At 37.2% G+C, this 60,751-nt stretch overlaps 2 protein-coding genes across 2 annotated transcripts; both read right to left on the bottom strand.

Annotated features, from left to right (window-relative positions):
* Nucleotides 1-13,302: 13,302 nt before the first annotated feature.
* On the bottom strand, nt 13,303-36,307 carry MINDY4B (MINDY family member 4B). Its single transcript, XM_087726072.1, has 12 exons — nt 36,195-36,307; nt 35,917-35,944; nt 29,011-29,184; nt 27,854-27,973; nt 26,090-26,184; nt 22,301-22,466; nt 21,069-21,134; nt 19,778-19,848; nt 17,844-17,916; nt 16,984-17,157; nt 15,385-15,565; nt 13,303-13,532 (listed from the first exon to the last, which is right to left on the bottom strand). Exons 1-12 carry the CDS (start codon nt 36,305-36,307, stop codon nt 13,390-13,392), a joined length of 1,404 nt encoding a protein of 467 aa, XP_087582198.1. The 3' UTR covers nt 13,303-13,389.
* A 9,956-nt stretch (nt 36,308-46,263) lies between these two features.
* CLRN1 (clarin 1) lies at nt 46,264-59,659 on the bottom strand. The gene is made up of 3 exons (XM_014057948.2): nt 59,383-59,659; nt 49,169-49,348; nt 46,264-47,357 (listed from the first exon to the last, which is right to left on the bottom strand). The coding sequence occupies exons 1-3, from the start codon at nt 59,654-59,656 to the stop codon at nt 47,092-47,094; spliced, it is 720 nt and encodes a 239-aa protein (XP_013913423.2). The 5' UTR covers nt 59,657-59,659; the 3' UTR covers nt 46,264-47,091.
* Between the last annotated feature and the right edge of the window lie 1,092 nt (nt 59,660-60,751).

Here is a 60,751-nt window from a genome sequence, read left to right as displayed (position 1 = left end):
CTTGCACGGGAATGGGAAGCTCTGGAGTGGGGCCCAGAAAGGGCATAAATCCAGGGCATTCTCAGCTTCTCTTCCCTTTTTTCCCAACATCTCAAACCATGTGATCCTGTCCACCATTAAACCATCTTTCCAAGCAGTCTCCATGTTTCCAGTGTCTTCTCCCCCACTTGGAACTGAACCCAGATGCCCAGGTGGACATTTCTTCCAACACTGCACTTATGAATGATTTAACTGTTTGATAAAACACATACTGCTGATAAAAATGATTCCAGAGTTTATCTGTAGCACAGATTTAAACAGCTGTGTTTGGAAACCCAGAACTGCTGGAAATATGAACTAGCAATGCACCCTGGATAAGCCTTTCGTATTTTTACTCGGTATGTGCTTAAAGACCTATATTTCTTTCAGCATTGTCACCAGTGGCCCTGCTGGAAAGCACAATCCACATAGCTGGAGATACGCAGTTTGTGGGAGGATAGCATAAACAACATTAACCCAAGCAGCTGTTCAGTAAGGCAGGACTCCCATGTTAAGTCAGTGTTCCCACTCAGCCGTGGAATTCTCTGAGCAGTTTGGGGCCAATCGATCTCAGCCCAATCTCCCTCCTCCTGGGATTGTTGTGATAAAATTAAGGAAGATTGTCCTTTTCCACCATTGTGCCTTTGAGCTCGCACAGAAAAGTAGAATGTATTCTAAGACTCTAATCAGGTACTTTGGACAAGGGCATTCAATTATAGAAAAGATTGGGAAACAAACAAACAAACATAAATAAATAAACAGCTCAATAGCGTGTCCAAAGACTTTCTGGAAAAAAAAGTACATCTCCATAAAGAAGATGTAAAATAAAAAAATAACTGTAGAAGCAATATGCTTCCAGCCAAAAATGAATACCACGAATTAATGTATATTCTGGAAGAAAATGTCAGGCGTGTAAAATAGCCTTTTTAAAGTTTTGCTTGAACAATTATTCCCAGGAACTTCAGTATGTTTGGAAAAGAGAGTTATTTTTAAAAAGTATTTTAAAGGGTCATATTCCCTCTTATTAGCCTATTGATAATGATGTGTAATGTGCAATCAAATATTTCAAGATTTGATTTTCAGTAATCAGAAACAGTATGGAGCAGCTTCCTTCTGAAAAAAAATGTTCTTATCACCCCATCAGCATAATCAACACAAGTATCAGTCGGTTAGTCACCAAGAAATGTTACAAACAGAAGCTGGGTTTCCAGATCACTTTGTTCTTTGTATATAAAATATATATTAATTAAGTTTTTGTGAATGAGTTCAGTTTTTAGTCTGTAGTGCCCTGTTCCATTGAAAAAGATTTCTTGACTTCTTATGAGCATGTGATTCTTCTGTGATTCTAGCCATGAGCCAGTTTTGTTGTTGTTAAATTTAGATGGTCCTTGACTTCATCACATTTAATTGACATAGTCTTAAGGGACTACTTCACACTGATACACTGTCTGTGAATTTAGCATGAATGGCAATATAATAGATGAGCAGATCAGTAAACTGCTTCTGGCTGAACTTTCATGCAGGAACAAAATCACATTATGCTGATCAGAAACAGATCATGTCAGACTAATCTTATTGTGTTCTTTGACAAAGTGACAAAATTAGTGGACCAGAGGAATGCCATCGATGTAGTTTACTTGGACTTCAGTAAGGCATTTGATAAGGTAGAACATAACCTACTACTAGATAAAGTAGAAGAATGTGGGTGAGACAGCATCACCACCAGATGGATTCTTAACTGGCTGACCAACCGCACTCAACGTGTAGTCCTCAATGGAACTGCATCTACATGGAGGGAAGTATGCAGTGGAGTACCCCAAGGCTCTGTTTTAGGCCCAGTACTCTTCAACATCTTCATCAATGATTTGGATGAGGGAATAAATGGGGAACTCATCAAATTTTCAGATGACACCAAGCTGGCAGGAATAGCCAACACTCCAGAAGATAGGCTAAAGATACAGAAGGATCTTGACAAACTTGAACATTGAGCACTATTTAGTAAAATGAAATTCAATGGAGTAAGGTTCTACATTTAGGCAAGAAAAACGAAATGCACAGGTACAGTATAGGTGGTACCTTGCTCAACAGTAATAACTGTGAAAGGGATCTTGGAGTCCTAGTGGACAACCATTTAAATATGAGTCAGCAGTGTGCAGCAGCTGCCAAAAAAGCCAACACAGTTCTAGGCTGCATAAAGAGAGGGATAGAATCAAGATCACGTGAAGTGTTAATACCACTTTATAATGTCTTGGTAAGGCCATACTTGGAATCCTGTATTCAGTTTTGGTTGCCACAATGTAGAAAAGATGTGGAGACTGTAGAAAGAGTGCAGAGAAGAGCAACAAAGATGATTAGTGGACTGGAGACTAAAACATATGAAGAACGGTTGCAGGAACTGGGTATGTCTAGTTTAATAGAAAGAAGAACAAGGGGAGACATGATAGCAGTGTTCCAATATCTCAGGAGTTGCCACAAAGAAGAGGGAGTCAAACTATTATCCAAGGCATCTAAGGGTAGAACAAGAAGCAATGGGTGGAAACTAATCAAGGAGAGAAGCAACTTAGAACTGAGGAGAAATTTTCTGACAGTTAGAATAATTAATCAGTGGAACAACTTGCCTCCAGAAGTTGTGAATGCCCCAACACTGGAAGTCTTTAAGAAAACATTGGATAGCCATTTGTCTGAAATGGTACAGGGTTTCCTGCCTAGGCAGGGGTTTGGACTAGAAGACCTCCAAGGTCCCTTCCAAATCTGCTATTGTATTGTATTGTATTGAACATCTGAAACATGGCAGCACACAACTGAGATACCGGGTAGGCTTTCTTGGGTCTCTTTTTTGCTTATATAATGCTGATTCATTATCAAAGAAGTGGTGGCAGGAACATTCTCCATTTTTAATGTTGTGTCTACTGAGATAGGATGAGTTAGGGTGCAAAATTGTCTTTTTACTTCTTGGATGGATGCAGTGAAGTGCTCTCTTGCAAACACTCTGTTGGAAGGCGTGTTGAAGGTGAATTGCTTGGTGGAAAGGACTATTTCCCGATTTGCAATGGTTTTCTACTTCTAGCTAAGAGGTGTGGAGAATTATGATTGAGCAATGGAATGCTAGATAAGAAATCAGAATGTGTAAATGCTCCAATTGTTTCTGTATTGAGTATTTCCACACCTTTTTTCTAAACATTGTACTCATTTGGCATTGTACTCATTTGGATAAGAAGTGTGGGCAAAATGCAGCTACTGTATTTACTTGCTCCAAAGTATGATTAAATTTAATGGGGTTTAATTCTGATTAGATATGTATAAGAGATTGCAGTATAAATTCTTCCTTTATTTTCTGCATCCATTCATGGTACAGATTTATTTTTTGTTGCCGATGATAAAACAAAATTATCATACATAGAAACTAAACACCCAAGGACTATTCAAGCAATCAACACAGTGATACTAAAAACTGGGACTGTCCCTTGCACTACCTATCATAATATATTCCTTGTAAAAATATTGGCTGACAGTATAGCTATAAAATCCACAATATAAATGCACATTACAAATAAAGTAAGCATAAATTAAAATTATAACATAATAAGCAATTAGCACATCACATTAAACCCAAACTAGCAGACCACCTGTGCTTTGATTATTCAAGGGTAGCCTGATATAGGAAGGCAGAGCTCTGGCTTCAACTGCTCAAAAGGTGGCTTCTTCCTTCCAGCAAGTCTACCAATCAGCTCTCAATCAGCTCCTAAGAGGATGCAGTCCTGGTTTTGATTCCAAAGCAAAGGCAAAAAATGTCATAGAAACTTTTATCAAAACCAGCTGCAATCTTATTATATGGATGAAAAAAGAGTCGATGTTTTGGAATCAATACCAGGATTAGTACTAGACGAATGCAGAGCACATGATACTCTTGATGAGGAAGGATTTCCTTGGAATAACGGGAACACTGTATAAATAACCACCAAATACCAGGAATTGTTATTTCCAGCATTTGGGGAGTATAGTAGGACACTATGGACTTACAGATATGAATGTGTGTCCGTAAGCAATGCAATGTGGTGATGTTCCAGAGCATAGTTGAATAAAAGGGGAATTGTCCAATGAGGTCCATTCTAAATCACAGTCTGAAGCTAAATCCAGTCCTAGTGCTTAAAAATCAGAAACATTTTTCTCCAGTCAGTCTACAGTTCATCTGGGGGCACTAAGCAGGAGCAGTTTAAGGTTCTGATACAGAATTGCCTTGATGAAAGAAATCTCCTTCTGGGTTCAGCTCCAAGTGGGGAAAAAGACACTGGAGACATGGAGGCTGCTTGGAAAGATGGTTTATTGTTGGACAGGGCCACATGGCTTGAGCCCTGAACAGAAAAGGTGATCACATGCTTCAATGTTGGTGGAGAAGAAGAGAAGGCTGAAGGAGGGGCTTGCTAGGCTTTTTATAACCTGTTTAGTCCCACCTCTCTGTTTCCTGTTCCTGTGTAAGAAATGTATTCTGATTGGTTGTCAGACTCCCATAGGGCCATGCAGGGGCAACTCTCTGGGCTGTTTTGAATCCAGGTATGGATGAGTTCTCAGATGCCATGTAGTCAGTTGAGTAAAGTTCCAATATTATCATGTAGCTGCTGGTGAAGTCTTTATTATGTAAAGTGGACTAGCCTGGCTGTCTTAATGGCTCATTAACAGTGGGGATGGGCAGGAAGCTACAGGCAACTATTCTGTCTTTTAAAACATGTTTCTTTCTTTTCACATCCAGAGAAATATTCTGCCTTTTCAATATTTCCTAGGATATTTCATTTTTCTGGGAGAGGGCTGGATGATAACTTCCCACAGCCTAATCTCTTCATAGCCCATTATATAATTCTGCAAATGAAGCAGCACAACTGTATGATCATCAACTCATCAACTCATCTTGAACTATCCTACTTCCTGGAGACATTTGTAATTTTGTCTTCTGCCATGTCTGAATATATATTCATTGATCTGAATGACTGAAGGGACTTGACAAGCTGGAAATAGACACTACTGCATATTTCATGGTTAGGCATGTAGATGTTTGAACCTATCCAAGTAGCATTATGTTGGGAGTAATTTCAAAGGATTTCAGAAGGCCAGAAATATTCTTCCTTATTTATGAAGAATAACACTCTAATGGAATATGTGCCAAACAGGATTTAAGACATTGCAATCAGTAAAAAGTCATAAAGAATGTTGTAATTCTGAAAAAAAAAAAACAGTCTAAACAGTTTGAAAAATGAACTTATTTCCTCCACACTCAGAGAGGAACAATTTAAGAACTATGTAGTTATGATGATAGATGTGACTGTGATTAAGAAATCAGGGTTATCACAGTTGAAAATTGTACCTTATTGTATTGGAAGCAATTTCATAGCATCTGTGTATTGCAATGGATTTGTAGTACACTTTAGGGATAGGTGCCCTACATGTATCTGCTAATGACATGTGATATTCTGTTGAGAGCTGCTGCATTTTTCTTCTTTTTGGCACTGTCAATTTGTGCGTCAATTGGCCATTACCACAACTTTCTCGTATGTTGCTGTAACCCGTAGGGTCACATAAAAATGAGAAATCATTTTCATCACATACTCTTATGACAGGTTTTTTTAAAAACCTTCTGAAGTTATTTGCTTCATTTTCTCTGCCATAAGATTATTTACAAGAAACATTCTATGGAATATTTTGTTCTGCTCAGCGATGGCATTTCTTTTTTTCTTTTATAAACATAAACTATGTTATCATGTCTAACTTCAAATATTAAGTCAGAATCAGAGATTTCTAGCTAGTGCACAATACATTGTTGCAAGCTGGAAATTGCTATCAGAAGTATAACAGCTCCTCTCCCACACCACTAAGATTCTCATCCTTAGTGCGGTGTTTTGTTCCTGTGTGTATTTATCATCTCATATTTCTGAAAACCTCCAGGTGATCCTCCAGTATGTGGGTGATGCTTTATTGGCTACATAAGTAAAGACTCATAGCATAATTTTGACAGAATAAGGAAATGAATACAACAGATGTGATGCTATTAACTTACATTTCTTCCTTAACAAGTAAATTTTAAAATACAAAGATAGCAAAGAAGCATTTATTGGAAGTAGTTTTCCCTGCCCCCACACTAATAATAATCTCAAGTTATTCTCTAATGCTTTGTCCCTGTTATTATGCTTAAATGGATCTTTTTGAAATTTTGAAAATATGTTGTGGGTGCTTCCACAAAATGACTAATTTTCAAAAAAAGGCAAATGCAATTTAATGCAATTTAAAGCATTAATAATAATTCTTTGTGGCTTTAGTCTGCAGATCCATGCATACCATTAGTCTTTAGGGTACCACATAGCTCACTTATATCTGACAAATTTGGTATCCTACATATCACTGTACTAAATACCAAGTTCTGGTTTTCAAATAATACGATTTGTGTAAATTTGGTTAGCTTGTTGCCTGAATCAATATGCTGACTCTGTAAACCGCTTAGAGAGGGCTGAAAGCCCTATGAAGCGGTATATAAGTCTAACTGCTATTGCTATTGCTATTGCTATTGCTATTGCTATCAAGGCACTTTGATTCCTAAATGATAGGTTATGCCTAGCATATTGTGCAAACATAACCTGATTAATGTCTTACGCAATTGATCCTGGTTAAACAAACCATGGTTTACAGTGTCATGCAAACCATTGAAATTATTAATCTAGCATATACACAAGTTACATGTCCACAAAAGGACATGTGCATGTTACACATCCCCCACACAAACACAAATTTGAGTTTATACATTCTTTAAAATGATGATACTTGGAGCATCGAGTATGATGATAGCTCATTTCCTGAATGTTTTGCCCTGTCCAGTAACTACCTGCACCAGTGTTAGCATAATACCAGAGTAAATCTTCAGTTAGACATCATAAGAGAAGAGATCAGCTTCAGATGTTCTGAGCGCTTTGCAGAAGAGAGAGATTTTAAAATAAATATAACAGCTTGTCATTCTTATGGAACCTTAAGATAACAAACAGAAAAGAAGATGGTTTTTGTAATTCATTATATTCCCAGATATAGCATCCCCTGATGGAAAAGCAATAACTTGCCAAAATGTGCATCTGCTTCTGTTTATTTTTTCTTTCTCCTCTGGACCTTGGAAATAAAGAATGCATTTTAGAATACCACCTGGGAGTTTACACGTAGGCAAAAAATAATGTTGGACAATTGCAAGCCCATTTTAGAATAGTATCTAGGGATACATTTAGAGACAAAAAAAATAATGTTGGCCAACTGCAACTCTTTAAAGTATATATGAAAAGTTTTCCTGAGAAAATAAATTATGTTACTGGAACACATTCCTTACAATTGTATCATAAATGCAACATTCCACTTACAAGCACTTTATAATGAGTAATATACTTTAATGCATACTTTGAAAGATGGGGTGGATATATACATTTTCCTACCTGATATTTTGACCCCATTCCAAATCACCATAGTAACAGTCTTGTTCTGTATTGAGCAAACTTGAGAATAGCCCAGTAGGGCACATGGTTTACAAATGCAGAAAATTCCAGGTCATTTGAAAGGATTATACAGTAGATAAGGAAGATCCCTTTAACTGGGGCACTAGAAAAGTGCTGTCAACAAAGTAGACTCAGCTTACTGAGTCTGGTGCTCTTCAGATGTTCTGGACTTAACTCTCAGAATTCCTAAGCAGGAAAACCAAAAGCCCATGAAATTGCAGGTACAAGAAACTTGACTCATAGGCAGTTCCCCCCTTCCCAAAGTGATGAAAAGATAGAGACGTGGATTAGTACAACTTGCTCAATAAATCCTACAATATAGGAATTCTTCAAGTTATTTCTCATAGTGGAAAAATATGTCAGTCCTCTTCCCTGCCTAAAGAGCAATGGATTCATAAGGCAATACAGAACTTAGAACATTTCCTTTCATGAACTCATTTTTTTTTTACATTCCCTTGGTTATGACTACATGATCTGGGCTACAGAAATCCAAATGCGAACAAGATGAGAGCAAAGACTTAGAATTTTTTCATGGCCCACTGGTTAGACTGCAGTATTAGAGGCTAATTCAGCTCTCTGCCAGGACTTCAATTCTTGCCGGCTCAAGGTTCCATCCTTCTGAGGTCAGTAAAATGAGGAACCAGATTTGGGGGGGCAATATGCTGACTCTGTAACCCCTTGGAGCAGGGTTTCAAACTCCAAGCCCATGGTTTAGCAGAGGTAAAAAAAAAATCCTCCCTATACATCATGTGACGCCGCTGTGATGATGTGAATTTGACACTCAGAGAGTGCTGTAAAGCACTATGAAGCAGTATATTGCTATTTCTATTGCTACTTAGTGGTTCTCCCAGGATAGTTCTGTTCAATAAAAGTGGATAAAATACTTGCAATATGAATTTTGCTTTGTATTGGAGAGTTCTACAGCAGAATATTGTAAAACCTGCTCATCAGGTGTTGAAGGTTGAAATTCAAGTCATGCAAATGGATGATGCAACAAGATCTCTTTTTCATTTTTTAAAGCATTTTTTCCCCTCCGTGCAATCGTTGGAAGCTTTCCCCCCCCTTTTTAAAGCATTTTCCCCTGCTGGTTCAGGAGAATAGGCAAGCAAAAAATGCTTTAAAAAGTTTGTGGGGGTGGGGGGGGGAAACTTCCAACGATTGCAGGCTCACAGCTGAACCATGCGGTCCTCGGAAGCTTTTTTTCCCCTGCCGGTTCACAGAACCAGCAACAATTGTCCCTACTGGTTTGGCTGAAGCGGGCCGAACAGGGAAGATTTTACCCATGGGTCCATCATATGCTGGATGCGTCTTTAAGTAATAACATGAAACAAAAATGAGACTTGGGCTTATTTGTTTAGTATATTATTTATATATCACATAACACTTACATCAACTTTGGTAATATTTGGGAACACATAATAAGCCAACATTAAAAAAATACAAAATGGTGTCACACCTACATAAGTATAGTGCAGTGCAACAGTAACAGCACATTTTTATATCCCAAACATGGAGAAGCACGAGGCATTTTTAGAGGAACAAATATGCACTGAATTAGTCAGCTGTGTAAAGAACAATTGCCAGATAAAAGGTACTTTCCATCTTTGTTAAATAGAAAGATTGCTAGCTGATTTCTCTTGTTTTCCCCAGAGGTTGGAAACAGGTGGTTATTTAAAGGATGAATTAAGATGTGGAATTTATCAGCATTTCACTTTTATTCCCAGAAAATGTTGAAACACTCCAATTCAATTGAATACTACTCTGATAGCTATGCCATTTGCATGTCTTGAGGATTTCTATTTTTCTGTCCAAAATGCAAAGTGATAAAGTGTTCCCCCCCCCCACTTGCTCCAACTAAGTTTGCATAATGAAGACTTTTGGAAACTCAAAAGCTTTAGCTAAAAGCTTTTTAGCTAAAAGCTAAAGCTTCTGAGTTTCCAAAAGTTTTCATTATTGAAAGATAATTTAAGGGGGGGGGGGGAAACCTTGTATTATTTTGCAATTTCGGATGGAAAAATAGAGATATAACATTTCAATGTTTCCATTGCCCTAAGAAAGATATTGCCTATAAAGCCTATGAACCTACTATTGGTTTTAAATATAAAAATGTTGGAAGGATGGGAAACAATGAGGTGGAGAAAATAGAAGGGTCAAGAATCCATCAATTTCTCATTCAGATATTGAAAGAATAGTAGATTTGCTAAAAAATTCTTAGCTTTCCCCAAATTGGTCTCTTTCGGATGTATTGGTTGTCTTTTCAAACCAACCATAATCTACACGTTCTCTGATAGATGATAGATTCTGGGATTTAAAATCTAACACATCTTGAGGCCACTGGGATGACAAAAAGTATTTTAGGGTGGCCTATTACCCAAATTTATCAGAATCCTATTAGCAAGACTGTTACTACTACAGTACTAACTTATGACACAACATGATACAAGATTTTTTTCACAAATGCTATTGGGTGGCTCATGACTAGTTGGTGCACAAAGTTTGTGCTTTAAGGTGGATTAGAATTTTCCAGGGTGTATACATGTTGTAACAAGTTGGTTTGTACAGAGTGTTTTTAGAGAATTCACACAACTGGTACCTCAAATTTACCTTGCCATTGTTGGTGAAAGTTTCACAAATAACATTGTGCTTCTTCCTTTCTGTGGATTGTGAAGATTAAACAGTGATATTGCAACGAACGTCATTGACTTGAAAGGTTTGTTTGTAGTTCTGAGCGCCATCTTCTGGATTATTTCAGAAGACCATGAGGACATTCTCAGTGCAATACCCTCTTTCTCAGTGCCACCACAGATTTTGTTGTTTGATATGAGTGAGAATGGAAGAAGACAAGCAGATAGCAGGGACATGCAGGTTGTACATCAAAGGACTTTGTAGATTCATTGTTTCTGAGTTTTGCACACTCTTGTTTTTTCTAATTCTTAAGAATTATATTCTTGAATTATATATTCAATGCGCTGAACATTTTATGGTTATTGAATTACGTTTATTTCAAAGCTTTTTAGGTTTTAAGGCTTCCAATGATATTAATTTACCCAATATAATCTTACCATTGTGGATTACCAGTAATTTATTTTTATATTCTTTCTATTATTCCATACTGATTTAAAATAGGAGCAATTTATCAGCAACATACTGAAACACTGAAATTGCTCATGGAAAAATATTTCAATTTAACACCCAGTTGTTTTACTTCTTGTAATTATTTGATTCCTCTATGAAAATACAAACTGACTGAAACACACAAGTACATTCTTGTGAATTTCTGCAAAATTATTTCTAAAACTTTTTATTTTAATATGTATTAACACCTTTGTTTACTCTTACTTTGCTGTTTTTGTGATTGATTTGCTATAGATGTTGTTATTGATTTTTTATTTTGGCAGAATTTTTTAAAATATTTTTATCTTTTGTCCAACAGCCTATCCATGGCATCTTTCAGCTTAAATATTGCCTTGTTAAAAGAGTATGATTCCAGATTCCCATTACCCATAGTGTTAATCCTGTTTATTCCATGCTTAGCCTTACCTTTACCACTTCTAAAGAAACGTTTGATCTAAGCCAAAAGTATTTATATCATAATAATTTGCAGAGATTTCAGTGTCCCAGACTTTCACAAATTGAGTAAGTTCTAAAAAGGGGTGTCTCTGTACATTCTACTGGACAAAATCGGAATCTTTCATGCATGCAAACTTCTCAGGCTCTTAAGGTTCTCCTGCGGACTGTTTCATTTAAAACATTAAGATCAGGATTGAGACAACATGCATGCACCATGTAGATTCTGTGTTCAGAATTAGCCATGATGGCACAGTGGTTAGAATGCAGTACTGCAGGCTACTTCCACTGATTGCTGGCTGCCAGCAGTTTGACAGTCCAATTGTGACCGGCTCTAGGGGTGAAATCAACTTACCTTTGTTGCCAGTTCTCAAATGTGAGCATGTGTGCACATATACTTGCTTTGCTCACATGCACCAACTATGTGCATGCGCAGGACCTTCCACACATGCACAGAGCAACAAAAATGCAATGTAATGACGTCCAGGAGGGTGGGCAGATTTTCCTGCCCCCACCACTACCAGTTCGCCCTGTTTTTGCACTACTGGACTAGGTCAAGATTGACTCAGCTTTCCATCTTTCCGAGGTCGGTAAAATGGGGACCCAGATTGTTGGAGGCAAGTTGCTGACTGTAAACTGCTTAGAGAGAGCTAAAACACTGTGAGGTGGTATATAAGTCTAAGTGCTATTGCTATTAGCATGTAGAATCTCAACCTATGAAAGCAAAGACCTCATCATTAATCTTTTTATTTAATTAACAAATTCATGTGGCCATCCATCTACTAACGGAAGCATGAATGCGTAACAAAGATAATAACATAATATAATGATCAAAGTCCATTTGAGGAAAAAAAGACTAAAACAAAGTCATGGCCCCATTGAAATCTCAGCACAAATTGAAGAATTATCTAAGAATAAATTAAAGACTTCTAGACCATGGCTTCCTAGTGCTACCCATAACAAACACTACAAATATTTTGTTTTTCTCTCCTTAATGATTTTAGAGGGACAAAAAAGAGGCAATCTAGAAACAGTGATAGAAAACACAGAAGTTACAGATAGAACACAGCTTTTTTTCCAAATCCTAAATTTTGAGGAAAAGCAATTGGAGAATAAAATAATAGTCAAAACCTATTAGATTAAATGATTAAATGGATATTATATTGGGCAACTTCGTTCTTTTGCTTAAAGAATAGCCAGTTAAATAATAATTTGTTAAAATGATAAATATCACTTTTCAAAATCAGAAGGCAGACGGACAATATCTTGGATATTTGACTTAATTCTGCCATTTCTCCAAATTCTAATTATACTATCTCTATTTAGGTCTTTACTATCCAAGAGCTTTCTTGACCCAATGGCTAGAAGAAATCCGGGCTAATATTGTTCCCATGACATAATATGTATGCCTATCATTTTGTTGATTGATGCTGAGATAGCATTAATCTGAAGAAAATCAGTTCTGCTCATACTGAGCTTCTGAACACATAACTGGAGAACCAGTGAGATATCAATAAGCTACAGTTCAAGCATCAGCTCATTGGCTATTTTGATTAGGACTGGTTGGATTTGTTCAACAAAACTGAGGTTCATACACTGGCTATTTTTAAAATTAATGATGTTTTCTATGCCATAAGAAAACCTTCAAAATAGAAGTGGTTTTTTTTTGTGCCTTACACCACAGAAAATTATGTTCACGAGGAATAATACTATTTACATAATTTTCACCATTCCCTCTATTTAAGAGCAAGACTGCTTATTGCACATTTTCAGTTGCGACCAGTTGCTGATCCTAACTGTGGTCACTAAATGAGGACTGTACAGACAAATACTCATCTTGCTACCATCTATTCTATCCTGATGTAGCAATTGAGTGAATTACACAGGATGCTATTTTTTTCCGTGACCCGACAAAAGTGCGCCGACAAAACCGTGGTGAGAAAACCGCGACATCGAAATCGCGCCCACAACAGCGCGCCGACAAAACCGCGCCGACAAAAGCGCGATTAGGGTTAAGGTAAGAGTTAGGGTTAGGGTTAGGGTTAGGGTTAGGTTTAGGGTTAGGTTTAGGGTTAGAGTTAGGGTTAGGGTTATTACGTTGTTTTTGCGTTGTTTGTTGAAGGCGCGCTTTTGTGGGCGTGCTGTTGTCATGCGGGCATTTGTCGGTGAACCAATTTTTCCCTATAATTCGCAGTAGCAACTTTTAAAATTAGCAATACACTGTCTTCCTTCTTCTCACTTTCATGTGGGCAGCACCTTTAAAGATAACCATCTCCTCCAGTCACATGGATCAGAAGAAAGGAGTTGTCCCATTCCAACTGATGGCGGCTCCTTCCCATTTAGTTCGAATGGCCATTTCCAGAGATGGCACTCTTTTGTTGGGATCCCTGTCATCCACACAATGGTTTTCTTCCCAGTGATGAGAATGTGTATCTGAGAAGAGAACAGCAAACATGCATTTACTCTGTTTCAGGCAAAACAGATCTGGAGTTTAATTTAGGATTAATTCAGCACATAGCCATATATTGAAATTAGAAGTGCAGATCAGTCTCAGTCACTTTTTGAAATGTTTCTTAGAATAAAGCTCACAAAATGTAACTTTCGTGAAAGAAATGATATAAAGGAAAATAATGTTCACATAGCTATATTTCAGATTTGGACTATTGTCTACAGTTCTTGATACCGAAGACCAAGTGGCCAAGATCAGTTCCAGAGTACATGAAATGGAAGACATAGGCAAGCAGATATCAGTTAAATGTTAGGGGGGAAAAAACATTTCCAGCAGTGAAACCAATTATCCAAAAGTATACTGGGTTCCCTTCATGGAAGATATTCAAATAAAGTCTAGGTAGGGAAAGGATGCTTTAATTTGGATAATAGCATTGATCAAAGACTTGGGCTCAATAGCCTAAATCAGTGGTCACCACCCAGTGGTCTAGGGACCATTGGTGGTCTGCAAGAAAATTTTGGTGGTCTGCAGAATTTTTTTTTTGCATTTTTATATTGTACTAAATACTATTATCTTTTTTAAAAAAAATCATATTAGTGGTCTGCAGGATTTAAAATTATGAATTTAGTGGTCCCCGAGGTCCGAAAGGTTGGTGACCCCTGGCCTAAATGACCTCTTCCAAGTCTATGAATCCCAGAATATTTTGAAATATGAAAATGCCATTGTGCATTTATCATTCTACATCATTAGAATGATCATTAGAAATTCCAACATGATGGAATGTTGGAATTTCTTCATACATTTATTGGGCCATTGATTTCAATGGTTGGTCTGTCTGTCTCTCTATTTCTCTCTCTGTTTCTCTTTCTCTCTCTTTCTCTCAGTCTCTCTCTCCCTCTGTCTCTCTCTCTCCATCCAATCATTCATCTATTTATTAATATATTTATCTACTGAATGGAGTCCTCTCAAATATTTAAAAAGGGATGTAGGACTATTCCCCACAATCAACTTGCCATTGTGAACTCACCATGGCCAACTCATCGCTGCCAACTTGCCATGGGACAATTCATTGTGGAACAAGAGTTACACTAATATTGAAGAACTTGTGGATTAGAACCATTTAAAAACAGATACCAAAGGAGGGACAAAATAAAATGTGAATGACCAAAAATAAAATATTTGTTTGTAGTTGTTTTGAACAATTAAACCCAATTGTTGAATTGTCCTGCTGTGAATTGTCCATAGCGAATTGTCCCATAGTGATTTGTCCATGGCAAGTTGGTCACAATGAATTGTCCCATTCCATTTAAAAAGTCCCTTCTTGCCTTCTCATTCTAGCATAGTATTCCATGCTATGATATTCAAACTTTCACTTTTTTATAATCGCACTCTAGCACGTCACTTATTGTAAAAAATAGAGAGCAGTTTTATGATATATATGATCTTTAGGCAAGTCCTTTAATGGCTTATATGGCTTGAAACAATTGGAGTATTTCCCTTATCTTTATTAGCAATACTTTTGGAATTTTCCCCAGAAACTGTATTTCTTTCAAGTTCATTCTTAGTCAGAGCTGGATCTTTTAAGGTGTTATATTGTTTATTTTAATTTGTTCGTAGTTTGGGTGATTTTCCAAGAATTTTAGGAATACTATTTAATCTGGGATTCATCACTTTACAGTTAAAAATTAGAAGGGGCATTTAAATCAATATCACTTTTAAATTTTGATTTACAATGATCAGAAATGACAGGGAAATGGATTTAAGCATTACTTGTGGGGGAAAGAAAAAGAAATAAGCATCTTCTTTAATACTTCTCCAAGAAATATAAATGCCTACCTATTGTTAGATGAATAGTTTTCTTTTGGGAGGGCTTGCCTTTATAAAAATATAAATCAAAGAGATGTTCCATTTTCCAATCAGACAATAGCAACCTGTTTAAGCTGAAGAGAATGCTGTATGTTTCATTTATGTTGCACAGCCATATTGGCAATTTTGGTGTCTTCAACATGCTTCCAACCTGGAGTATAAAAGTTGTAGTTATGCATCAAGTGAAATAAAATGAATTTGCATGTTTTTTTTGGAATTACATATTTCTAAATTTAAGATGCAAACACTTAACTCTAAAGAGGTTAAACTGGCATAAAAGTAAAATGAGATTCATTGTCTTTAAAAAGGGGCTCTTTATTTCAACCACCCTGGGAACAATTCTGGATTTTTCTGAGGGATGTCTAATTAGCCATGTCTGGGATAGTAAGCTACCATTTCCTAAGATCTTCAATTCTTCTAAAATGCTGTCAAGTGGACTGTGAAAGTTATGGCAGTCCAAGAAATAGCCGGAATTATCCAGCGAAGCTGAATGATGAAAGAGAAAAACACATGAATTATAAAATTATCTTCTAAGAGTTGTGGCAACATCACCAACCTAACAAATACTAAACAGAAATTTAAACACATGAAATATGACTTCTGGGGGATTATGATAAACTTAAGACAGCTCTGCTAAAATGGAGCCAATGACTGCAGCAAAGACCAATGGTGAACAGACTGGTTCCTTGGAACTTCTCCAGATAAAAGAGGATGTGCCCTCAACTCATGGTCACATAATCGCAGTTTAGGTATTTTAGCAACCTGTTCATGCTTACATCTGGTTGGCAAGTGCCTCATGATCATGTGATCACCATTTGCAATTTTCTCTGCCAGCTTCCCCAGAAAGTCAATGGGAAAACCAGCAGGGACTGTTGCAAATTGCCGTTGCCTGCCCAAAGGAATCCCTCTCGTCTCTGGAGTCTGACCCAGAAAGCTCCTTGCTGAAGGATTTCAGCTCTGAGTCCGCTTGGATTTTGGCAAGGAGCACTTTCAGCCAGCCCCCCAGAGCAAAAGAACCTTTTGTTGAAGGATTTTAGCCCTGTGCTGGCTTGGCTTTTGTCAGGGAGCTTTTTCAGCCAGCTTCCAGAGATGAGAGGGAGCTGAAATCTCATCAGGATTTTCAGCCCATGAATGGAGAGGCAATGCAGTAGAGTAAGGAGTGCAGGGTGCCTAAGAGTAGCAGAGAGACCATGGGAGGCCTGGTGTAGATTGCAGGCGAGTGTCTCTGCTCAGAGGCTGAAAATCTTGCTTGCACATATAATGTCCAGTATTACTATCAGTTACTGGGAGAAGGGATTATAGGACGGACATCTGTTTAAGAGCTTCTTGTTAACACCTGCTTGGACCCTGTCAGAACAAAATGCTAAACTAAACCAACCTTTTATTTCATCAAGAAATATGTTTTTTTAAATTCTTCTATATGCTGGCTGTCGTTTCTCATTGTCCTCACTTTTGTTGGCCCATGGTGTCTCAAAGCTATTTTGAGACCCTCTTATGGGGACTGGACTGGCTGATCAAGGGAGAAAATCTCCTTCAAATACTTGTAAGCTGAATGCTTTTTCCCCACACCTGTAGAGATCTGTACTGTTCTGCTTCTTCCCTGCTCCATCGTAAGTAGCCAACATCACTACGCGAGAGAATTCCGTGCAGAACTTTTTGCACGCTGCCTTCAGTGTCAAGCCTTTGGCATCCATTGAACACATGTGGACTTGCCCTGCCAGTTAAAATGAGATTCAGAATTGCCTAAAGGGAGAAAAGACCAATATTATACTTCCAGGTAATATTAAGAATCAGGAGACCTGACTATAAAGACAAGAGCCCAGTAAATTTCTGCTCAGTTGCCTGGGGTCTGCTAGGCAAACCAACCTGCCTCTGAAGGTGTCAGCTCCAGCTGCTGGCAAAACATCAGGAAATCTTTTGTCTTGGCTACAATCTCTAAACCCTAAAACCTAACATTGCCCAGTAACTGGAAACATTAAAATATAAAGTAAAGGTAAAGGTTCCCCTTGCACATATGTGCTAGTCGTTCCTGTTCCAGGGGGTGGTGCTCATTTCTGTTTCAAACCCAGAGAGTCAGTGCTTTCCAAAGGCATCTCCGTAGTCATGTTGCCGGCTTGACTAAATGCTGAAGGCGCATGGAGCACTGTTACCTTCTCATTGAAGGTGGCTCCTATTTTTCTAATGGCATTTTTACATGCTTTCGAACTGCTAGGTTGGCAGAAGCTGGGACAAGTAACGGGAGCTCACTCCGTTACGCAGCACTAGGGATTCAAACCTCCGAACTGACGACCTTTCTGATCGACAAGCTCAGAGTCTTAGCCACTGAGCCACTATGTCCCTCATTAAAGTATAGCAACATATTATTTTTTCATTTTTATGTACTTTTGAAAAATAGTCAAAGATCATAAATTTCATATTTAGAAACGTACTTGTCTGCAGCTAATGTCTCCATGTTGACAATGTAACAAGTGAGTTGTGGTGAAGTCGAGATCTCTCTGAAGCCTGTTTAGCCAAACACAAAGAAAATGCTACAGAATTAGTTTCACTTATAGTTTAACTCTTAATAAACTTCACTTAATTAAGTTCACTTTATTTATAGTTTGCCATCTACACAAAATCCTGTTTCAGCTATCCTATGGCAAAGCCTATAAGAAGGAGAATGAACAATGTTTAACATCATTGCAGGGTGTAATAATCAGACCTAGCTGGGAGACCAGATTGAGTCATGAAGGTTATTCTGTATGAATATTTATTATTTCACAGCACATTTCATTTTTTAAATATTATTGAGATCATGCCTGGCCTTTTTCTTTATATAAACACTCAAGTTTAATTTATATGGAGTAGCAGAGTTATGGAATTGATAAAATGGAAGGAAGAGAATCAAATAAATCTCTCTTTGAGAGGCAGGATATGGAAATAATAAGCAAAGATATAACAAACATGAACCTGGAAAATTAAGGGTCATTTAATTGAAGGGTTTTTTTTTGAAGAGCCTTTCTGTAAAATCACCTGCATCTCTTGAACCTTTTTTTCTTTCCCACTTTGGTTTTATATTTACAATTTGCATAGTACATGGTTATAACTCTGTTGTTGTTATTGTGACATTGCAACCAACAGAAAAACATTCAGCGATTCCAGACATCAAAGGTTTTTGTTTTTTTCCCAAGGGAAAAAAATGGAACTGTTTGCAAACAAGGACTATGTTTATATCCATATATATTGAATAGCTTCTCTGTGAAACTGAAATGGAGTCCTTGATGCTCTCTGGTGTGTTGTTTGCTTGAAGACATTTCATTACCCAACTGGCATTGGGTACGTGACTGGGTCATGAAATGCTTGCAAGAAAACTACCAAGCTCAGAGACCACCAAGGACGCCATAGTTCAGCCCTGAGCTACTAATATTCTGGGGCCCTTGGTACTCTCTGAGCTTGCTTATTTTCTTGCAGACATTTCATTACCCAAACTAGGTAACATCATCAGTGATAGTGACTACGCTTCTAGGGATGTCCCTAAATAACACAAATCTGGCATACTGCTCCGTCCAATCATATCACTACCAGGGACTAGTACTGATGAGGTTACCTAGATCTATATCTAGGTACATCTGCCTACATCTTCAAAAAACAAACAAAACCAAAGCTCAGAAAGCACCAAGGACTCCTCATGTCAAAACTGAGCTACAAATATTCTCATTTATTAGCACTCTTCTATTGAATTTGAATCATTGTCAACCTAGGTAGGCATGCCTGAGCACTAATGCGCCTGCTCACTCTTCCCCTTTAGCCTAATTATAGCATTTTTAACAATAAAAAAGGAATGCTGAAATGCTGAAAGTGGCAACCTTCCGTTTACCGGAATGTGTTTCTAAACAGCCAACCTTAGAAAATCAGCATGTTAGCCCAATGAATGCATTTAAAAAAAAGAAATATGCTTACCTGCCTAACAAAAAGCTAAAGTAGGGTAGGATGGCAAGAATCATTTTGAGAGGCTACAGAGAGTAAGAAAGAGACCAGCTATTGCATGAAAGACATTTGTGGAAGTGGTTAGGACTTGTTTCAATATGCCTAAATAAAATAATATTGCTAAATCTCTTCTGAGCAACTGGATTTAGCCCATGGCGTCACAATAATCTTTTTGACCAAAACTTGATAATTTTGCAAATGAACAATTACATTTGCATCATCCCATATAATTTTTTCTTACATTTGATAGTATATGGATCAATCAACTTATCTTCTAAAACTTTCTTTACTGATGAATATAAATAGCATTTGCAGAATCGTAAAGGTATACACATTGATTGGTAAATAGTTGCTTAACTTAAATCTAAGTATTTTAAAAAAGGAAAAAACATTTTACCTTTCAAATGTCCTGGAGAAAAGTAAACTATACAGAAATAAGATCACCCCATGACTTCCCTGAGAGTTCAGCTGATTCAAATAGATTAAAAAAAAACATGAATTATTTTAACATTGCCCAACTTCTCTGACAATTGTAATTAGATGTTGTGTCTTGTTTTTAATTACAAAATTATCCAAAATAGCCTTCCCTAGCCCAGTATTTTCCAGATATACTGGGACTTCCAAAATTCTTCAGATTCAGATTCCCCTAGCACACATTCCTGACTCTAGGGGGCGATGCTCATCTCTGTTTCAAAGCCGAAGAGCCAGAGCTATCCAAAGACGTCTCTGTGGTCATGTGGCCAGCATGACTAAATACCGAAGGCACACGGAATACTGTTACCTTACTACCAAAGGTGGTTCCTATTTTTTCTACTTGCATTTTACATGCTTTTGAACTGCTAGGTTGCCAGAAGCTGGGACAAGTAATGGGAACTCACTCCGTTACGCTGCGCTAGAGCCAAGAGCCAAGGTGGCGCAGTGGTTAAATGCAGCACTGCAGGCTACTGCTAGATCAGCAGGTCAGCGGTTCAAATCTCACCGGCTCAGGGTTGACTCAGCCTTCCATCCTTCCAGGTGGGTCAAATGAGGACCCAGATTGTTGGGGGCAATATGCTGACTCTCTGTAAACCGCTTAGAGAGGCCTGAAAGGCCTATGAAGCGGTATATAAGTCTACTGCTATTGCTATTGCTATTGCTATTTGAATCGTCGAAGTGCTGACCTTTCTGATCGACAAACTCAGCGTCTTAGTCACTGAGCCACCCTTTCTTCACCAGCATATATTTATTTGTTTATTTATTTTAAAATTTACGCGGCTGCAAAATTCAACAACAACTCTGGGTTATATACAGAAAATAATAATTTAAAAATGTAGTTAAAATAACTAAATGCTAGAAGAACAACAATCAAGTAGACAGGACCCACTACCCACTCTAACCCATGAGCTGGAGAAACTGCCAGATTTTGGATGACAAGATGAAGAAAACTTCTCCATACAAAAGCAAACATGATTTTTCAAAATGTATGAAAAGTTTAGCAGCAGAATAAAATTGAATTAGTTAACCCTTCTGGATATGAACCAGACAGCAATCCTGTGTAGGATGATTTAAGAATAATCCCTAGTAAACAGGAAGTAATCATTTAAGAGAAAAATACACAGAAATGTAGTTCTCTTTCTGAGTATAATAAAAATAAATAAATGATTGGAACAGATTCAATTTTGCAAACGAATTGCACACTCTCTACTTACGCAGTGTATGTGATTCAAGATAAACTGCTGCATTGTTTCTTTCTCAAAAAAGTCAAACAGTTGAACCTGCAAAGAAATATTAAGAAGTACAGAATGGCCATAAACTGGTTGGATTCCAGTAAAAACAAATATTGTGAGATATAGTAACTACCTCATTCAGCATTATCACAGACAAGCATTGTTTATTCTGATTTGAATTATGTACCTCGCATATCCTACAGTTCACCTTAGTAAAATCTGCCAGATTTCACTGGGTTAGAAAAATGTGGATGCCTCCTAAAGAGCAGCAAAGTAATACATAAAAGTTAACTCTTGCCTTGCATCTAGTGGGTTGTTTGAATGTTTGCATCCCACATATGGTTTCCTCTTTTATCATATACAGCAGTCTTCCCCAAATAGCCTGTCAATATTATAGATAGTCCTTGACTTATGTGGTAGGTAGGTATGTATGTAGCAGTAATGGTTTCCTCTTACCTTCGCTACAGGTTTGGAACTGGGAGCCTGTGTGCGCGCATGCTTGCTTCACTTGCATATGGCGCTTCTGCACATGCACAGAGCGTCCATGATGATGGGCGGGTGAGTTGAGGTTCCCGCCGCCGCTACTGGTTGCCTACCGAACCAGGCTGAACTGGCAGAATACCACCTCTGGTATGTAGGTGTGTATATATACATATACATACCTACGTACATATATAGACATATATAGTCCATTTGAGGCCAGAATTTCCATTACTAAGCAAAGTGGTGATTAAGTGAGTCACACTCAATTTTAGGACATTTTTTTGTCATAGTGTTAAGCAAATCATTGCAGTTGCACATGTGAATCATGTGGTCATTAAGTGAAGCCAGGTTTCTGTATTGACTTTGCTTGTTGGAAACTAGCTGCAAAGATTTGCAAATGGGATACTGCAACTGTTGTAAATACATGCCAGTTGCCAAATGCCCAAATGTTGATCACGTGACTGTGGGAATGCTGCAACAGTCATAAGAGAAATGGCAAATTGTGTGTCACCTTTTTCAGTGTCATTGTAAGTTTGTATGGTTGCTAAATGAACGGTTGTACGTCAAGGGCTCCCTGTACTTTTACTTAAGTTCTTGGAATTCTGGCTTTGAATGGGTCGAATTCGTTCTAAGTATTTATTTAGCTTTGTACCTTTGAGTTTTTCTTATGTTGGGTCTAAACGCAACTAAAATATTTCTCCCTTCCCAATCTTTAAAATAGCTTATCTTACTTGTTCAGTAAAGTGATCCACTTCATAGTCTATATTTGCAGTAAAGTAAGCACCATCCGTGATAAGGCAGATAGTCGCTCTCTGACTTTCTCCTGCTGTCCACAGAATGTCGGCTAGTGCCGTCGTAAGAGTTTTTTCTTGCTCTTTAAGGCTTATGTCAGATATACTGGAAAGCCAAACAGAAAAAAGTTGTAGGGAACCATGAAAGTAAATCACTAGATTCTGAACCATTTCTTTGATTTTTTTTTCTCCAAGACATTGGATTGGACGTGTAAAAACAAAACCCAAACCATGATTTAGCATGATATTTAAATAAGATATGCAAGACTTGGGTGCATTCTCATACCAGAGCTTTTCCTAAGTGGCTGAGAAAAAGTTTCCAAAATGGTTCCTCTTATTAATTACATGTATATCATATATCATTGAGTAAGAAACTCTGGTCAAATGTTGAACTCAACAAGGTAGGTTCAAATCTCGGTTTCTTAAGTTGGGTGATGAAACTTACCAGGATTAATGTTAAATGCAATCCCTGCAGCCTGGAACAGCTGATTGGCTGTATTCCGGGAGGCCGATCCAACCGCCAATCAGCTGCTCGTGCTAAAGCAGGCTGTGCTGAAGCTGACCAGGCTGTTTGCTGCAAGGAGGCAAATTGCCGGGAGGAAGAGGCAGATTTTCTTTTTCTTGTTTTCCTTCCCAAAACTAGATGCGTCCTATGGTCCGGAACTTCTTATAGTGCAAAAAATATGGTACTTTCACATGTTTAGCAGAGGAAGGTCAAAAGCAGAGGACATAAGATCTTTGGAGATGCTAAGGTGAAAAGAGACTAAGCAAAGTGATAAAGTGGAGTTTGGAGAGAGCTTGGAGTTGGTAGGAAAATCAGAAATGGAAAACCTTCTGAAGGGAGGGTTTTCCCCCAAGATCATAAAGAGGCAAGAAATGGACCTCAGAGACAAAAAAGAGATAACAAGCTATGAACATAGGTAGAGACACAAATAGACAAACAAGTGCAAAGAAGGAGAAAGTTGAGCAGCAGAAATTTCGCCTACAGCAGTTTTCTCAACCATAGCAAATTAAGATATGTGAACTTCCCACATTTCTCCTGTCAACATGCTGGCTGGGAAATGTCAGGAGTTGAAGTCCAATACGCAATATTTTCAAGATTGAGAAACACTAGCTTAGAGATATGGTTAGGAAAAAGAAATTAACCTAGAGAGAGGCAGCCTGAAGTGACCAAGGGATCAACATCAATGGGGAGAAAAATACTACCAATCAACTAACGTTGATTGAATCAACCAACGTGAATGACAACCACAATTAAAACCTACCTCATGGTGATAAGTGCAACAAAACACCATGATTTCTCCACCCTTCTTCAGTCTGCAGAATGTTGCCCAGCAGCCCCTGTGCAGGTTCATATGGATTCAGATTACCTGAGAACCCCAATGGGATTGGCTCATCCCACCTGCACCAGCAGACCTCAATAGTCAAGGAATGCTGACTGGCAGGAGAAGAACAATTTGTGCCGTGACTTCCACTTTCTGGAACATCATGCCCCCCCCACCCCCAAAGTGAGATCAGCACCTACCCTTTTGGCCTTCGAAATGGGCCTGAAAATCTGGCTCTGTCAACTGGCTTGGGACCCACATGCGCATGTGTCATTCTGGAAGTGCTTTGTGGGCTAAGATAAGATCCATTTCCTTCTCATGTGCATCTTGCTCCCTTCCCATCTTTGCCCATTTTAAACCAGGTTTAGTTTTAATATTTGTTTAATGTTTCAGCGTTTTATCCTTTTGTTTTTACTGATTGTAGACCACCCAGAGTCACATTTAGGCAAGATGGGCAGCGTTTAAATATGATAGAGATAAATAGATAGATAGATAGATAGATAGATAGATAGACAGACAGACAGACAGACAGACAGACAGACAGACAGACAGACAGACAATAAAATCTACCATGCTTTGACAGCTGGAATTCCTCTTTCTGGAATCAGAGAGGAGGCAGCTTGGAGATGGAGTAGCAGGCCAGATAATGTACAGAGACAGAGAAAATGGTTGGCAGATTTCATTTGTGAGGAAATAGCCAAACTGGAGGAAACTTGAGGTTTGATACTGGGAGAAGCAGATTAGAGCCTGGAGTGATGCAGAATTGAGTGAGCGGGGACCGTTTTCCTGAGACTTTTTGCAGAGGGATGGCTGTTGCTGTGGACATTTGTGGAAGAAGGTGGGAAGAAACAGTTCAGCTATGTTACTATGTACTATGCTGTTGAAATGAGTTGTAACTAAGATGGCTGAGTTTAATGGGCAGGGAGTGCTAGCTATGATTAAGCTCCCTGCTGTGTGCATAAAGATACATCCCACTAAGTCCCACTGCTTATTACTGCTTAAATTATTTCTCTGTGTTATACTCTCTGTATTGTTTTCCTAATGCAAATTATAAAGTTCCTGTCTATTCATAACTCACAGTGGAAATTGCCCTTTAGTGTCTCTCCACTGGATAGAGATATGGCAGCAAATTAACATGTACATGAATTGAATAGACGCTGGAGTGATTCTACTACACTCCTCAAATTTAGGACTGAGTGCTGTCTGAAAAATGAAATTACATATGGTTAATTAAAGGAACTCTGAAGGAAGTGACATTCCCACTCTGGACTTGTGGGAGAAGAGCGGGAGATTCAAGGCTTACTGCCCTTCACATGAAAATATCTGCAAATCCTGCAGTTTTAGAGCTACAAGGGATACCATTAAACCTTGAGTGTGGTCATCAAGACCTCCAAACTCTTTGAACAAATGAATTATTGGAGAAAAATATGATGATGTTCTAATTTTAATTAAATTCAAGAATAAATGAAATAAAATCAGATTTAGATACTACCTGTATCGAAATCTACCTGTGACTTTGGGGCAGTGGTGGGATTCAACTGGGTAACAACCGGTTCACTGAGTGCACACTTTGCATGCACACGTGCACTTCACACATGCGTGTTCCAAATAAGCGCTCCACATGGGCACAGTGTGTTTGAAAACAGCTCTAAAACCTATCTTCTATTGCAACCCCAGTGGAAAACAACTGGCAATCTGCTCTGTCATACTTATCAGCTGGGCTTCAAACAAAGGAAATATAGGACAGACTAGTGCAGGGGCGCATGGACGGAGCCAACTGATTGCTGGAACTACTGGTTCGCCTAAACCGGTTCGAACCAGCTGAATCCCACTCTTGCTTTGGGGACTGAAACCCAAGGCAGACCACTCAAAGTTCAACTGATGTTTTCAGTCCAGAAGAAGCAGTGTCTCTCTGCTCTAAGTCATGATTTAAAAATGCTTCTACAGGCAGTCCTCCACTTACATCAGTTTTGTTTAGGGACCATTCAAAGTTACAATAGCACTGAAAAAAGGAACTTATGACCCTTTTTCACACTTATGACCATTGCAGCATCCCCATAGTCATGTGATTAAAATTCAAACGCTTGGTAACTATTTGTGACAGTTGCAGTGTCCTGGGGTAACATGATCACTTTTGGGGGACAAGCAAAATCAGCCAGATTCACTTCACAACGGTGTTATTAATTTAACAACTGCAGTGATTCACTTAATAAAGTGAATAAAGTGGCAAGGAAAGTTGTAAAATGGGGCAAAACTCACTTAACAACTGTCTCGCTTAGCAACATTAATTTTAGACTTCATTGTGATTATAAATTGAGGACTACCTGTACGATGTTCTTCCTGCTCCATCTAGAAATTAATAAATAAAACTTCCCCCCCATCCCAGATGCATACATTTCCTTACCTTTGAAGGGAGATATTTACTTCTTTGTTTTGTACAAACAAAAAGTGTTTCATGATGTGAACCTGAACTGCCATCTGGATTGCTGAGGCTCCACCCTAAAAGAAAAAAACCAAAAATCAAGAGTCAATTGCTCTGTGATTTGCTTACACTATGATACAAATCCAATGTGTTGGGGAACCTTCTTCAATCCTTACAGGAGACTAAGTGTTGCGCAACATACATTCCCAAGCTCTATTTAGAACAATAGTGGGCAAACATTTTTCCATGTCATGAAATTAAGCAAAAATCTATTAACTCCTTGCTGTCTGCTTAGCTGGCAGGAAGAAGATGTCAAGTGGAGGTCTTGGATACAGGAAATACTGTATCACAAATTGAGTATGAATAGTGTTTTCCAGATTTACATGACTGTGCAAATTCAGGTGGCATACATATTTAATAAATTATTGGTCACTGTTATTACTTATTTATTAGTTTAACAAACTGGCTCGCATTATTATAAATATGTTTTGAGTTTGAAAGTAAATATTGCCAACAGACACTTGGCATGCAGATTTTTTTGGCTTTACATGAAAAGTTTCGAAGCACTGAGTTGAAACTTCTGAATTTACAGTATAAAGGAGGGATTTACCAATTCTCTCTCTAGAAAGTGCAAACATTCTTAAAAATCACATAATCAGTTGAGAAAGTCTTCTACTACTTGACATTTTCCATATGTGCTAGACTTTGTTCAAGTATCTATTAAAGAAAGCTGATCTAAAAATATAAATCTTTCTTTAAGTGAGTAAGATTGCTTGCAATCCATTTTTATTATTCCAGAAAAGAGAAGACAGAAGGAATGGAAGGATATGGCTTTGATTGGAGCTTCCAGTAAATAGGTGAGATCCTGATAAAATATCATATTTTTTGCACTATAAGATCCACCCAAAAGTGGGTGGAAATGTCTGTGCATCTTATAGAATGAATGTTGCTGAAGCCCCAGTCACCTACTGGTCCCCACCTGAAGGGTGGAGACCCTTTGGCCTCTGCCTCCTAGCAATTTGCCTCCTTGCAGAAAACAGCAAATAGCCTGGGCAGCTTCAGCACAGCCTGGGCAGCTTCAGCATAGCATGAGCAGCTGATTGGTGGTTGGATCGGCCTCCCGGAATACCACCGATCAGCTGTTCCAGCTGTTCCAGGGTGTGGAGATCGCCACTGCCCATCGCTGTCATCGCCACTGATCACTGCCACTGCCTATCGCTACCTCCACATGCCCCATTTCAGCCTCTGAGTGCTCTATTTTCAGCCTGTTCCATGCGGTGGGAATTTCTGCCACCTATCGCTGCCGATCCAAATGGCGGCAGTGGCAATTGCCAGTGGCAATCAGTGGCGATAGGTGGTAGTGATCAGCAGCAGCAATCCCTACTGCCTGGAATGGGCTGAAAATGGGACATGGGAGGCTGAAAGTGGGGTGTAGGAGGCAGCAATAGGTGGCGGTGGTGATCAGTGACGATGACGGCGATGGGCAGCGATGATCCTCATAGCCTGGATCAGCTGATTAATGGTATTCTGGGAGGCCAATCCAACCACCAATCAGCTGCTTGTGCTAAAGCAGGCTCTGCTGAAGCTGACCAGACTGTTTGCTGTTTGCTGCAAGGAGGCAAATTGCTGGCAGCAGAGGCAGATTTTTCCCCTCCCAAAAGCTAGGTACGTCTTATAGTCTGGAGCATCTTATAGTGAAAAAAATACAGTACTTATCAATTAAAAAAAATGTTGGGCAGACATTACCTTATCCATCTCTAAGGCATAGGCCAAATCAGTAAAAGGGTGGTGAAACCTGAAATATGATCTTTTCCATTCATAGTTGAAGACTTGAAATGTGTTTCCAAATAACATCCTTCGCAATTCCTTTGAATGGGAAAAATAGATTTATTTAGTTCACTGTTAAGTCGGCCAATAATCAAAGATCTCTTGGTGATGTAGATATATTAAAAATCTCATATATACAATCATTGTAAGACATAATAAAAAGAGAGCCAAGTAAAAACAAAAAATCCCTGGAGCCAAACGATTTAGAGATAGAAGAAAAACAAAGTAAAATTGCTAGCTTACAAAGCAATCAATAAGACCATTCTTAAAATGTCATAGAAAGTGAAGAGCATTTCCTCTATTTTATATGAATCCTCCTGAGCAACCATGCCAAAACAAGGGAATTGCATGGCATGCCCTATTCTTGTAACCTTTTGTTTTGAAACCCCTTTAAACTGATCCTTTCCAAGGCAGATCATTAAATATAATTTTGACAGCCTGTTTCCAGAACAACACTATAGTAACAAAATAAACAGAGGCCTAGGAGTGCTGGAAGTACACTTTCAAACAGAGATTGTGGTAGTCAACAGGAACAAACAGATAATAGCCCTGGAACTAGGGGATGTGAAATTATGGAGATCCCAGTACTGTGGTTAAATTCATTTGATTTGGTAGTCTAGGTTAAATTAGATTATAATATAGAAGTCAACTATGTTTTAGCAGGTTATGTAAACCAGGTTATCATATTAAATCATAATGTGATTTGATTGCTTGAGCATCGCTTGTTAGGCAAGCAAAGGAGTTGTTTCACTAATCTTGTTTTATATGCTAGCTAGTTAGTAGGAGAGGGTGCCGAAAAGAGAAAGCCCTTCTTCACCAAAATAACTCATGTAATTTCAGACGCATTATCCTTTGTTGTGAGATCTGGTTCTAACGTCTATGTTGCTCTATACCTAGTGAGGTATCAGGTTTGTGGATTTCAAGTGATCATTCCCCATAAACATCTATTTTAATTATTCTAACAGCAGTATCCTGCAGTCTTCTTCATAACAGCATGGCTGGATAAGAATTCTCTGTTTCCTTAATTCTGGCAAGATTAAGTTTCAGCTCATGCTTAATTGATAAGATCTGCTTACCAGAGCCATTTCCAATAAGATGGGATGCCCTCCTAGGTCTGATGAAATGATTACAGCTTTGGGAATTGAATATAAAGTATTAAATGGAAACCTGCTTTGTTCTGAGGGGTTTATATTTTGACATGTTCCAGAGGCATCTTCTTTATCATTATCAGATTTACAGTCTTGGTATTTCTGAAAAAGATGAAGAAAGGAACAAACAGAAACATGAGAGCATTTTAACTGGAAGGTAATAGCAAGGTTTTTGTATTAATTTCACTCATTGGTTGAAAATTCAATTCTTTCAGATGCTTCTCTTAAAAAAAGATGATAGTAATTTAAAGGCAAACAATATTGTTACTTGCAGAAAGTACAATTGGTACAATAATAATGTGGGCACTTGGTTACCTTAAGCAAATTTCCTTAGAAGCAAATTCCATTGAAATATTTGGAGTTTGGAGGCTCAGAATGAGCATTCACAATTACTCCTGAGCTACATACATTGTTTCATTTATATTCTGATTCATGTATTATAATCTACAGCAAACTTAACTAATTAAAAACAATCAACTCCTGGAATTCCCAAGCATACATGTCAGTTTCACTTTCTTATTAAGAAAGAAAAGACAAATATTTGTCTTACTTACTATTTGATTCCTGTTTACTTCCTCCTGCAATATTTCTATATAACTCAACTTAGAACCTACCCATCGTTTGAGCTGACTTAGTTTCAGTCTGCTATCCATAGCTAACGGATAGAATGAAAGACGTCACAAGTTATCAAGTGACTGGTGGCACTTAAAAGGGAGAACAGACTTAATACAATATTCTGAATTACTGAAGAAAAGTGATGTTATTTAGAAATAAATGTCAAAGTAAAATAGAGATACTTTCTTCATATAGAAATTTCAAATTATTCTCCTGTCTCCACATAAATTAATAGTTGCTTTAAATATTTTTTTTAATTTGCTTTTTAGTGAAGGCTGATTATGAGCCATATGCAGTATATTTATATGGATAAAGAATAATTGCTGCACTACTGAACTAAATAGATCTCAATTTTGCTGTTTATTCTAAAACAGCCATATGCGTGGTTTATACATCCATTCTGTTAATATTTGTTCACTTGCATAAACATTGGCTGACTCAAAATGTTGGTGGATTAAAAAAAACATGCTCTTGCCCTGATCTCATATAAGGAATCCATCTATCAATTTTGAAGGTATCTCTAAGTGATTAATGTGTGCTGGAATGTGTATTTATCCATATAGTATATTCATACATACCCATCATATTATTTCTTTTCAGAGAAAGCTACATTATACACAGCCCGGAAACAACAACTATCATGGCTTTTGATATATTACGTTTTAGATCCATATTCCTCATTGCATCAGACAATTCATTTAACATTTGCAAATCATTTGAATTTTCTACCAGCAAAATGGCGTCATCTGTATTCAAAGTACACACGCATTCATGTCCCCATGAACACAACTCTAACATTGTCACATATTAGACTTGTTTGTTTAATGTTATTATAGGTTAAGGAATTATAATTCATTTACAGAGTCCCAATACATTTATTTATGAATACATTAAACCAGCAAGGTAACATAACACATTACATCCTGCTCAAAACCATTTGGTAGGCATTCTGTTTTACTCTCAAAAATATTACCCGATTGCATTCATCAACCAAGGTTTAATACATGCAAAAATTTCCATAATACAAGCCTGTTCAGTTTTTCATATGCTTTTTTAAATCAACAAATATACAATGTGAAGGTATAGGGGGTGAGTGTCCAGAGTCAAAGATGGATGGGATAGTTGTAGATGTAGATGTAGATGGGGGGGGGGGCATAAATGAATGCCAAGTTAGAACAAGAGGCAGTCCAAAGCCTCACCCCCCCGTTTCTCGCTGTTAGTCCGAAGGGGCACAGTCCCAAGGGGGCGTAGATGGAACAGGGCAACGTTCAGAACAATGGTAGGAGGGGTGGGAGGGAGTGGGGGGAAAAGGTCCAAAAGTCCAAAGTTTGAAAGTTTGGAAATGACTGGAGTGGTAGCTGGCCCGGCCAAGGGTGCGGTCGTAAAAGGTCTTCCTGCGGGGTAGCAGATGATGGATAATGGGTAGCAAAAGAGGCAGCAGATGATGGATAATGGGTAGCAAATGAGAGGGGGGGAGGGGGGAAATCTGTGGGGGGCTGGGAAGGCTGTTGCAGCAGCAGCAGCACAGGCCAACCACCCAACCATGGTAGACATGGTCCAGTTGATAAAACCACACACCACTCCTCCTCAAAGCCCCAACGCAGCACGTTAACTCAACCAAGTCTGTGACCAAGTCTGTGGCCCAGCACGGAGATCAAAATTTGCACGCTGTCCTGGTCGCACACCGCCTTAGCGCTTTCACCGCCACTGCTCCCAATCTCACAGTAAAGGGGGCTCCTCCCTTCCAAAAAGCTAGGAGCTGGGGTCTTGCCATCCCAGCGCCCTCGTTCCCGCCACCACTAAATTTAAAAAACGCTGAACTCAGGGCGAATTCAGAGTGCCGTCGCCGCCATTTTTCGCAAGCCAGCGTGGGGGTGGAAAGGTTCCAAAGCATTCAGGGTGTCTAGTGGCCGCTTGAGCGACCCCCCCTTCAGTGCTCCCCCACTCCTTCCTTTCGGCACTCCCCACTCCTCTCTTCAAAGTCTGGCGGCCAGGAGTTTAGAGGCTTGCTGTCCTAACGCCGCCATTGCCGCCGCCGCCAAATTCAGAAAGCCAGACTTAAGCGCCATCATCTTACCGCAAGCCGGCATGAAGATGAAAAAAAAGTTCAGAGCGTTCAGGCGTCTAGGGGCTGTTTGGGTGATCCCCCTCCAACCAAAATGCTCCCCCCGGACTGCTCAGTGGATAACCTCAACGAGGGGGTTTCTCCCTTCGAAGTTCTGGGGCTCCGTCCCTCTCAGTTCTATTCTTCTCTCCTCACACAGCTCAAGCGTTTCACTCGAGCAGCCATATTCCATTCCTTGCACATGCGCACATACATTTCTCACTGAACTGCTGAAGAGTTAAAACTGGCCCATGACCTCCTTTTAGGCGTAAACCTGCACTGCATGTCCAAGTATTGGTATTGTGACTACTTATACTTTTTAAGTCAGAATTCTGCAAAATCCCTGTCCAAGAATATTTAATGAATCAATCCATGTGTAGTTTTTCTATTGCCTCTTATTAACCCCCCCTTTCTTTTGTGCAAAGGAACAATAATGGCATTCTTCCAACAAACAGGATGTATCCTCTCTTTACAAACACAATAAAAAAGTCATAACACTACTCATGAGCCGTGGTGGTTTAGTGGTTAGAATGCAGTACTGCAGGCTACTCCTGCTGACTGCTGATTGCCAGCAGTTTGACAGTTCAATCCTGACCCGGCTCAAGGTTGACTCAGCCTTCTGTCCTTCCAAGGTTGGTTAAATGTGGACCCAGTTTGTTGGGGGCAATATGCTGACTCTGTAAACCACTTACGAGGACTGTAAAACACTGTGAAGTGGTATATAAGTCTTAAGTGCTATTGCTATCTAATTCATCCCTATCCTTTTCGAACTATTGGTCCGAACCCAGTTGTGGACACGTATTTCAAATAGGTTCTGATTGGGTAAAATTAAAATGAACAGTTACTGTGATCAGGGCCAATCTTTTTGTTAACGTACTCCAAAATAGCATTTGCCTTTTGGCAGCTGCATTACACCACAAACTAAGTTTAACTTATGGTTGATAAGGACACCGCATACTTTTCACATGCACTATTGCCAATGTGGATCTCCTGCATTCTATATAATCACCCTGTAATAAGATGGACAGTTAATACATTTAATAAATAAATAAATAAATTATGGAACATTTATTATGAACATATTTCTGCCTTTCATTTTTCCTTCTCAGATGAAGAATTTTACAGTTTTCTTTGAATTCCGTGCTGTTCATTTCAGCCCACAATTCAAACATCTAGATTTTTTTTCTAAAAAATCTCTTCCTGTTAAAGTATTATCCAGCTGCAGCATTTTTGTACTATCTGGAGAGCTGATCAGGAACTCCTTAACTCCCTCATTTCAGTCACTGATGAAGATACTGAATAGCTTAGAATCCATTACACATTCTATGGCACTCTATTTGATATCTCCCTCCTAGTGAAATGGAACCATTAACAAGGATGCTTGGGTACAATATCTTAGACAATCATCAGTCCATCAACAGTAGTATCATCTAGCCATGCTTTACCATTGTTTTAAGGAACATGTCATGGGCAACTTAGCTGAAGGTTTGGCTGAGATCCAGATATAATAGGCGTATGGTTTTCTGATCTGCTAAAGTAGTAATGCAACATGATTACCGTAATTTGCAGCTAAACCTTTACTAGCTCCTGCCTATCCAATCACATCCAAATATGTTGACATATTTCTAGTTTCTCTTCTCCCCCCCCCTCTATTTTTGCTCATCTCGGGTTTGTACAAGCCTCTGGAAGTTCTTAAACACTATGAGAGTTAAAATGATTCCATGATCACCTTCATTATTTCCTTCATTTCAGCTAAGTTGTCTCTTGCCCTCTCCTTGTCTATCCCAAACTGGAGTTTTCTCCTTCATCCAATGCAGAATGAAAATAAAGTGAGTGCTCTATTTCTCTTCAGAGAGAAGACAGGCACAAAATAGAAGTTAAGAAATTCTATTTTCTGATCATCACTTATTGCTAATTCATACTTTCTCCTCACAATGGAACTATAGTCTCTGGGTGTCCATTTGTTTCTAACTAACTCAAAGAGCACTCTGTAGTTTTTGATATCTCTTACAGGCCTCAGCTCTTGGCCTTTCTGACAAAATTCCTACATATTATGGATGCTACCTAGTATATCTTTGGTTATAAGCTTCTCCTTCCATTTCCTGTAGAAGGAAGGGTTTATTTATCTTCAGCATTTTGGAGAGCTGTGTATGTATCTCTCATAATCACTATTGTTTGTCACTTTGAGAGAAGTACATAGGATGCAGAACGGTTTCATCTACATTTTTTGCTTGTCCAATAGGGTCTTTAATAAAGGCATTTCTTTCCCCCCTCTTCTTTATTTTCACCAAAATCTATGTCTGTCTGTCTGTCTGTCTGTCTGTCTGTCTGTCTGTCTGTCTGTCTGTTTATCTATCTATCTATCTATCTATCTATCTATCTATCTATCTATCTATCTATCTATCTATCTATCTTCATCCATCCATCCATCCATCCATCATCCATCTTTGTCTCTGTCTCTCTGTCTCTCTATTTTAGTATCTCTGTCTCTCTATCCATCTATCTCGCCCGCTCCGTACAGCACAAAGACCTTTCTTGTTGACTCTGTTCCTTCCAAAGGCATATGTCAATCATGAGCATCCTGCTGCTAAATTTAAGTCTTGCCTATCACAACATACTTGTCTCCCTGATGACACACACACTTCTGTGAACTCTATAATGGATTTTTTTTCACATTTGTTTCAAACAGCTTTCATATCCTCTTTCTTTATACCCAATTCATCTGTTTCCTATTCAGACAAAACTCATACTTTCTATTTCAGCAATCAATTTGTTTTTATTCTAGAGTCTTTCCCTTTCTTTCATATCGTTTTCCCAAGATGCCTTCTTGACAGTACCAAAATTCTGACCCATATTCAAAACTTGTCATCAATCTTTCCATTTGTTTACATAAATAGATCTACACTTAAATCAAGATTTCAAAACATCACACAACAAAGCAGTTATTTATCAGTTTTCAAGTTCTGATTTTTTTATCTCCCGTCACTATTGCGTAACAGAATAATTTCCTCATTACCACATTTATTCAGAATGCTACACTTTCCCCTGCAAAACACACCCAATTCTTCCTTTATTTTTGCCATCAATAGGATTGAAATATAAACCATACCAGCTATGATTTCCCACTTTCACGCATATACATAACCTAGATGACCAAGTCATACTTTTTGAGGTACATCGTAGTCTCTGCATTCATAAGTAAACTCACTTCTTCACTTTCAGGTTGATTTTAGTGACGACAGTTACTTTTTTACTGTACTGTTTTTACAAAATAGTTGTATGGAAAGATTTTATAACATAATAAGAATTACATTCAAAGAAAAGTAAATGTGTAAAAGGAAAGAGGAAATTAAACATAAATGTGAAAATAAATGTGAAAAAAATAAAAAGAAGAGAGCAAAAGCAAAAAGGATAGAGAAAAATAATAAAAGATCAGAAAATATGAATATGTATATTATATGTTTGTGTGTGTGGCTTCTGAGCTTATCAGCAGTTATACATACAATTCTAATCAAAACACAATGAATGTGATTCACTTCATTTTTAATGCAAAATGTTCATATGAAATTTTTTTGCTGTACTGTTGCTGTATAGACTGGGCGGTGATTACTTTTTAACTATCATTCTTAGACTACAAATATTATAGATAGGGACACTTATTTGTAAAAATAGAACCATAAATGTGTTGATACAGTGCTGGAGAAAGTCAGAATTGTGTAGTTATCCTAAGCATATCTATATTTTTAGAAAAACAAATGTCTAGTTTACTTTAAGAATGCTTTAGAAATTGATGTAGAAAAACTGGATTAGATTTTCTCTCTCTTAAAATGCACTAGTAGTAATACATAAGGTATCTAAATATGCAAAGGTTTCTAAAATGCATTTAAACTTACAAAAATTGAGAAACAGCTCTGTGTGAAAACATTTTTGAGTGCCCATTTGAATAGTTTCTCTGATTTATTGCACAAGTGAAAACTCTCATCATCTCTCTTAGGTTCACAAGCTATTTTTATGAGTGGTTGTTGAGGCAAGATTAATCTACTGATACATTCAATTTTATGTGAGAACAAAGATCAACCTGATCAACATACTGAAAAAGTATGAAGGACACTTACCTGAAAGGTCCTGTGACTGATCTCCAACCTATGGAGAAAAACACAGTTGAAAATAACCATCTAGCAAATGGATAGCTTACGCATACATCATCATAAAGGTTACCATTCTGTATCAAACCACTTCACCTCTTAGTACATTACATAGGGAACATTCCAGTCCCAAACATGTTTACAAAAAAGTCTTCATAAATTACGTGGGTCTTATTTCCATAAAACCTTGACCTTAAAAGCCATCTAATTTTTATTACTTATACAATTATAGAGGGAAAAAACCTTACCCACGAACGTTGAAAATCTTTCTCCACTTGTCTAGATCTGCTATTTTGCTGGATATCTCTTCTAGCTCCATTTGGACTGAGCTGCACATATCTCTAGATGCTTCCTTGTCCATCTGTTTGATGCACAAAACTATGTATTTTCACAATTAGCAATAAGCTTCCCGAGACAGAAAAGTACGGTAGCCTCTTTTATATAATTACCTATCAGAAATGGTTTGAACCTAGGTTTATACCCTAGGACCTTGCCCCCTTTCCTGTCTCCTCATTACACTTACTGTAAACTTAATACTGTTGCATTGCAATTAAACTTTCATTAGAGTTGTACATAGCCCTGTGTTTTCTGCCCATTGTATATATGGCATAAATGTTTAATGCCAGACACAGATTTATATAAAAACAGGCTGCAATTACATACTCATTTCAGGGAAATTGGATCCAGTGAAGAAGATTGATAGATTACTTTCATACCACTGGACAGGCGGCAGCATATATGAGGGTTAATGCTTTATTCAGTTTGCTGGTAGCAGAATGCTTGGCAGAATAAAATGAAACCAAAATTGTGCCCTAACATGAAATCCAGCAGTAAAAATTGTATTTCACAAATTTCTCTTTATAAGATAATGTCACATTTGTGAAATGAGAAATTTAACTTGAAGTTAATGTGGTCTTTATAAATATCCCTTACTGGCAGCTAGCATATAAACAGCTATGCATGTATATATGTATATGTTTCTATGTGACATATATGTTAACATCACACATAAAGTTAAACTGTGAAAAATGCTGTACTTCTCACTTCCGAACACTAGCAGATTATTTTCCCCTGCTTTTAGATTAGCTTTAGATATCTGGCATTTCTGTCAGATCTTTTTTGATGTTTCAAGAAAGATATTTAAATACTTGATCACATTAGGTCATCATTTGTAGGATTATAGTGATGGTGGTGTTGGTGATGATGATAGAAATATGTTACTGTACATTTTAAAGTCCAAAAGTAGGAACAGACAAGTATTGTGACATCTGAGTTCTTAGATTTATCTAGTAGATGAGTCATATAGAAAAAATAGATAAACAAATGACTGGTGACTAATATGAAGCTGATGCTTAATTATGAAACTGTGAATATATTTCATATTTAGTTCGGTATTTTAAAAGGCAACAAAGCAGCCGTTGCATCAGATCTTCTGTCTAATCTTTTTTTTCTTTAGTGTTAACATTTTTTGTATCTTCACTGAGTAGAATATACTCTCAAACAATATGATATGCCTGGATCTGATACCACCATGATTTAATCATTTGCTTGGTGATCCGGTACCAGATGAAGTAACCTAACCCAAAAATGTGGGTGCAGATTCCTGCCTAATGCAGGGTAGCACTCAGCTCCACAACTTCTGTTTCATCATCAACCTTATCAGAGAGAATTTTGCCAAATACCTCCCCAGGCACACTTACTCTTATTACCTTTCTCTTTGTTTGGGAAAACAGTAATGGTATTACTTTCAAGCTCTAGGTGCGAATGCAGTCTTTATTCACATGAAGCCACTTCACAAGGAAACCAAGGAAAACACAAGGATTTTTTAAAGGTATGATCTTGGCAATACAGAACTCTTTGGGGATGCTTTCCACCAGGCAGGTCCCTACTTCCTGGGCCCCATCAGGTGGCATTGTTTGAATAATGGGATCTGGAATATGCCCACTCTGTCCAATGGTACAGCATGGGCAGGACCTCAGATATCTTGGAAATGTGCGCACTTGTCTCTAGCTTTGGGTTATCTACAAGACGTGTGTTTGTTTTCTGTAATATATTTTGGTGCAGAAAGGATAAAATAAGAATCAGTATCTGCAGGGGATGTCAGAATGATATCAACAGCTTTATGGCTGTCTCTTTGGAACATATGTCATTACATTACACACATGGCCCCAAAGGGTGGAGCTTGCACTGCAATGCCACAATGCTATTTTAATTTAATGAAACTAATGAGTTTCTATGAATAGGTCAGGACAGGATGGGACAGGACAGGACTGTTATGGTGAGCAGTGAAATAAACTACATGAGAAAAGCCTATAAATTCAGGATAAATAAAGTGGTAATAAGCCTTCTCTGAACATCTAGATCAGTGTTTCTCAACCTTGGCGACTTTAAGTCCTGTGGACTTCAACTCCCAGAATCCGCCAGCCAGCACTGGCTGGGGAATTCTTGGAGTTGACATCCACAGGACTTAAAGTCGCCAAGGTTGAGAAACACTGATCTAGATGAAACATCACAGTTGTTTTAAATCATGCTACAAACCCAGATCTGAGCAGTAATTGGAGAGCAAATAATTCTTGGTGAGCTGTTTTGCTGTGGCTGTCTGTTTGGAAAGAAATCCAGGAGTACTTGGAATGTCCAACTTGGGATAGGAGAAATTACTCTTACTAGCCAAATTTAATTTTGCTTATAAACTTACTGCAAATTTTCTTCATAAATTGGATGAAAATATAGACAAATGTAGAGCTGCCCAGACCACTCTTGCTCTCACTGTTGTGCCTGATATCCACTATTGCTTCCCATGAACTCTCTCTTTATCTATCTATCTATCTATCTATCTATCTATCTATCTATCTATCTATCTATCATCTATCTATCTTATACCACTATGTTGGCTTGTATCTGCATATCAGTGGTGGGTTCTGGATCCCATTCCACCGGTACGATTGGAACGGGCCTGGCATCGCCCACATGGACGCATGCGGCACGTGCGCACACACGCAGGGTGTACAGATGCATTATACCTACCAGCGATGCCTCCACAAGCCTTTATAGCAAAATCAGGAAGGAGTATGAGAAACTGGAGAAAAGACCAAAGTAGTCCTAATGGTGGTAGAAACACTTCTACGTGGGAGGGGCCCCAACAGATCCCAGGAATGACAAAAATCAGAGCTGTCTGTCCAGAGGACTGCAGTATTAGGAATAGGTAAGATCCTGCACAGAACCTGATAAAAGACCAGAAATTGAGGAAGATACAGGATAAGGGTAAGAATGGAGCACACACACACACACACACACACGGACACATGGACACACACACAGATACATATGGGTAAGAAGGGAATACACACACACACACACCTGTATACATATACATAATATGTATATGTAACATGCAGTTTGATAGGGTATGGTTAGAAGGCTACTTTCAACTTGGGAGACTGGGGTTCAGATTTAACTGACCTTATTATGCTTCATCAGCTTACTCAAAATAGGAGAGCTATATAATTGGATGACACACTGATTAACCAGATTTGCGTCTGATGTTTAGGAAGCAGGACAATCTGATGATAAATGGGCTACTGAAACAAGTTTATCATGGACAAGAGAACCCAAAATTGGTGGAAGGCTACTATAATAGCAGACCTAATGAAAGGGGATATATGAAATGTATGAGGCAACTATGGAGGAGAGAAAAACCTATATCTTTCACTAACTGAGAAACAACTAGTTACTCAATGGTTCAACATAATGAAGAGGTAGATGCTCTCACAATTTGAGATAGATTTACTACACATTACATCCCATATTCAAGAAGAACAACTTGATGTGCAGCCAACCATTGAAGTTGGAACATCACTACCACCATTACAGAGCACAACAGCTGATAGGATGCATAAGATGAGTGGTGGGTTCTGGATCCTGGTGCAACCAGTGCAATGGGGCCTGGCATCCACCACATGAATGCATGCAGCATGCACACATGCGTCCTTAGCTCCTGCGACGCTTCCGTGACGGTCCAGCTGCTCGGCGTAACATCACACATGTGCTGTATGATGTGTGCACGTGCATGGAAGTGCCGAAGAGCTCAAATACAGGTAAAGGGAGCGGGCGGGGGAGTGGGCCCTCCGGAGCACCATGCTGGAATGGTACTTGGTGCTCCTAGCAAGCACCGGTATCCCTATACTGGGGCGTACTGCCTGCAACCCACTACTGCATAAGATCATAGATAAGCTAGCTATGATCAATGCACAAGACCAGTTACCAAGACTCAGTAAAGAAGTACCATCAGATACCCTCACAATAATCCCTACTGCCACAATAACTTAAACCAATAAACTGGTATACACTTCAGCTGCTGTCATCGTGGGTATGCTTAGTCACACAATCAAGAAGAAAAGCAGTTCATACCTCTCCAGAAAATGGGGTTAGGGGCTAAGGTCAAGGCAACTCAGAGAGAGGTTAATAACTGCTGGAGTTATAGAAAGGTATGAAGATAAGACTTGGCTTCTGAAAAAATACATGGGCCTGATTATATTTTAAGCGGTTGAAACTTAAACAGCAGTGGCTACCATGCTAGGAGATACTTTAGGAAAGCAGAAACCAAGAAGATAAATGCCTTGTGCTTCATAGAACTATCCAAGGTGTATTCCCAACTTCAGAATAACAAAATACTCTAGTAACCAACACAAGAAATGGAATAGTACCTGAGGAACATATGGGAGAAATGGAAGACATGTAACACCAATGCAAAGTGGTTGCAGGACTTGAGAGCAGATGTGTGTAACATCTGCAAGGGCAGGTTTTATATTTATTCTATTTGTTAAAATTGTATAGTGCAACTGTTTATGCTGTAGGCATGGATGTGGAAAGGGGTGAGTGCATTTACCGTAATTAACTTAATCCCAGAGAAGGCGATAAATTACTAAAATTATTTATGCTTGTGATGAAGGGAAAAATCATTTCTTTATATACCTTTTTTCTTATTCTTTCTTAATTTCTTTCTTTTTCTTTTTTTATTTTCTGAACCTCTTTATTCATTTTATCCCTTTTTAAAATATATATATATATATATTGGTTTTTATGTTTTTAATTGTCATGTGTAATAAAATTATTGTAAGAAAGAAAAACAGCTGCTGTTTCTGGGCAGGGATAATCACAGGTTGAAACCATGATTAGGTGTTGATTTTAAAATGAAGTTAGCCTATATTTGAATGGCATGCTAAAAGCAGAAGTGATTAGTAAGAGCTGCTGTGAACGGAATGGTCAAAGCCACCAAGACACTCAATAAATAGATGTGAATTCAGAATGACTAGAAGAAGAAGAAGCCTAGAGTTTAAACCCTGGGGAATAATTGCACAAATATCTGGTTTCTTTGCACTGCTGTGTATAAGCAGTGCAATAAGCAGAGGCTTATAAGCAGAGGCTTCATTTTTGTATGTGATAAAAACATATGAAGGAGGCTAAAACATAGGAAGAACAGTTGCAGGAACTGGGTATGTCTAGTTTAAAGAAGTACAAGTGGTGATATGATAGCAATGTTCCAATATCTCAGGGGTTGCCACAAAGAAGAGGAGTCAAACTATTCTCCAAGGCACCTGATAGGACAAGAAGCAATGGGTGAAAATGAATCAAGGAGAAAAGAAACTTAGAAGTAAGGAGAAATTTCCTGACAGAACAATTAATCAATGGAACAACTTGCCTCCAGAAATTGTGAATGCTCCAATACTGGACGTTTTAAAGAAGATGTTGGATATCCATTTGTCTGAAATGGTGTAGGGCTTCCTGCCTAAACAGGGGGTTGGACTACAGGACCTTCAAGGTCCCTTCTAAGTTCCAACTCTGTTATTCTAATCTTGGCAAGGTGCCTCTGGGAGTCTTCTGCTTCCTATGAGTGATAGCTAAACTTTTAAGTTCCTTTGATATCTGTAAATTATTGCCAAGCCTCTGCAGTCCATAATTAACCATAGAAGAGGCATAAATAGCAGATAAATAGTACTAAATAGGGCTTCTGAGATTATCAGAAGAATTATTTTTTTCATAGAAACACATTCATTCTTCTTGATAATCTGTAACTAAGATTTTATAATGGAAATCTATATCTAAGCACACAATCATCCCTTTAAATTAAATGGACTATAATATAAATATTGGTTTTATATTTACACCCCTTTGCCTGCTTCCTGCTAGAGAGATTTCTATTTGCTGTTTACTGTGGCATTGCAACCAATTACTCAAACTTTCTTCATTTTTAGCTTTTCTTCTTCTTTCTCATCTACTCCATTGATTTTGCTTTTCTTACTTGCAAATTGATGTCCAAGGAAGGGACCAAAATTCTCTATCTCTATTCTACTAAAAGCTACACCTGCATTTTCATCATAAAATGCCACCAATTTTTAATGTTCACTTGGATTCTGTCTGGCCATGTGTGGAGTTTTCACCCTCCCCTTTGTTTCTGTGGAAATGTCAATACTTTTCTCACCTTTCAGACCTATATTGAGCAATATAGTAATAGGTAAATAGTATTGTTTACTATTATTGATCAATTACATTTCTTTATTACTTCCTCTTTGTAGAACATGCCTACATGTTCTACAAGAGTGCAGAAATGAATTTAATTTCAGTTGTAAAATGAAAAAAGGTTTGGCAACACAATCTGATAAAATTGTCTCTAGTCAGAGCAAGCTCAAAATTCTAGCAGTCTCAAACTAATGACTTAGTTCATTGCTTCCCAGTAAATGCTTGCCTGCAAACAAGCCATGATTTTTCAAATTTCATGAATAGTTGTTGTGTCAACTATTTGAAGTATTGTAGGAAAATTAATAACTCAGCTAACTTCCTAGGGATTTCTGCCACTCACAGATAAACCAATGGTAATTTCAGGACATATGATTTGAAGATATCTGCAATCAACTCTAGTCATGCTATATGACTACATGTGATATGATAGCTATTTTTTTGTGGCACTTGGTAAAAAGTATTTGAAAGAAACACTTCTAGTCTCCTGCTAAAGCAACATATTTTATCTTGACTTGTAGTAGAAAAAAGAGGGAAAGAAAATGTATTTCAAAAAGGAAAGAATGATACTTCCACTATTTCTTATTCTAGGTCCTATTTCAGCCCTATACATTTTAAACATGTGATGTCATTATAAAGCAATTTATCTTCTGGGAAATCAGTCATCGGTAGAAAATGAACTTCCGTCAGCTTTTTTTTAAGGCTCTGCTATCAGTATAGTGCTTCTGATTTGGTAATAAGCCTAATGAGATGGGACAATAATGTGTGACAAGATTCTCTAAAATACAACATCACAGTATCGATTGCATTTTTCTGTACTGTTTAGTCACAGGAAATTGACAGCACTTGAATGATTAAAATAGAAAGAAGAGCTTTTAATTCACTCATTAAAAAGTCCAATATCTACTAATTTGGCAGAATCATGGACTTTCTACCTCATTTTAACACAATAGCTTCATTTCCATGTTTTTGTGGTGATAGATCAGGAAAGTGGGAACAATACAGCCAGTTTGGATTGGTAGCTAAGACACCAACGTAGATGCCAGGTGATTGTGTATTTGAGTCCTGTTTTAGGCATGAAAGGTAACTTTGGGTCGATCTCTCAGCCCAACTCACCCACAGAGTTGTTGTGTGTAAAATAAGAGGAGGAAGGATTGTTAGACATGTTCACCTCTTTGAATTACTTAGAAAAATAAAAAACTTGGGATAAAAAAAATCTAAAAAAATGGTTTGTAATTGGAAAGGGAAAGGTTCAGGACCCTGGATAGTACCCCTGGCTTTAGAGATTTTTGAATGACGTTTATGAAGAATTATGACAGATGTTCCTGCAGGAATCCCAAGGAACTGTAAAGAAAGAAACAAATAATCCCAATACTACTGTGAAGCAATATGTAGGTTTTTATATTTTGAGCAGAATAATCCTTCCCAAAACCACAAAATGGAATTTGCATCTTTAAAGCCAGCATTTATGTTTTCTGCAGCTGTCCTACGACCTCCCAACCCCAAAATGTTTTTATTCTGAATTCCATTTATTTCAGCTAATAACTTTCTAGAATTCTCATCTTGATATTCCCTTAGACTTCCTGGCATTTTTAGTCTGAAGCCATAACAAAACTCAGATCGGCTTTTATCTGAGTACTGAAAAGTCCTCAAAATGTTGTGACAGAACCATTAGTAAGCAGCTGAAAGAAGGTCACCTTGACATAATGCTATTTCCATATTGCCAGGTTGGGGAGACATAACATTTTTATTAGTCTAATTTTATAAAGAGTCACTCTTTTGGCATTTATATGAGTAAAGATTTGGGGGAGGGGTATTTGCAGGGCTATAATAAACCATGAAAACTTGAGGAATGACCATAAGAATTTCATCAGCTTCATAACACAATTGTACTATTGATTTACTCTGATAAAATGTGAGTTTATATCTTTGGCCAAAATGCACCAATATTTCTTTACCAAACCACATTGGTTATAATGTATTTGACTGATGTGCCTATTTATGGATAACGGTGGTTTAATCAATACCCCAACTGCCTATATGGAACCATAAACCTGAATATATGAGTGGAGTTCACACATTATTTTATTATTTTTACAATAATTTTATTGATGTTTGCAAACACAAAGATAAAAGACTAATACAAACTAAGGAAAATATATAAAAAAAGAAAAAAATGCAAAGTGATTGAAAAAAGAAAAAAAAAGATGATTCCCCTCTCCCTCTAGGCAAGTATAAATAATTTCAGTAATTTAACATCTTCTCTAGTATTTTAATTTAAATCCCTCTTTTTTCAATATCTAATCTGTTATTAAAGAAGTAAAAATACATAATTCAATTTTAATCAGCAAAAGTCTATTAAGAGCTATCAGAAATTTTAACACGCCTATTTTAACACGCCTATTTTAACCTTAATAAAAAAAATCATTTTGTAATCCAATATTGTTCTCTAAGAAACAAAGTGAAAAATCTTTCCACTTATAAACAGATCCTTACAGCTGCATCATTCAATCCTGGTCAAAAATAAATTTCATTAATAACTAATAACAGAAACCTCAACTTACGTATTTTAACTCTGATCAATTTGATTCACTTTGTAGATGTTCTGTTTACCTTTAAAAAATTTGATTCTTATTCACATTAATGTCCCACTGATTGATCTCTTAACATTTTCTCTTAATCTGCTCTCAGAAACAGTTTCCTTTGTTTCATACTTTCCTTTTAGAAATCTGAGATAAGAAGGTCTTCCACATTATTATTATTATTTATTTATTATTTGTATGTATCTTTAATTATTAAGACATCAGCTGGGTTCATTTGTAAATCATTTTGTTATCTTTTTCCATATCAGTCTGGCATTTTGAAGTCCATTTTCACATCCATACCATCTTTCTCCATATCATTTTTGTAATCCAACATCTTTTTAGAACACCAATCCTACACTCAAATTTGAATCTCTGTTTTATACAATAAAATTTGTTGTTGTTATATATTCTTTTCTATAGTCGTTCCCCTACAAGATAAACATCCTGAAACCACACATGGCTAAATTGTGTGGACAAGACTTTGCTGTTTTCAGACCAACAGTAGAAGTAAGTGATTTACTGCTTACTATTGGTTGTATTGAGGACTTATATTTGGTTGTTTTAACATTTATTATTTAGTCTTGGACTGCAATTTAATATTGATTGGTTGGTTTTTAGTTTTTAGTTTAGTGTGATGTGCAGCCTCTGACAATATGATTTAGTATGCCATAGAAACCAAATTATTGTTTTACTTGAGATACGCTTTATGACAACCTTTTCAAATCTGATACTTTTCAGACATGCTGTCTCTAATTCTTATTATATTACATAGTCCAGTTATCTTAGGATAATGCAGCATGATGATTTTCTGACATAGGTACTGGAATATGCTGGGGGAAGAAATAAATTGATACACAAAAATATATGAAAATGTCCATTATGCATTTTGGAAATAGCACAACTATTGGAACTAGAATTGTAAAGATGAGAATAAATATGAAATAACAGAATAACAGTACAAAAGAAAAATAAAATTAAAAATGTCAGAGATATAATGACTAAAATTTCTTGTTACACATAATACTAACATACAAGACGAGTTAGAATAAGTTCCAACACAGATATTTTATTTTCTTCTGTTTTCTACTGACAATTATTTGAAGTATAGGGGAAGTATAAGAGATTTATTTATGAAGCATAAAATTCTATACGAGAAAGATCAGATCCCAAACTAAAGGATAATGGTGAAAACTAAAATACATATTTTAATAAGGAAAGAAAAATATTACAACTTTTCTGTATGCATAGTTTACTACATATGGGCCAAGTGCTCTCAAATATGACATTAAACAGAAGGTACAAACATCTTTGGTAGTTCATAAAAAGACATTTCAGTTAGGAATTAATTATAGAACATTAATTTCTAACAGAAATGCTTTCCTGTAAGATAGAAATAATACAAGATGGCACACAATAGATGTAGTCAATGAACAGAAGCTGCTTGAGACCGACAGATGAGTAAACTCTCCTTTTGTGAAAAATTCCTTTGAGGTGAATTGAAAATACTGGATGCCAATTATAATGTCTGATTTCAAATTGGCACTTTTCATTTCTATTAGAAATGTTGATTCATACTTGATTTTGCACACACTTTTTCATCTCTAACAATTTCATTAGATCAATTTTTTAATCTGTATGACTTGCTGCATGTTTTAAATTTTAATTCTTGAGCCCTTATTTCTTTGAAATGAAAACTGAGTTAGCTGCACATATTTCAAATATATTTCAAAGTAGGAACTGACAATACTTCTGAACAAACACTATTCAACACAATTTTATAAATAGGAAATAAACAGGTTCTGTTATGGATTGCTGCAGGTGTTCTGTTTCACATTCTTTTTGTATTGCTGTGATGAAAAATGATAATCTAATGAAAATAATGTTACTGAATAAGGCTCTTACTACGTTCTGTTTGCTGGTATCTTGTGTATGTTTCTGCCTTAAAATACACTTATAAAAACCAACCTTTTAAATATGTGTATTCTTTGCATCTTTTGGAAAAAAAGACAAGATGAATTATTTGCATACATCAAGATTTAAAGTATGTTTAGTACATTATATCCATCGCTCCATTTGGTGCCTCAGAATTTTTTGATTTTGAAAAAGGAAACGCAAATCCAGCCAGGCGTATAAGCAAAATGTTCATAAAGTGTACCAATGAGCACACCAGGATGATCCAGAAGGACTTTGCAAACTGCTCACTGTGCGTTTTAAAAATAAAACTTCCTTCTTTATAATTAGCTATTTTCTCAGAGAGGTGGTGGATTTTCACTTCTGAAGAAAACAGTATCAAAATAAGAAAGCCACAAGTAACTGAAAAAGAAAGAAATGCAAAATTAATATTTGGTCAATTTTTCAACCTAATTCTACAACATTTATTGTTATACTTCAATATTTATAAATTAGCTCTTCTGTCTATTTTCTTCCTTAAGAGGTTGGGTCCCAGTTGAATCCAATAATTAATAAGAACAGATAATTATATCTCGATTTTGCTCCATTTCTTCTCCACCTTTTTTCTAAATATATCTGTTTGAAATCCACACTCCACTGAGTTTCACCTGTGTAGCCCGTCAGCTTCAGCTGACAGATCCCCTTTCTTGCTCTATTTGTTACTTGCTTGGATTAAAATGAGTGTTCCAATTCATGTATTAAAGGGTAAACATGCTAACTCTAGCTTTTTTAAATAAATTAAACAAAGCTCCCCCAAATCTGTTTGTGCATGAAAAATAAAACTTATTAATCTGTTTGAATAGTAATGTTTGTTGAACTATTTCTTTCCCACTGCTTGTAAAGCAAGTGTACTTGCTGAGCTAATTCCATTCCCTGTTGCTTGAGACAGTCATAAATAGCTTTTTCTACTAAGAGCAAAAACTAGGGGTCTAATGTGCTATGCATGCCAGATCTCTGTTCAAAGATTCTTCAGAAAGGAAGTTTTCTCCCTGTAGATGATGCTTCCAGCTTCCCACAGTACAACTTGAACAAAAAGATTGACTAGTCCTGTCCCAGTGTCTGGAATCTAGAAGGGTCTGGATTGCAATGGATTTTGATTGAACCCAAGCAAGAATGAGTGCTTTGGGTATTTGGTCCTTACATTAATAAGGTTTTCCCCACTGTTGCTCCTGGCTGGGGTGATTCTGCCCCAGATAGACCCAGTGGGCAGTCTATAGTCAATAAGTGAAGACTCACATTCCCAGTACCAATTCTTTCCTTGGATTGATCCCTGGCTGTATACATATGTTCCCAAGGATTTACATGCACAAGAGAATGAAGGATTTATTCAGACCATGGTAAGGTATATTGTGGATGATTGTTGTGCAAGTGGAAAGCCTTCTAATTTCCATGCAGAATGTGAAAGAATCATTAATCAATATCTCCTAAAGTAGGTGCTAGAAAGTTTAAGTAATGAAAATGGTTTTATTTAAGGATACAGTTTGGAAGTTATATAACTCAGAGCTGTTTTAAACCAAGATTTATTTTAAATTCAAGTTGGATTTTGCTTGTTAGTTTGTAGTTCTGCATCTTGTCTACTTTTGTACTTTGCCAATTTTATGTAAGCTATTTTGTTCATTTTGTAAAACTGTTGGATATAAAATTACATTTTAATCTCTAGCACATGTAACAATGTAGTGTTCTTTTAATAGCTATTTTAAATGTTTATAGCATCTCAAACTCCCAACTTCCAGAAGGGTTATAGTGGGTTAACTGTTCAGGACTAGTCACTTTTAGACTGTTGCTAATATCTCACAATCCAAGCATAGTTCTATGCTGAAGGTCTAGCCACTATGTGGACCCATTACCCGTATTTAAAAAAATAGAAGGAAGGGAAAGGGAAAGATGATAGCTCACACTAGATGAAGATGTTGAGGCTGTAACAATCACAACTGGAGCAATTCTTTTAACAACTGTCAAAATATCAAGTAAGATTGCATATGATGATGACAACATATTGAGTAGAAAACATCAGTTTAAAAAGAAAACATATCTTTGTTTTTTTCAATGTAAAATAAAATGAATAACCAGCAAAAAATGCTTGGGAACATGCTTTGAATAACTGACCACCTCATCTTACACAAGAATCTGGTAAAGGCATTTATATCTACATGCCAAAGTATTACTGATCTTACCTGAAACGAAGCTCCACAGGTAGAGTCCTAATGGACCATGTAAAGTTTCATAAGGAGTGCCAAACGCATTGTACATGAAGAAGCCAGTGGCAATCAGTGCAAAGACGAACAATGCCAAGCAAAAGAGGATGACACTTACATGGATACTTGCAGGCATAATTTTGAATAATTCTGGAAAAACTAACAGAGTGGGAAAATATTGATTATTTATAAAATCTGAAAAAATAATGCAGAACAATAGTCATTTATTTATCTATGACATTTCATGTTGCCCCATCAATCATTGTGACTGGAACATGGAATTACTATCAATGTGGAAGGAATCTTGATAAGCAAGGCCAGATGTTTTTGTAACTTATTTATGATTGAGGATTGAAATTAAATAGAAGTATATATAAAATAGGCAACTATATGAAGATAGTAAAACTGATATAACAGAGGACATATTGTCACTGTTTATGTTTTAATACAGATCCATTTTCTGAGAAAGGTTTGCAATTTAAATGTAGTTTGGTGTCATTTAAGTTCTTTTTATTTTATTACTGGAACAAAGCTAATATATTCAAACCTGACTGAGGTACATCAGTCTGCCAATCAGTGTTCCAATGTGTTTCCTACATTTCCTAATATGGTATCTTCCAGAAGGGCTAGACTTCAGTCCAAAAATTTCTAGCCAGCAGCACAGTCATATATGGACAATATTACTCTGTTTCCCTGAAAATAAGACCTCCCTGAAAATATTGCAACAAAGCAGCAGCCACGAGGTGACCATGCTCGCCACCTTCTGCATCTCAAAAATAATAAGACCTCCCCAAAAATAAGGCCAAGCGCTTATTTTGGGGGTCAAAAGAAAATAAGACCCTATCTTATTTTTGGGGAAACACGGTATTTATTTGCTTCAGGTTATTCTCCATTATTTAGTGTACAGGTATGCCTCAAATTTCAACAGTTCATTAAGTGAACAATGGCACTAAAAAAAGTGATTCATGACCATTTCCCCATACTTACGACCATTGTAGCATCTCCATGGTAACATGTTCCAAATTCAGATCCTTGGCAACTGACTCATATTTATGATGGTTACAGTGTCCCGGGGATGTGCGATCATCTTTTGCAAACTTCTGATAAGCAAAGTCAATGGGGAATCCAAATTCACTTAAGAACGTGGTTTCTAACTTCACAACTGCGGTAATTCACTTAACATCTGTGGCAAGCAAGTTGTAAAATGGAGCAAAACTCACTTAACATGCTTAACATGCTTTCTTGGCACAGTTGTTAAGTGAATCACTGCAGTGGTAATAACATGGTTATTAAGGCTTCTTCATTGATTTTGCTTTTGAGAAGGTTGCAAAAGATGTTCACATGACCCAGGATACTGCAACTGTCATAAATACATGCCAGTTGCCATGCATTTGAATTTTGATCACATGACTACAGGGATGCTGCAATTGTCCTAAGTGTAATAAAACAGCGATAAATCACTTTTTACAACTTTGCCTTTATAACTTTGAATGATTGCTCATTGAATGCTTTTAAGAGGACTACCTGTACAGTTTAATTTCCAAATGATTTAAATGTCAGCATTCCAAATAGCATCCAAAAGTAAATCAGAGTCCAAGGCAAAGTATTGCTCAAAATTTCTGAGGTTTTCGCGGGTGTTAGTATGTAGGTCTCTAGTTGTTCGGGTTTTCTCCCGCGTAGAATTGGAGATGTCTTGGCGACGTTTCGACGAAGTCACATTCGTCATCTTCAGGCTGCTGCTGACTACTTCAGGTTTGGTGTTTCCTGGAAACACCAAACCTGAAGTAGTCAGCAGCAGCCTGAAGATGACGAATGTGACTTCGTCGAAACGTCGCCAAGACATCTCCAATTCTACGCGGGAGAAAACCCGAACAACTAAAGACCTATATATATATATATATTTAAAGTCACAACCCCTGGTATGCCCAAATATGGGAGGAAGGTCACACTTCCACTCTTCGGCTCGTCACAAGAGACCATCCAGACAGAAACCCAATATTTTTTACTGTTGCCTTTTTGTTATATTTGTTATATTTATGCCCTTTATTTATTTATCAGCATAAATATAACTATATATATATATATATATATATATATCTCCATTATATATATGTATATATATATGTATATGTATATGTGTGTGTGTGTATGTATGTGTGTGTATATATATATGTGTGTGTGTGTGTGTATATATATATATATATATATATATATATATATATATATATATATATATATATATATATATATATATATATACACACACACACACACACACACACATATACATATACATATATATATACATATATATATATACATACATACATACATACATACATACATACACATAATGGCTCTAAAGGCAATGTACAAGTAGATAACTACTTAGGGAGAATTGTTTGTGGGTTAATCTTTCTACTGATTTTTAAATACCTCTGCTGAGTTAGCTACAACAGATATTTTAGAATGATTTGTAGAATACAAGATAACTGCTCCTAGTCCACAGGGGTATGATTAAACTGGTGCTAATAACTCCTTAGAATTGCTTGGCTGTGGTTAAAACATGCTGAGAAAAAGCAATGTAGGTACTGCAAATAAATGTATATAGCACGTATAATATAAATTATCTGCAACTTCATTTGAACTCTCTAATTCCATCTAGTTTGAGATTCCTGCACTTCATTGTAATATTATAATTTACTGGTGGAGAAATGGTGTGGTAGACGGTGCTGTTGGGCTTAAAATGCAGATTTCTAGAACATTCTCTTACTTTGAAATGATGCTCTAGTTTTCAATGTTGCAAATTAGATCGTTGCCCACAAGTGGGAGGCTTAGACGTACTGGTGTAAAAACATTAATTACTTTTTCATTTACAAGCACCATTCAATGTCCTGTCCTGAACTTAATCTCTAAAATCTGTGTAAGTTTGGATCCACTTATCAGAAGGACAATGTCTTCCCCAACAAGCCTGCCCGAACATGTCAGATCATTATCAAAGCTTTGTCTCCAAGCTTTTAGTCTTCAAGAGGCAAGACAGGTGCTAAGTGAAGAAATAGTTGTTCCCAATATGCTCGTTCCCCCAAAAGATTTGTCTGACACTATTTTGTTCCTTTTTCACACATTTCCTTGTTATGAGAATTGTTTTTGTTGCTGTGCCCCCCCTCCCCATTTGATTTATAAGTTTTGGGGAGATTTAGTTTAATCTGAAGAGCAGTTTCTTCTTTAAATAAATATCACTATGCTACCACTTTTGCATTCAATAGCTGATCGAGATATGCAGACTATAATAATAAATCAGTGTATTCAAAAGTTGTGAGTGCTCCATCACTGGAGGCTTTTAAAAAGAGATTGGACAGTCATTTTTCTGCAATGGTATAAGGTATGAGTAAGAGGTTGGACTAGAAGACCTACAAGGTCCCTTCCAACTGTTATTCTGTTCTGTTCTGTACTAGCAGAAATAAACAAAACAAATAAAGTCACAAAATTTATTTATTGTGGTATGGATAAACAAAAGAATATTTTGATTGACTTAATAAAAAGTTGGTGAAGTTTTTTAGAATTTAATAAAAAGTTGGTGTAGATTTTAGAATTGTAAATATGCCTATGCATACTTCTCTGGAAATAAGGTATCTGGATAAAGAAGCTATTGCCGATAACAGATAAAACTATGATATTTATTTCAACTGGTCTTTCATGGTTTAAGTAATTGTACTCCTTTCAAGGATACCTATAGAGGATAATTTTTCAAACATTAAGTTAATCAAATGTAGTGTAGCTTTATTGCGATTGTAGATTATATATACAACAAAATTGATTATGTCTAAGGCATCTAGTTTTGCAGCATGTGTCTATGAAAATATCCTACTTTACAGGCATATCCAAAGATTTACGTTATGATGATGTTGGGAATTTCAGTAATCTGTCATATTCTAATTTATTTTTAAATAAGTGATGAGCTCAATGTAGCAGAATGCACAAAACAGCACGGGTTAAAGCTAAAAATGTCAAGCTAAGCATTCAATAACTGACTTCAAGAATTTGGCTTTCTAAATGTATTTGTACCTTCTCCCACTATGCCAAGCTAGAATTTAGGTCACCATACACATTGTGGCATATGTAGTCTTATCACACAATTAAAGCAACATATAAACCTAGTTTATGCAGAGTTCCAGATTATGGAAAGCTATGCTGGCGAGTAAACTCATGTGATGATCATGAGTAAACCTGCTTTGAGCTACAATGAATATTGTGTGAAAATGTGCATAATGTACATGTAAATCACAAAATGTTGATTGTTTTGATAGCTAGTGTGAACATTTTTTTTAAGCAATTGCAATACTTAGACTTGACATCATGCCACACACCACCTATTTCTCTCCGTAGCTACAGTACATTTAAATTTCTTTAATATATCATTAAAATTTATAGCTGACCATCTAATAAAATTTAATCTGCAACAATGTTGCCCTCAAAGCAAAGCCACTTTAAACGGCGAGGAATAAATCTGAATGCTGATGGCCTTTTAGAAAATGAACTGCTGACCCAGAAACTGACAAAAGTCAGAGGAAACGAAGCAGAAGGCTCTCTCTGAGCCTGTATGGGTTTTACAGGCAGGGCAAATTCATTTTACAATAAAAATATATATATTTAGTGGTTAACAGGAAATACATTTAATTGGAGAATAGGCTTAAAAATGGGCAGATTATTTAATTTTTCTTCTCAAGCATGACACACAGGGACTCAATGCACTGATATGCAGACACAGCTAGCGTAAGTAAATGGTAACATCACTAGGAACATTTTTTGTGATTTAAATAGAGTTTGCATGAGTGGTGCTGCAAAGACTGATGAAAAGAGTGTTAAACTTTTCATAGGAATTAGCTGACTTAAAGCTACAGTGCAAAATAAAATATAAGCCCATAAAAAGGGCATTAAAAGTGCTACCACTATTTTATACCATCATTGCTTTCTGCTGTCCCTAGATTAATCACACTTTCCTGGTGCCAAGGACTTCAGTACAAACACCTGTTTTCAATATAAAAACAAAGTAAGTTATATACAAACAACCCAAGGAAAGAAGGATTATATACATTTCACCATAGACACCATTTTTTGCATGTATTGGTAAAGCCATATATGCACAGCCTTGTACATATTACACACACATATAATATATATGCTTTACCCAGTTTCCTGTAAACGAGACAATCAAAATTCCAAATTTAGAAGGGATATTCATTTATTCCTCTAGCCCAGGGGTAGTCAACCTTTTTATACCTACCACCCACTTTTGTATCTCTGTTAGTAGTAAAATTTTCTAACTACCCACCGGTTCCACAGTAATGGTGATTTATAAAACAGGGAAGTAACTTTACTTTGTAAAATTTATAAAGCAGAATTACAGCAAATCCCTACCGCCCACCATGAAAGCTGGAACGCCCACTAGTGGGCGGTAAGGACCAGGTTGACTACCACTGCTCTAGCCTTTGATCATATTGCCCAAGCATACCTACAGCACATGAAGGCTGGATTGGATCTTAGAACCATGGGTTGCTTACCAGTTTCAATGGATGTAGATAGGCTGTAGGAGAAATTTGCTGCTGTCTCCAAAGCACCAAACAGCAATTTTTTGAAGAGCAGTTGTAGACGAAATAGCATAAACCCTAATAGGAATGTTATTGTATCATTGGTGGTTTGTTTTAATTGCACTGTTGCTGTTGTTTTATTTTACAGTTTGCTTTACTGTTTGACACCCAGAGTTTATTAGGTGTTGCTTGGAAATGCTGTCAAATAAATATAAGCCACAACATTTTATAAACATTCATTCATCTGTTGTTATTAGTCCATTTGTCTGTTTAGAATTTGATTCTACTCATAACATGTATCTCTGGCTGCAATATGGAACACCTTTGTATTTTGAGGAATTTACTGGCATGCCAGTAGTCCTTTACTTCCAACCATTCATTTAGTGACTGTTTGAAGTTATAGTGGCCGTGAAGGAAGTGACTTATGTCTGGTCCTTGCACTTATGAGCACTTGCAGCATCTCCACAGTCTTGCGATCAAACTTTGGGTGCTTGGAAATTGTATTTATGACATTTTTAACCACATCAAACAATTATGATGAGAAAAAGTCAAAGGGAGACTATGATTTAACAACCGCAATGATTTCCTTAACAACAACAAAGGTTATAAAACTGGGCATGATTCACTTAATAACTGCCTTACTTAGCAATGAAATTTCTGGTCCCAATTTGGATTGTAAGTTGAGGCCTATCTGTATTTTGATTTCTCCTTCATATTAAGGGAATTGAGTTCATTCCAAGCTATAGTTAATCTACTTGTTTTTACTGTTCCTTGATAAATAAGGGAGGAAGAATTTGCAAACAGCTGAAGATTGTTTAGGCAAGCATTGGCTTATCAGAATGATCGTTCCCATTCCAGAATTATACACTATCTGGTCAAGGCCAGATCTTGCGGTCTGGTGACCATGGAAGCAGAGCCACGAAGTTTTGGTGCCAGGATTTAATAACACTGAATGTCCATTAAGCTCTGTGCCTCTGCACAGGATTATAAAGTCAGTGCTGTGCACCCCTGGCCTTGGACTACCTCTGCTGCTTGAAATGGGCCTCCCTGTAGCTGAAGGGAAACCATCTTGCTTGGAATGCTTATGCTTTGTTGTGTTTCTATTTAGTTCCTATTATGGTTAAGTGATAAAGTTTGAAATCTCCTTATCCAATGGTACATTTATTTTTCTCGGGATCCAAATGAACCAATAGCCTGAACAATGGATCACTTGGCAACACAATGCTTAAATTCTATTAAAATAACTTACATTTTAAAATTCTATTAAAATAATTTTGTGCTTGTTTATAATGACAGGAGTATGTCCAGTGTCCAACATGTTCCTTCAGAGGTTTGTGCCTCTTTCTAACACCTATGCCTCCTCAATAGGAATTTGTTCTGTAACTAAGTAAAGGAACTTCTGTTTTGCAGTCAAAAAAACACCAGAGTTGATTTCTAATATCTCCTGGTAGCAGTGTTGGGTTTCAAAAATTGCTCGAACCTACTCTATGGGTGTGGCCTCCTTTGTGGGAGTGGCTTGCCACCCATGTGACCAGATAGGAAGATGCCGACGACACTTGTCAGAACCACCTTAAATTACCTCACACACAGCACTGGCATGCATAAGAATATGATGTAAACTTGTTTTTTAAAAGGCATCTTTGGTTTGTGTTAAAACAACTTCAATACACGCAATGTTCTGATTGCACCACAAATGCAGTAGTCAACCTTACCTTTCATAGAGGCACTGAGTTTTATAAATATGACCATGATAGTGTAGAATAATCATATCCAAGGACCAGTGGTGGGTTTCAAAAATTTTTGGAACCTCTTCTGTAGGTGTGGCCTGCTTTCCGGGTCCACTGGTGGAACCTCTTCTAACTGGTTTGGTAGATTTGATGAACCGGTTCTTCTGAATAGGTGCGAACTGGTAGGAACCCACCTCTGCCTGATAGGTAGGTGTAAAAAATTTGCAGTGAAATCTGGGCAACCACCATCAGCCAACAGTGGCAGTATTTGGCTAGTTGGATGGTTGCAGTGTCCTGGGACCATGTGATCACCATTTGCGATGTTCTTACAAGCAAAGAGAATGGGAAGCCAGATTCACTTAATAGTGTACATTTTGGAAATGATTTGTACTTTGTGTGAATGCAAGCTCTCTATTAAAGCAGTGTTTCTCAAACGTTAAGATGGGTAGACTTCAACTACTCCTGCCAGCATGGGGAATTCTGGGAGTTGAAGTCCGTACATCTTAAAGTTTCCAAGTTTGAGAAATACCGTGTTTCCCTGAAAATAAGATAGGGTCTTATTTTCTTTTGACCCCCGAATTAAGCACTTGGCCTTATTTAGGCCTTGTTATTTTTAAGGCACAGGAGACGTCAAACATGGTCACCTCATGTTGCAATATTTTTGGGGAGGGCTTATTTTCAGGGGAGGGTTTATTTTCAGGGAAAGGCTTATTTTAGCGCATGCACTCAAAAGCTTGATTGGACTTATTATCCGGGGAGGTCTTATTTTTGGGGAAATAGGCTACTTCTTTAAAATTTCTATGTGAGGTTGAAAGGAATTGCTCCTGTAGCTACTGCTTTAAGGAATCCACTTATCAGAGTCCAGTGATCCTTAAAAGCAGCGACACTGTTGCCAGCCTTGAACAGAAAACTGCAAGCAGCTTTTCAGTGAACACCAGTGCAAGATTGGATTTCTTAATCATTTCTGAAGCATGTATACCCCACTGCATATGAAGAATATTTCTCTTCTGCCCCATTTAGCAAGGTCTGGTTTGACTAGAGCAGCAATGTAACATCCAGGCTGTGTTTTTATCCCCCTGCCCTAATAAAGCAACACTATCCCCTTTGGCTTATGCTGGATGAAAAAAAAAGAGAGAGGCTTTATTTGCACTGCCGATGAAGCATCTGCTTAAGAGGCATGTTCAAGTTACAGTTATATTGTCATCATGGCTTTTTTAAACAAAAACATGAAACTTGCCTTGTTGCCTGATTCCAGATTGGTCACCATTTTGCATTTAACAAATTAGTAACCAAGCTCTCATATTACAAGAGACGAATGGTCTCCATTCTTAGGATCCTTTTTACCCGTCATAACTAAACACTTTCAGGCATATTGTAAGAGCATACTTATTTAGTTTGCCTCATTTTAAACTAGGCCTGAATTCTGGCATCTGTGAAAAGATTAGAAGATTATGTTTCTGTTGTTTATAAACCAAAGTTTGTATTACACAAACACAGCAAATTGAATTATTGAAATAAATCTTCAGATTCAAACACAGCAAACTGTAGTTAAATTTAACTGGATTATTGAAATCATCTAAATGTGACTTGTGGATTTGGGTTTTCTCACTAATCCAATTCATCTAAAACTATCCTTTTCATGCAATTGTATCAGGAGAGTAAGGTTCAGTAAAATGCATTGTTTCCAGTTTATCTCATGTACCCTTAGTACAGTAGTTCATGGGGATGGAATGTTAAGCAAGATGATTTTAGTAAAAATAACATCAAGTTCCTGTTCCATTCTTTACAACAACATTCATAAAATAAATAGTAGGCTGCAATTTGAAAAGTAGATCTTCAAATTGCAGCGGAAAGGAATAAAGAGAACTTTATGACAAAACAAAAGTGTACAAGCTGCTTGCTGTAAAATTTAATTAACAAGGCTATTCTTGTGAATATCTTGAATGACTATGGTTACCATCACAGCAAAGATTTTAAACTATTGGAAATTATTTGGAGCCTCCAGAACTGCTTCTCTGCAGATTGCCTGCCAATTTTTGCTGAGAAAATAAAATAAACTTTAGGTGACATGTTATCAGCTGTTGTCTACATACCCATGATTTGTGTGATGCTCAAAGAAGTCAGCTCTGTGACTGGCAGCTTTAACAATATTTTGGGGTGGAAGATAAACTGTTGCATTCCAAAGTATAATTCCTTTTGTGTCAATCAAGGAGAGTAGTTGTTAGCAGCACAATCAACATTTTATTTCTCAACTTAAGGTAGTGTTCCAATATACAAATAAATCTATTGGAACTGAATCCATATTTCTTTTAAAAATACTAAGCCATATTAGGTTTGTGAGAGCTCACCTTATATTTACACATCTATGGGTCTAAGACAAGTACCCTTCTTTTTGCATAAATGGAATTGCCTACAGGTAGGATTGCACTACTGTATTTAGTTCTCATTTTCTACATCTATTGAAACTAAAGCTCAGTTCTCCCTGCACTTCTTCCCACTCATTTAAGCAGATTAAAACAGAAGACAAAGGTCTGTGGGGGAGGGGGGAAGCAGCTGAGAAGTTAATATTGTAATTATCTGCAAATGTATTTAGAAAAAAATGCCCTATGGAATTAAGTTGATGTTACTTCCATGCAAACCTCTGTAGGTTGAGCCTGCCTGTTCCTATGCAAAGGTATATAATATAGTATAAGAGAATCAAACAGAAATCAATTTTAAAAAATGATAGATTATAACATATATATTACAGCACTATAATTTTGCATTTCCCATTTGTAAATCTTTCAGAAGAAACAGGAGAAAGCTCATTTACTTTGTCTGTCCGACCATGATAGCATGCACAAAGTATTAAATAATTCAGATTGTCATTGTTACTTACATGAAAACTGAAAAGGTCTCCCTCCAAGGCCACATTGTCTAACCTTCTCCCCATAGAATAGTCCATACTGAATTTCACCAATAAACTTATCTAACTCCTGGCCAGTAGCATTAACCAGCAATGCTCCAGTTTTGCAAATAATTTTTCCTTGGATCCATAGCTGAGTTCCTATAGCTGCTGCAATGGCCAGAGCACAAGCAAAACTGAACACACCAGCTATGCAGAAAACAACTTTCTTCTGTTGGGCTGGCATATATAATCCTAGATGAAGCATGCAGAAAAATGTGAAAATACAATTTCAAATGAAACCTTTAGTAAGGTGGATTTTGAAGCATCCCTTCTCAATGATACTTGAGAACAAAGGTTAAAATAACAGATGGAAACCTCCGTGTAATTTGATGAGTGCCCTCTTTGGGTTTGTTTGTTTTTAATAGCCTTTGTCTGATTGGGTGAACTGAAAATTCCAGAATGAGACCTGGCTCTTGGATTAAGTTAGCCACTGTGTGCAGGGAGGGGGGAAATGATGCTTAAATTTAAATCAGGAAGAACACAATTAAAAAAAATATTCAGATTTTAACATTTTATCTTTGCATAGCACTAAAATGTGATTCAGGCAGATGATACGAGGTCTGTATGCTTATTATTATTATTAAAATAAGGCTGACATTGTTCTATTTTATCCTCAGATCCTCAGATTGGGCATATGAATGGACAATTGGTAATGACTATTTTACTACTTGTCACAAAGCCATTCAACTGGATGAGTGCTTTCTTTCAAACAAGTGTTATCTGCAAAATCCCAGATGACCTTTAGGTGCCAGCAAAGAGACAAAAACAGTCTCTTTGTAAACATCTCCGCTAATTCAAACAACTTTTCTAGTTAAGCAATTTCATAGTTAAATTAATGCACATCTAAATGTTCTAGTTCTGTTAAATGGAATTGTTTATTATCCCCCTAACTCCATTTCTCTCAATCGCAACGATTTAACTATTTTTCATTGTGCAGTAGAATCAACTAATTGAACTCAAAGCTTGTAGATTTTAGATACACTTCTTACTTATTCATTGTAAATCTCTCACTGAAGAAGAGTAGAATAGTAAGTAGAACATTGTGTATAGCACATACAGTACCTGTTTTCTAATGGTGCTTTGAAATGGATTTATGTAAAACCTGACATTTGTAGAACAGTTTTCTGAATTTGAGCAGGGCAAATAATCTCTAAAGTTTAAGCATGTTGTAGTACCAAGCAACATATTATATGAATTCTTTCTTTCATTCTCTCTTTCTGGACTAATTCAACCATGGCATTCTTAATTAATTTATGCATATGTAATTATCCTTCCATGTGTAATTTGCTGCCTTGTTCTT

The sequence above is a fragment of the Thamnophis sirtalis genome, unplaced genomic scaffold (assembly GCF_051295495.1).
Source record: "Thamnophis sirtalis isolate CommonGarterSnake01/CBP01778 unplaced genomic scaffold, rThaSir2_p1.2 scaffold_11, whole genome shotgun sequence".
Classification (NCBI taxonomy): Eukaryota; Metazoa; Chordata; class Lepidosauria; order Squamata; family Natricidae; genus Thamnophis; species Thamnophis sirtalis.
The sequence above is the reverse complement of the archived record's forward strand: the minus strand, read 5'-3'. Positions and strand labels throughout refer to the sequence as shown.

Excerpts from the sequence above, each read along its gene's own strand:
- MINDY4B (XM_087726072.1), bottom strand. The coding sequence starts at position 36,307 with ATGGACAAGGAAGCATCTAGAGATATGTGCAGCTCAGTCCAAATGGAG. Across the intron at positions 17,158-17,843 it reads GAGACATTAGCTGCAGACAA|GCAATTCTGAATCTCATTTT; the intron begins GTACGTTTCTAA and ends TTCTCCCTTTAG. Across the intron at positions 15,566-16,983 it reads AACAGTACAGATCTCTACAG|GTTGGAAGCATGTTGAAGAC; the intron begins GTGTGGGGAAAA and ends TTTATACTCCAG.
- CLRN1 (XM_014057948.2), bottom strand. The coding sequence starts at position 59,656 with ATGCTTCATCTAGGATTATATATGCCAGCCCAACAGAAGAAAGTTGTT. Across the intron at positions 49,349-59,382 it reads GAGACCTTTTCAGTTTTCAT|TTTTTCCAGAATTATTCAAA; the intron begins GTAAGTAACAAT and ends CCACTCTGTTAG. Across the intron at positions 47,358-49,168 it reads CCTGTGGAGCTTCGTTTCAG|TTACTTGTGGCTTTCTTATT; the intron begins GTAAGATCAGTA and ends TTTCTTTTTCAG.